The sequence below is a fragment of the Myotis myotis genome, unplaced genomic scaffold (genome assembly GCF_014108235.1).
Source record: "Myotis myotis isolate mMyoMyo1 unplaced genomic scaffold, mMyoMyo1.p scaffold_m19_p_4, whole genome shotgun sequence".
Taxonomy (NCBI): domain Eukaryota; kingdom Metazoa; phylum Chordata; class Mammalia; order Chiroptera; family Vespertilionidae; genus Myotis; species Myotis myotis.
The window spans coordinates 85,563,890-85,635,978 of record NW_023416346.1 but is presented as its reverse complement, the minus strand read 5'-3'; the positions used below and the strand labels follow the sequence as shown (position 1 = coordinate 85,635,978).

The window sequence follows — 72,089 nt, the reverse complement described above, 5'->3', positions numbered from 1 at the left end:
CCTGGTGGACAAAATTCATGCACGGGGCTGGGAGGGGGGGTCTTCTCAGCCCAGCCTGCACCCTCTTGCAATCCGGGACCCTTCAAGGGATGTCCTACTGCTGGTTTGGGCCTGATCCCACAGTCAGGCATCCCTCTCGCAATCTGGGACCGCTGGCTTCTAACCGCTCACCTGCTTGCCTGCCTGCCTCATTGCCCCTAACCACTCTGCCTGCCTGATTTCCCCTAACCACTCACCTGCCTGGCTGATCATTCCTAACTGCTCGCCTGCCTCATCACCCCTAACTGCTTGCTTGCCTGCGTGATCACCCCTGACCACCTCTGTCTGCCTGATCACCCCTAACCATACACCTGCCTGCCTGATCACCCCGACCACCTCTGCCTGCCTGATTGCCCCTGACCACCTCTGCCTGTCTGATCACCCCTAACTGCTTGCCTGCCTGCTTGATCACCTCTAACCACTCGCCTGCCTTCCTGATTGCCCCTAACCCCTCTGCCTGCCTGCCTGATGGGCCCTAACCACTCTCCTGCCTTCCTGATTGCCCCAACCCCTCTGCCTGCCTGTCTAATGGGCCCTAACCACTCACCTGCCTGCCTGATTGTCCCTAACGGCCTCTGCCTTGGCCCCCACCACCATGGCTTCATCCGGAAGGACGTCTGGAATGATGTCCAGAAGGTCATTTGGCTGTCTGGTCTAATTAGCACATTGCACTTTTATTATTATAGACTAGAGGCCCAGTGCACAAAAATTTGTGTACTAGCGGGGGGGGGGGTTCCCTCAGCCCCACTTGTGCCCTCTCACAGTCTGGGACCCCTCAGGAGCTAAGGACCTGCTGGCTTAGGCCCAGTCCCGGGTGGCAGAGGGCAGGCCCAATCCCTAGATGCAGCCCCTGGTCGGGCTCAGAGCAGGGCCGATTGGGGAGTTGGGGTGCCGCCCCCTGTCATGCAAAGAGCAGGGTGGATCAGGAGGTTGCGATGCCACCCCCAGTCACGCTCAGGGTAGGGCCAATTGGGGGGTTGGGGCGCCGCCCCCTGTCACACTCAAGGCAGGGTCGATGGGAAGGTTGCGGCGCCACCCTCTGTCATGCACAGAGCAGGGCCGATCAGGGGGTTGGGGAGCTCCCCCCTGTCACACTCAGGGCAGGGCCGATGGGGAGGTTGCGGCTCCCCCCTGTCACACACAGAGCAGGGCCGATCAGGGGTTTGGGGAGCTCCCCCCTATCAGGCATAGAGCAGGGCCGATCAGGGGGTTGGGGCGCCTTCCCCTGTCATGAACAGAGCAGGGCAGATAGGGAGGTTGTGGCCCTGCCCCCTGTCACACACAGAGCCGCAGGGCAATCAGGGGGTTTGGGCACTGCCCCCTGTCACTCTGCTCCAGGGGCCAGGAGGCCTCGCGGATCTGCTGATCCCAGTGCTGGGAGGCCTCGTGGCTCCACTTGACACCGGGACAGTGAGGCCTCGCTGCTCCGCTTGTCCTGGTGCTGGGAGGCTCTGCTGATCCCAGTGCCGGGAGGCCTCATGGCTCTGCTGATCCCAGGTTCAGGAGGCCTTTCGGCTCCGCTGATCCTGGGTTCGGGAGGCCTCGTGGCTCCACTGATCCCGGTGCTGGGAGGCATATTACCCTTTTACTATATAGGATAGAGGCCTGGTGCACGGGTGGGGGCTGGCTGGTTTGCCCTGAAGGGTGTCCTGGATCAGTGTGGGGGTCCCGCTTGGGTGCCTGGACAGCCTGGGTGAGGGGATGATGGCTGTTTGCAGCTGGTCACACCCCCTTCAGGGTGGGGGTCCCCACTGGTGTGCCTGGCCAGTCTGGGTGAGGGGCTGAGAGCCGTCTCCTTTTTTTCTTTTTTTTATTCTGGGATTTATTTACCTTCTATGGCTGTCACTGGAGCTGAGAGCTAGCTTTAGCTCTGAGGCTTGGCTCCAGCTCTGAGACCTCGGCTGCTAAAAGCAGGTATCTGGTTTGTTTGGGTCCTATAATTGTAACACTGTTGCGGTCCTGCTCGCTCCAGCTCTGACGGCTGAAAGCAGGTTTCTGAGGATTGTTTAACTTCTATAATTGCAACATAGTTGCTTAGAGTGCAAGCTCAGAGGCCGGCAGCGGCAGGCGGGGAACCTTGGCTTCCTCCATCACTGAAGCAAGCAAGCCTCCTGTTCGCTTCAGCTGCCTGGCTGCCAGCTGCCATCTTGGTTGGCAGTTAATTTGCATATCTCGCTGATTAGCCAATGGGAAGGGTAGAAAAGTTACGGTTAATTACCATGTTTCTCTATTATTAGATAGGATAAGCATTTGGCACCCTTTTGTATCCATTTTTCTTTTCTAGACTGTGGGGCATTTGCCTGATAGTTAATAATATTAGTGAGGATAAAGGCAGGTTTAAAAATTGTGTAGAGAAAGGATAAGGGAGGTCCATTTTGAGCTGCATATTTAGCAGCTTTGTCAGCCCTGTCATTTCCTAAAGATAGAGTATCAGTTTCCTTAGTGTGGGCTGAAGAACAATGGCAATTTTACAAGGGAAGTGAATAGCTTATAATAGAACAGCAATTACATGTCCATTACCAATAGGAGTACCTGCAAAAGTTAAGAATGTCTGGGGTTTCCAAATTGTACCAACAGTATGACAGACTCCTAAAGCATATTTAGATAGTAGCAGTTTTATGAATCCAGTTTTTCTTTAGAGTTCTGTAAATTATATCCAGTTTAGTTTTATGATCTTAAAGTTGTCAGAAATCTGTGTTCAGAGTTCTTTTTATGAGTCTCATTGAAGATGAAGCACTTTTGTAAATAAGCATCAGAATATAACAATAACTGCCTATAAATGACAAAAGACTTAAGATGGCATAGTTAAAGATCTGATTACAATGCAACTGACAAGAAAATTTGGTTATTTCTGTAATGCACATTTTAAGATAGTGACTAGAATTATGACTTATAACATTATACCAAGACTTATCAGAGTTTTAGGAATTTTATATAATTTTAAGAAATTTAGATACCTACATAGACATAACATAAAGAAGGCTTAGTATTATTCCTTTTTTGACAATGCTTCCCATGTAGTTTAACATATTAAATAAGTTGAATTAGCTTGATATCTCTCTTTTCAGGAGAGAGAATAAATCTTTGAGGTGTTCTAAGGGTCCTTTGGAAAACTCCAGTTATTTTTAGGTCAATACAACTTCATTTAGAAACTGATGTTGGGAAGTTTCTAAAAAATATTAAAAGGTTTTAAAAACACTTGGTCAAATAGGATTATAGGCTATCATGAAACAATATATATAGTTAACCATTTAATCATGGTCACAATGACTTCATAGGCAATTAGAGAAAGTTAGACAGTTGAGGTAAGAAGACTCAATCAAAAATCTGATGAAGATAGTGTGAAGCACAGTAAGACACAAAATCTTTGCTTTCTAGGCAGAAAACTGCTCAGAATATTTTATCAGGACTAATAGTCCTTTTAGCAGATGAAAGAAAATTAAGTTTTCATTTTATTTAAGTACATTATTGATATAAAAGTTTATTTAAAAACCCCTAAAACAACTTTATTTAATATTATCCAGCTTAATCATACATAAAATTTATTTTTCAAGATTCCTTTTAAATAAACATTTTATAACTTTCTGGGTCCATTTTAGTTTGTCCCTTGTTCTTTACCTATTCAGAAATGACCAACTTTATTTAGGACAAAAATCATTTTCACTTTGCTTAATAAAATGCATCTCCATACTTTACATCTTTTCTTACCCTAAAAAACACATCTTATTGCCCTGGCTTGTGTGGCTCAGTTTGTTGGGCATTGTCCCCGCCACCAAAAGGTCATGGTTTGATCCCTGTCAGGGGAGATGCCTGGGTTGCAGCCTCCATCCCCAGTAGGGGGCATGCAGGAAGCAGCTGATTCATGTTTCTCTATCATCAATGTTTCTCTCCCTCTCTCTCCCTCTTCCTTCCTCTCCCTCATTAAAATCAATAAAAATGTATTTAAAGAAAAAAAAACACATCTTATCATACAAAGTTTTTTCCCTTATCATTTTAGTACCTTTAATTACCTATAGTAGAATTTTTAACCCTTAGAACCCTTTAATTTCTAGTGAAAACTAAGAAGTAAACAATCAGGAACTGTCCTTTACTGGTAAATTTATGAATACATTTCATAATTTTTAGAAATACAGTTCAACCTTAAACAACATGGGGGTTAGGGACACCAACCCATCCCCACCCTATGCTGTCAAAAATCCACATATAACTTTTGATTCCCCCAAAACTTAACTACATTCATCCCTTAGTATCCACAAGGGATTGCTTCCAGGAACCCCCACAGATGCCAAAATCCATATGCTCAAGTGTCTTATATAAAATAGTGTAGCCCAGCCGTACTGGCTCAGTGGTTGAGCATCAACCTATAAACCAGAAGGTCACTGTTTGATTCCTGGTCAGGGCACATGCCTGGGTTGTGGGCTTGGTCCACAGTGAGGGAGTACAGGAGGCAGCCGATCAATGATTTTCTCTCATCATTGATGTTTCTCTCTCTCTCTCCCCCTCTCCCTTCCTCTGTGAAATCAATAAGAATACATTAAAAAATAAAATGATGCCGTAACCGGCTTGGCTCAGTGGATAGAGTGTCGGCCTGCGGACTCAAGGGTCCCAGGTTCGATTCCGGTCAAGGGCATGTACCTTGGTTGCTGGCACATCCCCAGTGGGAGGTGTGCAGGAGGCAGCTGATCGATGTTTCTCTCTCATTGATGTTTCTAACTCTCTATCTCTCTCCCTTCCTCTCTGTAAAAAATCAATAAAATATATAAAAATAAATAAATAAATAAATAAAATGAAAAAAATAAGGACAGAGCTAAAGGAAGGAAGGAATATGAGTTTGATGATGAATCCAAATTTATGTCGAAAGTTATAGCAGGAGCAAACAAAAAAACAGGAGGAGACGTCAGGCAAATGTCAGGGCCTGGTGTATGCACCTCCAGGGAAGGAAAAGCAATGGAAAATGAAGGAGCTGGAGGAGGAGTCTTTCTCAGAGAGATCCAAAGAGGAGGATCAGGGAGGGCTCAAGAGAACCGAAAGTGGGCACAGAGGGTTTGTGCCTGAAAATAATTTCCAAATGACTGCTTACAAAGCAGTCCAGAAGAAAAGCTCATCACCTCCCCCAAGAAAGACCTCTGAGATCTGGGAGAAGCTATGAGCCAAAGGAGACTTTTCCACAGGGAAGTCTTCCTTCTCTATTACTTGAGATGTCCAGATGTACTCTTTTGATAAGGACCTTGCAAGACCCAGTGGCATATTGTCTCAGGAATGCAAGCTTTGTCAGGATCTAGTTCATAGCAACAAAAAGAAACAGGAATTTAGTTCCATTTTCCAGCACACAGTCACCTCAGTCTCAGCGGAGCCCCTTGGCATTTCTTACCCAGCACATAGTAACCATTGTTCACCACGTTAAAGAACATCACTTTGGATCCTCAGAAATGACATTGCATGAACGCTTCACTAAATACCTAAAGAGAGGAACTCAGCAGGAGACAGCTAAGAACAAGAAAAGCCCATAGGTACACAGGAGGATAGACATTTATCCCAACACATTCAGAAAACATGGGTTGGCTCATGATGAAATGAAAAGTCCCGGGGAACCTGGCTACAAGGCTGAGGGAAAATATAAAGATGATCCTGTTGATCTCCACCTTGATATTGAACGTCATAAAAATCATAAGGAGAGAGATCAAGGTAAATCAAGAGAATCAGTGGATTCTCCTGACTCAAGACACTCTAGGGAAATATCAGCTAAGAAAACCTATAAAGGATCAAAGAAGCAGAAGCACCAGAGAGCACAAGACCTGTCCAGGTCATCATCCTCTTCCAGTCATCCCACTCCTACAAAGTGGAGGAGTACACTGAAGAAAAGGAGGAGAGAGAGGAGAGGACCATGGGCTTTGACAAATGAGGACTGGGGACCATGAGCCCTAGCTGGTTTGGCTCTGTGGTTAGAGCATGGGCCCATGGACTGAAGGGTCTTGGATTTGATTCCAGTCAAGGGCATGTACCTTAGTTGCAGGCTCGATCCCTGCCCTGGTCTGTCTCTCTCACATCGATGTTTCTCTCTCTCTCTGTCTCTTCCCCTCACTTCCATTCTCTCTCTCTCTCTCTCTCTCGCTCTAAAAAAAAAAAAAAAAAAAAAAAAAAAAGGAAAATAGTATTCTCATGTGAGGATTAACAACAACAAAAAAGCCATGCCCAGCTCAGTGCTTGAACATTGACCTATGAACCAAGAGGTCCTGGCTCAATTCCTGGTCAAGGCACATGCCCTGGTTGCCGGCTCCATCCCCAATAGGGGGCATAAGAGGAAGCCAATCAATGAGTCTCATCATTGATGTTTCTCTCTCTCTCCCTCTTCCTCTCTGAAATCAAATTTTAGCCTTAGCCAGTTTGGCTCAGTGGATAGAGCATCGGCCCTCGGACTGAAGGGTCCCAGGTTCAATTCTGGTTAAGGGCACATACCACAGCTGCAGGCTCAATGCCTGGCCCTGGTCAGGGCGCATGCAGGAGGCAACCAATCCATGTGTCTCTCTTACAGCGATGTTTCTCTCTCTGTGCCTCTCCCCCGCCCTTCCACACTCTTTAAAAATCAATGGAAAAATATCCTTGGGTGAGGATTAAGAAAAATACGTAAAAGCATAATAAAAATGTAAAAAAAAAAAGAAAAGAAGGGGAGAATGAAGATGATGAGAGTGGGACAGAGCACTGAGCAGAGGACAGGGGCCCCTACCCCGGGGAGAGAGGCGCTGGGAAGATGGCTGGTGGAGAACAAAAGAGAGGAGCCCCAAGAAGATTCTGAAAATCTCCCCACCCCCCACCAGCCACGAGAAATCCTACTACAGCTGAAAGCATCCCTGGCGCAGTGTCTCACTGGAAGAGGCGGCCGGCCTTGGAGCCTGGGGTCAGGCCCAGCTCTTGAGCAGAACACAGCACATTTGGGCTTTAGCTGTGTTACTCATTTGTTGTTGGTATGTGTGGTGGGGTCCGGGGTAGGGAGGGGAGAGTAATACTTGGATTTTGGTTTGTTCCCTCTTAGAAACCAGTTTTGTTCTTAATTTAATATCATTTGGAATTAAGAGGACTAATTTGATGATTTTTAATTTCTTCTCCCTTTTCCTGGCTTTTAAAGCCCTCCTCTTTCTTCTTCTTCTTTTTTTTTTCAGCATATGTAGTAACATTAGCAGAAAGATTTAATTTGGACAACTTTGATTCTTAAGAGAGAAAACAAAGCACGTGAATAAACATTGAAGTGTTAAAATTAAAACAAGTTAAATTAGCTTCAATATAAAATATTTTTCTAGATCATGTGAACTTGAAAAACATTAGGGTTAGTTTTTATTATTTCTTAATTTATATAAGCACTTAATTCCTTTAAGCCAATTAAATAGAGCTCTTTATAAACCAGCTTTAGAAATTATATATATATACTGAGTGGCCAGATTATTATGACCACCCGACATTTGTAGGCAAATTAGCTATAATTTCGCACTGAAATGGCTAGAGGGCCAGAATTTAAATTCCCATTATAAATAGGGAAGCAGGTTGTTTACCACAACAGTAGAAGTGATTTCTTTCTGAAGATATGGGTAAACAATGCGATTTAACAGCCTTTGAACGTGGGATATATTTGAACATGAGTGGCCACATTATTATGACCACCCCATCAGTACTTCGTTGGGCCACCTTTTGCCTTCAATACTGCGGCAATTCTTCTTGGCATTGACTCCACGAGATGTTGAAAGGTGATGCGAGGAATCTGACTCCATGCCTGATGAATAGCACTGTACAGTTCTGTGAGATTCTTGGTTGTGGAACCAGCTGCCTGATGACTTTTTTAACCTTGTCCCACAAATGCTCAATTGGATTGAGATCTGGTGATTGTGGGGGCCACCTAAGCAAGGTAAAGTCTCCCTCATGTTCTTGAAACCACTTCTGCACAATACGAGCACCGTGGCATAGCGCATTGTCTTGTTGGAAGAAGCCATCTGCATTTGGGATATGTCATCAACATGATAGGATGAACTTGATCAGCAATGATACTTAGGTATGTTGTGCTATTCAGACATTGTTCCACATGAATTAAAGGGCCAAAATCATGCCAGGAAACACATGCCCCAAACCATAACACTGCCCCCACCAGCTTGAAGGGTTGTACTCATGCATGTGGGGTGCATGCTTTCATGCTGTTTCCGCCAAATTCTCACACTGTCATCTGCATGATGCAACTGGAAACATGATTCATCGGACCACATGACTTTTTTCTAATGCTTGACTGTCCAATCCTTGTGTTCCTGTGTGAATTGGAGACATTTTATCTTGGTAACTGCAGACAGCAAAGGTGTTTGAACAGGCCTTTGGCTTCCATATCCCATACGATGCAGTGCACGGCTAATTTGCCTACAAACGTCAGGTGGTCATAAAAATCTGGCCACTCAGTGTATATAAGATAGCTTGTTTTAGCCATGAAACAACTACAATAATATTAGTGAAATTCATCAATCTATAATAATAAAAGCATAATATGCTAATTAGACTGGACAACCTTCCGGACGAAGCTGGGGCTGCGAGGGAAGCTCGGGTCCTGGGTGCCTGCTGGCAGCCAGAGGGAAGCCCGGGTTCCAGATGCCAGAGGGAAGCCGGTGGAAGGAAGGCTTACTCTTGCACGAATTTTGTGCATCAGGCCTCTAGTTTATAAATAAGTTAGAATAAGTTTATCTGCTCAGATGGTTAACTAAGGCTTTTTATTATTTGTGGAGGAGACTTAAGATTTACATTTGTCCCTGACAAATAAGGGAACTGGGAAGATTTTAAGGAAACTGGATTAGATTCTTGGTGATGAAGCCTTTCTAGCAGTTTGTATTTTTTTACAAATGGATTTTTAGAGAGAGAGAAACATGAATATGTTGTTCCACCCATTCATTCATTCATGGGTTGATTCTTGTATGTGCCATGACCAGGGATCAAACCCTCAACCTTGGAATATGACAAAGACACTCCAACCAACTGAGCAATCCAGCCAGGGCTGTAGTTTTTTTTAAAGAACTCTTTTCCTCCTTCATTTTCTGTGGGTTCAGGTTTTCCTCGTTGAGTTCATTGTTCAGTCTCAGGAAATTGTGGGACGTTATCTCCTGAGGTGTTTACATTTTAAAGACATGGTAAAATTTATAACTTCAAGGGAGAGAGGAAATGTGAAAGGGTTTTTTCCCCCCTTCTAGGAGTTTAAGGTAATTGCTGTTTCAAATTTCCTTCCTTTAGGTACAAAATAATTGTACTTCTAATGTTCTGAATTTTATATTATCTGCAAATGTCTGAAGGTACATAGTAAGGGGTCTGAGTGGACTTTAATTTTTGTTTTAATGTCTGTCCTTTCATTTTATTAAGGGAGTCTTAATGGCTAGCCATTATCTCTCTCTATATAAAGAGCCATTGTCCCTAACGAGCAAAGGCTCGACCTAACACCGGAAGTCAGTGCTGGGTTGCCTGGTGATCCAGCACTGACTGCAGCCAGTGCTGGTGCAGCGACCCAGCACTGACTGCCAAGGGGGCTGTGGATCAGGCCCAGAGAGAGGCCTGCAGAGAGAGAGGCAGGGTCTGATCTGCAGCCTCTGTGGCAGCAGTTGATCAGCTGTTGCCTCTCTCTTTCTCTCTGGGCTTCCCCAGCAGTAGCCTCTGTTTCTCTCAGGGCCTGGGGGGGGGGGGGGGCTAATAAGCCCCGCCTCTTTGATCAAGCCCAGAGATAGGCCCGGGGATGCTGACTGGCATAGAAACCGACCAATCAGAACCCAATCTGGGTGAAGTGCCAGGAGCCAATGGCTGCCTAGGAGGTGGAGCTTTTGACACTGACTGACATCGAAACCAGTCAATCAGAACCTAATCTGGGTGAACTGTAAAGGCAGAACCTAAGGTGGGGGCTGAGGAGGGGTTTTAAGGGCAACAGCTGGTTTGGTGTAAGGTGTAAGAAAGGGTTCAATTTTTTAATGACTACTTTGGCAGGCTATCAGTCCAGATAGAGGAATTATGTGTTTTTGTCTGCCAAGAGCATCTCATCCTGCTGAAAAAGGACCCCCCCCCCCCAGTTAAGCAATCCTATCCTATATAATCTATCTATACTAATAAAAGGGTAATATGCTAATTAGACCAGATTGACCAGCCATCTTCCGGATGTCCGACTTCCTTCTGGACAAAGCCATGGTGGTGGGGGCTGAGGCAGAGGCCATTAGGGGCAATCAGGCTGGCAGGGGAGGGCAGTTGGGGGCAAGATCAGGCCAGCAGAGGAGGGCAGTTGGGGGCAACCAGGCCAGCAGGGGAGGGCAGTTGGGGGGTGAGATCAGGCCGGCAGGGGAGGACCGTTGGGGGCAAGATCAGGCTGGCAGGGTAGGGCAGTTAAGGGCGATGAGACAGGAAGAGGCAGTTAGGGGCGATTAGGCCAGCAGGGGAGGGCAGTTAGGGGTGAGATCAGGATGGCAGGAGAGGGCAGTTTGGGGCAACCAGGGTGGTGGGGGAGGGCAGTTGGTGGCAATCAGGCCAACAGGGGAGCAGTTAAACATCAATCAGGCTGGCAGGGGAGTGGTCAGTGGGTGATCAGGCTGGCAGGCAGCAGTCCTGGATTGTGAGAGGGATGCCTGACTGCTGATTTAGGCCCGATGCCACAGGGGTCCCAGATTGGAGAGGGTGTAGGCTGGGCTGAGGGACACGCCCCCGCCCCCCAGTGCATGAATTTCGTGCACTGGGCCAATAGTATCAATATGAGAGCTCACTAAATTTCTTTTCTTAATTTAGAAGTTTCTCCAATTAATCTTAATAGTGATTTAAGTCAATAGCCTTTTATGACTTAACCAAAGCACAAGATCTGGAAAATTTACTCCTAGAGTTAACCGAAGAAAGATAGGGGTCCTGTCTTTTTATTTTTTTTAAACAGCAGTTCTGAAATATAGTAAATCATGTATTTTACTCCCTTTGAACAGAATTGAGTTTTAGATTTTCTAAACTTATTCAGCTGGCCACCAGGTGCATATGCATCTTCTAGCTGGCAGAGAAAAGTAGACATATGAAAACAATGACCATCTCTGGGAGGAAAAAGATCAATAGAAACAAGAATACTAAAACCAAGTTTTTACCAAAGTTCCTATGTCCAAGGAATTAGTTCCACAAATATTTTCTCCTGCTAATCTAAATTTAGAAAGAAAAATTTTAGGAGCTCCAGTGGCGCAATCGGTTAGCGCGCGGTACTTATAAGAAAGAAAAATTTTAAAATCATTTGCTTTTTTTTTTTTTTAATGAAAGACTCACAGATAGACAGTTTTAAGGAAGCTGACAAGGTAAGATTTAAAAAAAGCAGCTTACCTGCTTGCTAGCTCTATTGTCAGACACCCAGGACCTCTTAGCTGCAGTTGTCTCAGGATAAACATCCAAGAGTGATGTTCTCCTAGCTGGCCTGCCAAAACCACTAGGCAGGCAGAGTATTCCTCCCAGCCCCAAGCCTTCTTTAGTTCTTTTTTAAAATATATTTTATTGGTTTCTTACAGAGAGGAAGGGAGAGGGATAGAGAGTTAGAAACATCAATGAGAAACATCGATCAGCTGCCTCCTGCACACTCCCTATTGGGTATGTGCCTGCAACCAAGGTACATGCACTTGACCAGAATCAAACCTGGGACCCTTCAGTCCCTAGGCCGATGCTCTATCCATTGAGCCAAACCATTTAGGGCCCTTCTTTAGTTCTTATGGCTGGATTAGTAATAAAATAAAATTGACACAAGACAAGATTAACAGGAGAAAAAAAAACTTAATACCTAAAGAATCATAACACAATGCTCAGATCATAAAATGAGGCCCAAAGAAATGATAGACCAGGCACCTTTTTATACTTTTTAGATAAAAAGACAATAAATTTGTGAGAAATTGATAGGACAAAGAAAATTAGTGCTCACTGGAAAGGAATCTAAGCAGGGTTTAGGTATTTATTAATGAGAAATTTAAACAAAGTAAATTAGAAAAGAGGAAATAAGAGTTAATTATACAGACTTTTTGGCTCTGAGTGAACCCTAGCAATAGGGGTGTCTTCTAGGTGCAGGAAGGACACCTTTCACAGGGGAGGTTTATTTCCTTCATTCAAGGATACAAGGGAGGGTCACTGGCTGTTGGTCAACTAACTTTAATTCAAAGTAATCAATATGCCACTGTGGGATATTTTGGACCAGCCAGTCTTGGGCCCCAACATATCCTTTTCTTCCTATTTCATTAATGTATTTATTTTCAGGAATGGAGTTGAATTTTCAGTATGGAAATGATGTGTTTTTTTTTCTTTGACCTGTTGAAATGATCAGTTATCATCACTATACATCAGCTTCTGAACAAACTTTACATTTCTGGGAAAAACTCTACTTGATTATGGGGTATTATCATTTTGTCAGATTTGATTTGTTAACAGTTTAAGATGTTTGTAATTACATTAATAAGTGAGACTGATATATAGTTCTAATTTTTAATACTGTGTTTGTCAGGTTTGATACCATCTTTACACCGGGACCCTAGACTTATAAATTTTCCCTTTTCCTCTCTCTGTAAAAATTTATACAGGGTAGGGATTATCTGTTCTTTAAAGACTTGAATAAATGGTCTGTGAAACTATCCAGCCCTTTGGGAATGGGAGGGGAGGATAGATCTTTGGCAATTAAAAAAAATATGTTCTTATTGATTTTAGAGAGGAAAGGGAGAGGGATAGATAGAAACATCAATGAGATAACATCAATCAGCTGCCTCTTGTGTACCTCCTACTGGGGATCAAGCCAGAAACCTAGGCATGTGCCCTGACTGGGAAACAAACCAGTGACATCTTGGTTCAGGGGTCCACCCCTATATATTCTCTTCCCTATGGATAGCATACCATACAAACTGTTCTGTACATTGCTTTTATATATTTCAAATTTTTTCTTCAAAAATTGTCTTCATTTAATTCCCTACTTCCTTTTTGAATGAACTTTGATTATTTTTCTAGGAAACTGCTTGTTTTGTCAATATTTTCCAGTTGTTTACATGGAGCTATACATTATATTATCATATAATTTAGAACTAGTAAAGTTCTCTATACATATTGGCCTAAATGTTAATCCCAATTCCATCACTTACAATGTTTCTAAGTAATTCTGGGTAAATCATGAGAGTCTTGCTATACTATAAACGTTCATAGCCTAACAGAGGGTAGTAACTGTAAGTGTATTGAAGAACACTGAGTTAGTCTGGCAATTCTGTGACATATATATGCAACTGCAAACATAAAATAATTCCTATTTTGGCAGCTCAGCCCTATGCCACCTCCTTCCTTCACAACCTTCCATCCAGAGTTCTTTCTTCATAGCATATTATCTCACACCCAAACTGTACCCTATTAGTTAAAGGAGGAAAAGTGGCATTTTTAGTCTGAAACAATGCCTATGTAACCTGTATACAGACTACCTCAACTATTGTTTTATGGCCTGTTCTTTTCTTCACCCAGCATCAAGGCCATCTAGAAAAGAGTGGCAAAGAGGCCAAGGGATGAGGTTAGGTGGCACAAGTTGGGGCTTTCAGCTAGGGAGAGATAACTAATTTTGGAGGTTGGCAAGGAAATGGAAGAGGTTATCAATGGCTCCAAGGAAGTAGGAAGGGACTTGGTAGTCCGCTAAGTGGTGAAAATCAGGAAGGGTGTGGGGGTGGCATTCAGGGCCAGGGTGTTGTGGTAGGGGAAGAATGGGTGTAGGAGGCTGACTCTGGGACATTGTACATAATATTCTATTGTAATTTAAAAAGGTATCATATCTACTGGTCTAAACTTTAATATCACTGCCATCAATATTGGCACAAGTACTGAAAATTTCTTGGTTGGAAGGAGAATTATAATATTTGAACAAAACAAAACATTTCCATTAGTTTAAGAACTTCATCCTAAACCACTTTCCAGATTCTTTCTCCATAAATTTACTACTTGGGGGTTTCCCTGCATTGCCTATCCAAAAATATAAAGTACTTTATTTCACACCCACCTCCTACCCTGTGTTTTTAAGAGCTGAAAACTGGTATTCACATCCCCAAAAGGCAGTACACTGAATGTACTGCCACATTTTAGCCTGGCGTTGAGGTGAATTGGATTCAGAAACATTAGAAAAACCCGTGATGAGGTTGGGACATGCAGGGTTTTAAAAAGTTATTCTTACAATAATCACCCTCTTTTAGGCCTTGAACATATTAAGTACTTGCCCCAAATCGCTTAGCAACTTTAGAAGTTGTAGTGGGGTTAAGTTTTTGGCCAATGTCTGTAGAGAAGTTCCCCCCCTCTCCTCAAAGTGGGTGAGGGAGAAAAGTAATCTTGGAGGTCGGTGTGGAGCCAGTTTACAAGTTTATAAAATTCGAGGATGTGGGAGGAGCGGGATGAGAAGCGCAGGGAATTGGCAGGGCAGGGACAACAGCAACTCGAGCAGTAGGTTAGGGAGGGCTTGGTTCAGGAGGCAGGAAACGCCGTTTTTTTTTTTTGTTTGTTTTTTTTTTTGCGGCTGGGCGGGGCAGGCTTGTTCGGTGAGGTGCTGCGCTGAGGGGACGGCGCTGAGCCTATTCCTGAGAGCGGTGGCCGGGTTGTGTGCCGGGAGAGGGAACGCAGCCCAGGTCCCGAGACCCAGGGAGCGATCTGAGAATCGGGCTTGAGTGTGGAAGGGTTAACCTGTCTGGCGGGCCCCGTGGCCCCGAAGAAGCGAACGAGGAGTCAGGAACCTCTCCCCAACACCCGGTGCCAGGCCCTTTCGGTGACGCGGCTGTCGCGCGACGACGCGCTGACGAGCTGCGGCTTCCACGTCTTAGGTTCCGCAAAGGCCTGTGGGAGCGACCGGGGAGCAGGAGGGCAAAGATGGCGGAGGCGGCAGAGTCTCCTGGAGAGCCGGGTACAACATCGCCCAGGCCCCTGGTGAGCTGGGGATCTGCGACCGAAGGGACCGAGGGTGAGGCAGAGTGTCCCTTAATGAAGTCGGGTGACGGGCTCGTGGCCTGAGAGAGCCGGAACCCCTTTCTCCCCGCAGGCCCTTCCAGTACCCGTTGCCAGTCCCAACACTGCACCTGGTCTTGGGCTAACTAACCGCTTCGCCCCCTGCCCGCCTTGTTCTTTCCAAGTCTTCTTGTGAAACTCCCATTCACGTCCCCTTCCCATACTCTCAAGGCTTGTCCTTGACACCTACATTGTGTTAAATGCGGAGCTTTAGCTGATTTCTTAAGTATCTTTGCTTCTGCCGTCTCCTAATTTTATCAAGACCTGCCACTAGTCCGTGTTAGAGTAGCAGCATTCTAGGGTTAATGAGAGATTGCAGCGTGGTAACTTGGTTATTGATTTGTTCGATGACACCCAAACAGTCTTGGTTTAATTCCTGCCCTCCCTGTCGCAGCTCCGTGCAGTCCTGTTTATGACGCTCTTTCGCTCCTGGGGATGTTTGAACAGGGGACAGTATTTTTATCGCACCTACAAGCCCAAAGCCGGGACAGGTATTTAATAACACAGCGTTTGGGGTTAAACTTACTGGACTGGAATCACCCACCCTGCTGCTTGTGTGAATTTTGGCTAGTCATTTCATAGGGAGCATTTCTTCATCTGTAAAATCGAGATAAAAAATATGTACCTCAAATAATTTTTAGGAAGATGAAATGACATAATTTATGTAAAGTGTCTAATACAGTCACTGCCATGAACTGAGGAGTGTAATTAAGTCAACATTCTGCCCTTTGGTCCCTTATCCTAAATAGGTTTCAGTTATCTCTCAAACAATGTTTAGTTACACAGCAGTTGCTCAATAAATGGTACATCCCAATACCTTTGTTTTAAATTGGCAACATAGTAGAGGACTGCACTGGGAGTCAGGTGAAATTCATTCTAGTCCTGCTTACTAGCTTTATTTGTTCATCTCTTCATTCATTCAACAGATATTTATTAAATATCTACTATGTTCCAGACACTCTTAGACACTGGGAATACAGCAATCAAAGAGAGTGAGTAGGTCCAAGTTCTCATGGAACATTTGTGACCTCGAGGAAATCACTCTGAACTCATTTCCTCATTTGGAAAATGAGGATAGTAACTCTTTGTACAATTAGAATACTAAATGAAATAATATACACGTATTGCCTGGGGTGACATAGTTACAGGTGTCTAGCTGTTTTTAGTTCCTTTCTTTAATTTAAACTACAATTAATTGTGGTTCTGGTTACTCATTACTCAGTATCCAATCCACTTGAACATATTAGGCCTAGAACATATTCAGTAATGTTTATTCAACTCCTATGGTGCACTGTGCTAGTTGCAAATGGCCTTCTCTTTTGGTGCTTATATTCTAATTTGTAGGGATAAGACAAATGTACGATATTAAAATAAGGCAGAAAATATTAACAAAATTTAAAAGAAGATACTATCATGTCTAGTTGGGGTGATGAAGCAAGCTACAAGATGAAGTTACATTTGAGTGGGCCTCAAAGGATGGATAAGATTTGAAATTCCATAATAGTTACCAGTGATTGAGTACCCGCTACATGCCAAGATTGTGCTAAACATCCTCTGCATATTTTCTAAACTTCACAGCAACCATTTCAATTAGATGGTTTTTAAAAACTGTTTTACTTGCAGATGAGATGGGATTCAGAGAGGTTTGACAATTTTCCTAGGGTCTTACCAGCAGTTAGTGGTCAGGCCTGAAATTTGAACCTAGGTGCTTCTGAAGCCCAGGTGATTTCCAGTAGTACTACACATACTCATTGCAAAGGTACAGAGGTTGGAAAGAACTAATGTACTTCTAGAAAAACAGAAAGATCACTTTGGCTGAAGCACAGGCAAGTATTAGGAGGCAAGCCCTAAAAGATAAGGCTACTGAATTAGAGAGGCAGTATGGAACAGTGGTTAGGAATGTGAGCTCTGGGGTCAAATTGCCTAGGTGTGATTCTAAGCTCAGTCATTTAACTAGCTGTGGGATATTGGGGAAATTTCCAACCCCCTCCATGCCTCAGTTTCCCATCTGTAAAATGGAGATACAGTAATACTTAGGTAATAGGGGTTTTAGGTGAATTAAATGAGTTAACACATGTAAAACACTTGGTCTAGTACTTGGCACATAATAAGCATGCAGTAAGTATTATTTCTTATTGACTACTAAGGTAGGAAGTTTAATAGGCAGTGAGAAGCCATTGGAAGCTTTTGAGGAGGAAACGGTTTAAAATCATGAATTTGACAACATAATAGAGGAAGAGTTACCATGGGGAATTTCTGGAATCTAGGAGACCAGCAGAACTGTTGCAGAATCCTTGAGGATTTTCAGTGCTTAGGAGGGAGTGTCTTAGATAGATCAGTTGTGCAAACTTTAGTGTGCATAGCAGTCATCTGGGGAATCATGTTAAATTGTGGATTCTGATTCAGTAGGTCCAGGATGAGGCCTGAGATTCTGCATTTCTAAAAGCTCCCAGGTGATGGTGCTGCTGCTGCTGCTCCTGTTCCCAATAACATTTTGAAAAGCAAGACAGTGTGCGTATGGGAGGATAGGAGGAGGAGGAGGACCCTAAAAGTTGATTAATTCACTTCTATACATGTTTAGTTTGAGATATTGGCAGGCTATCCAGTAAATATCCAGCAGGCAGTTGGTCTCTAAAACCTGAACTTCAGGACTAAGAAGAGCTCTAGGCTAGAGATGTTAATTTATGAGTCATCTGAATAGAGTTGGAAAGACAGAATCTTGGTTAATGCCTATCTCTTACCTGTATATTTAGGGAGCAGGAAAAAGAGCTATAATAATTGCTGTAGCTTGGGGTCTGTAAGGAAGCTGGTCCCAGGTGAAGGGGCTGACTAGAGACCATGCCACTGACCATCCCCTCCCCAGTTCTTGGAATCAAGCCTCTTGGACTGAGCTGGTTCCTGCTTGATGCTGCCCCCATTCCCATCCTTGTTGATTCCTTTCTCTCTCCAGGATTTTAGTCCTTAGTACAGCGGTTCTCAACCTGTGAGTCGCGACCCCTTTGGCGGTCGAACGACCCTTTCTCAGGGGTCGCCTAAGACCATCCTGCATATCAGATATTTACATTACGATTCATAACAGTAGCAACATTACAGTTATGAAGTAGCAACGAAAATAATTTTATGGTTGGGTCACAACATGAGGAACTGTATTTAAAGGGCCAGAAGGTTGAGAACCACTGCCATAGTATAATCCATTTGCTCCCAGCCACTTTCTAAAAGCTTCAGTCCCTGCCTTTACTATATGTTTTTGGCCCTGCCTCTACCTGCTATCCTTACTGGCCCAGGCCAGACTGCAAAGTGATCATGTGTGTTTCTGTGCATGAGCCTGCCTGCACAGGGGTAAAGGGGGTAAGGGGAAGGACATGGGGTCCAAGCCACCTTTCATTCCCACTGAAGGGAGATCAGGGAGTAGGATCCACTGAGGGCCTGCGAATCCTGTTTGTCTTACCTGGGTCTGGACAACCATAAATCCTGGCTCAGCTCAATGAACAATGTCACTGATTCTCTTGGGAAGAGTTATTGAGGAAGGGTTGGGGTGGAGGATAGGGTGAGAATCACATTGCACTTTAGTGACTGAAGTGACTTCTGAAACCAGTAGTCACAAGACTGTCCTCACTTTAGACACCAGCCACAGCTTTAGAGGTTCCCAGGACGATCCTCACTTCTGACCTACTGGCTATAAATTCAGGGTTCCCTTGATCCCCTCAAGCTCCATAATTCACTGGAATGACTCACAGAACTCAGGAAAGCACTATATTTAAAATTACAGATTTATTTTAGTGAAAGGATACAGTTCAACCAGCAAAAGAGAGAGATGCATAGGGTGAGGTCTCGGAGGGCCCTTAACACAAAGCTTCCTTGTCTTCTCCCTGGGCAGTTAGGACCCTGTTATCCTGCTGATACATCAAAGTGTGACAACATGCAGAATATTGCCCACCACAGAAGCTCACCAATGTATCTAGAGTTTTTATTAGGGTTTCATTATGTAGGCATGATTGATTGGATTATTGGCTCCTCCCTTCGCCAGGGACCAGGTTTATGACACATTCAAAGCCCCAACCCTCTAAACCTGTGTTTGGTCTTTCTGGATTGGTTAGTCCCCATACTGAGTCATCTTATTAGCATAAACCATCTAGGGGCCTACCATGAATAACAAAAATACTATCATTTTGGAAATGCCAAGGGTTTAGAGGCTACCTCCCAGGAACAGGACACAAAGGCTAGCCAAATTTTTTATTATACAACAGTGACAAAACTGGAAATGACTCTCTGGGAATCTCGAACTTGAGCTAACTTTTATCTATCCCCTGTTGTGATTCTGTTGAGTGCTTTACATGTATTAATACATTTCTTTCTCACAACAACCCTGTGATGATGGCATCATTATTTTAGTTTTTTTAAAATACATTTTATTGATTTTTTTACAGAGAGGAAGGGAGAGGGATAGAGAGTGAGAAACATCGATCAGCTGCCTCCTGCACACCTCCTACTGTTGATGTGCCCGCAACCAAGACACATGCCCTTGACCAAAATCCAACCTGGGACCTTTCAGTCTGCAGGCCAGCGCTCTATCCACTGAGCCAAACCGGTTAGGGCCGTGGTCGGCAAACTGTGGCTCTCGAGCCACATGCGGCTTTTTGGCCCCTTGAGTGTGGCTCTTCCACAAAATACCACGTGCGGGCGCATGTACAGTGCGATTGAAACTTTGTGGCCCATGCGCAGAAGTCAGTTTTCAGCCTTGGTGAGCCTATTTTGAAGAAATACTGTTGATATTTGGCTCTGTTGACTAATGAGTTTGCCGACCACTGGGTTAGGGCATTATTTCAGTTTTATAAATGAGGAAATTGAGGTACAGAGAGGTTAAGGAATCTCAGTGTCACACAGATAGTAAATGGTGGAGCTGGGATTTGAACCCAGACTTTCTGGCTCCAGGAGCCTGCACTCTTAAGCAAAACTCTCCAAATACAATAAAATACAGTATGTTGAACATTGATAATGTGTTAGATGTTATGCAGGTGTTATATAATTCTTATAGCAGTGTTTCCAGGTGAGGGAAGAGCCCTGTTTCTCTTCAAAGACCATTCCTTCTGCACTGCCCTGCCCTGCCTCCCTAGCATTAGCAGGCATCAAGAAAACTCAAAATAAGCAATTCTGGAACTTGAAAAGGTAGTATAGTAGTGAAGAGAGAATATGGGTTCAAAAAGGGGGTGGCTTACCATTAAAGGTTGCAGAATATTCAAAGAGGGTGAAACTAAGAAAGGATCCTTTATTTCTTGTTTATGAGGTCACTATTAGAGAACAGTGTCATTAAAGTTGTGGAAAAGCCAGTGGCAGCTTACAAAGGATTGAGTGAGAGAGTGAAGAGCAGTTTGGGGAGAGGAAGGAGAGTACATTGAAGGAGTGGCAGAAATAAGGAAGTGATATGTTATTAAACTTTATTACTGAAGCTTTAATATAATTAAATAAAGTATAATGAACCCATGTACCTATCAACATTCAGCTATTTTTTTAAAAAATGTTTATTGATTTTTAGAGAGGAAGGGAGAAGGAGAGATAGAAACATCAATGATGAGAGAATCAATTGGTGCCTCTGCACACCCCCTACTGGGGATCAAGCCCGAAACCTGGGCATGTGCCCTGACCCTGAATTGAATCTTGACTTCCTAGTTCATAGGTCTACACTCAATCCCTGAGTCACACAGGTGGGGCAACATTCACTGTTTTTATTTCATCTGTCTCCCCGTCATATTTTTTTCTGTAGTACTGTTTTAAGATTTTTATTTTGAACTAATTTTGGACATGCAGAAAAGTTGCAAAAATGTAAGAGTTTTTATTTACCCCGTACCAGCTTCCTCTAATGTTAACTTTGTGTATAACCACAGAACAATATCAAAACTAAGTAATTAATATTGGTACAACACTATTAGCTCCAGAACTTACTCAAATTTTAAAGTTTTTCTACTAATATCCTTTTTTTTTGTTCCAGGATCTTACCCAGGATTCACAATGCTTTTAGTTTTTTTTCTTTTCTTTTTTTCTGTAGTTTCCTTCAATCTGTAATGGTTCTTCAATCTTTCATGATCATTTCTTTTTTTTTAATTGTCTAAAGTTTTACTTATGTGTCCTTTTTCCCCGATTGACCCCCACCCCCAGCTATTCCCAATCTGGGCAAGCCCAACCGACCCAGTTTCTGTGTCCATTGATTATGCTAATATGCATGCACACAAGTCCTTTGATGGCTCCCTAACCGCCCGCACCTCCCCTGCCATTTGACTCTGGATCTATTTTTGTTCATCAAATTATGTTGATCATTATATCCCACATATGAGTGAGATCATGTGATATTTATCTTTCTCTGACTGGCTTATTTCACTTAGCCTAATGCTCTCCAGTTCCATCCATATTATTGAAAATGGTAAAAATTCCTTCTTTTTTATAATGGTGTAGTATTCCATTGTGTAGATGTAGCACAGTTTTTTGGTGTGTTTTTTTTTTTAGTATTTATTTTTTTTCTTTATTAATTAAGGTGTTACATATGTATCCTTATCCCCCCAATGCGGACTCAACCCCCACTCATGCCTTCACCCCCCTGGTGTCTGTGTCCATTGGTTAGGCTTATATGCATGCATACAAGTCCTTTGGTTGATCTCTCCCCCTTACCCTAACCCTCCCCTACCTCCCCTCTGAGGTTTGACGGTCTGATCGATGCTTCTCTGTCTCTGGATCTGTTTTTGTTTTTCAGTTTATGTTGTGCATTATATTCCATAAATGAGTGAGATCATGTGATAGTTATCTTTCTCTGACTGGCTTATTTCACTTAGCATAATCCTCTCCAGTACCATCCATGCTGTTGCAAATGGTAAGAATTCCTTCTTTTTTACTGCCTGCATTATATTCCATAAATGAGTGAGATCATGTGATATTTATCTTTCTCTGACTGGCTTATTTCACTTAGCATAATCCTCTCCAGTACCATCCATGCTGTTGCAAATGGTAAGAATTCCTTCTTTTTTACCGCCGCGTAGTATTCCATTGTGTAGATGTACCACTGTTTTTTAATCCACTCATCTGCTGATGGGCACTTAGGCTGATTCCAAATCTTAGCTATGGTGAATTGTGCTGCTATGAACATAGGGGTGCATATACCCTTTCTGATTGGCGTTTCTGGTTTCTTGGGATATATTCCTAGAAGTGGGGTCACTGGGTCAAATGGGAGTTCCATTTTTAGTGTTTTGAGGAAACTCCATACTGTTCTTCACAGTGGATGCACCAGCCTGCATTTCCACCAGCAGTGCATGAGAGTTCCTTTTTCTCCACATCCTCGACAGTACTTGTTCTTTGTTGGTTTGTTGATGATGGCCATTCTGACAGGTGTGAGATGGTACCTCATTGTTGTTTTGATTTGCATCTCTCAGATGATTAGTGACTTTGAGCATGTTTTCATATGTCTCTCAGCCTTCTTTATGTGTCTTACGTAGAGTGTCTACTTTAGGTCCTTTGCCCATTTTTGATTGGATCATTTATCTTCCTTTTGTTAAGTTGTATGAGTTCTCTGTAAATTTTGGAGATTAAACCTTTATCTGAAATAGCATTGGCAAATATGTTCTCCCAAGCAGTGGGCTTTCTTGTTGTTTTGTTGATGGTTTCTTTTGCTGTGCAGAAGCTTTTTATTTTGATGATGTCCCATTTGTTTATTTTCTCCTTAGTCTCCATTGCCCTAGGAGCTGTGTCTGTAAAGATATTGCTATGACATATGTCTGATATTTGCTGCCTAAGGAGTCTTGTAGAATTTTTATGGTTTCCCATCTTACATTTAAGTCCTTTATCCATTTTGAGTTTAATTTTGTGTATGGTGTAAGTTGGTGATCTAGTTTCATTTTTTTGCATGTATCTGACCAAATTTTCCCAGCACTATTTATTGAAGAGACTGTCTTTTTTTTTTTAAAATATATTTTATTGATTTTTTACAGAGAAGAAGGGAGAGGGATAGAGAGTTAGAAACATCGATGAGACAGAAACATCGATCAGCTGCCTCCTGCACATCCCCAGTGGGGATGTGCCCGCAACCAAGGTACATGCCCTTGACCGGAATCGAACCTGGGACCCTTGAGTCCGCAGGCCGACGCTCTATCCACTGAGCCAAACCGGTTCGGCATTGAAGAGACTGTCTTGACTTCGGTGTATACCCTTGCCTCCTTTGTCAAATGCTAATTGAACATAATGGTTTGGGTCGATTTCTGGGTTCTCTGTTCTGTTCCATTGGTTTATATGTCTGCTCTTGTGCCAGTACCAGGCAGTTTTGAGAATCGTGGCTTGGTAATATAGCTTGATATCTGGTATTGAGAGCCCTCCTACTTTGTTTTTCTTTCTCAGGATTGCTGTGGCTATTCAGGGTCTTTTTTTTTTTTTTTTTTTTTTTTTTTTTTAATTCCAGATGAACTTTTGGAGAGTTCATTCTAGGTCTGTGAAATATGCCGTTGGTATTTTTATGGGGAGTGCATTGAATCTATAGATTGCTTTGGGTAGTATGGGCATTTTAATGATGTTGATTCTACCAATTCATGAACATGGTTTGTTCTTCCATCTGTTTATGTCTTCTTCTATCTCTTTTTTCAGTGTCCTGTAGTTGTCCAAGTACAGGGCTTTTACGTCCTTAGTTAAGTTTACTCCTAGGTATCTTAATATTTTTGGTGCGATGGTAAATGGGATTGTTTTTTTAGTCTCTCTTTCTGTAACTTCACTATTGGTGTATAGAAATGCCATAGATTTATTGGCTTTAATTTTGTATCATGCTACATGGCCAAATTCATTTATTAGGTTTAATTATTTTTTCGATGGAGTCTTTGGGGTTTTCTATGTACAGTATCATGTCATCGCAAATTATGACAGTTTTGTGCCTTCTTTTCCAATTTGGATACCTTTTTATTTCTTCTTCTTGTCTAATTGCTATGGCTAGCACTTCCAGAACTATGTAAACAGGAGTGGTGAAAGTGGGCATCTCGCTCTCATTTCTGTTCTTAGGTGAAATGGTTTTAGTTTTTGCCCATTGAGTATGATGTTGGCTGTTGGTTTGTCATATAAGGCTTTTATTATATTGAGGTATGATCCCTCTATTCCCATTTTGCTGAGGGTTTTTATCAAGAAAGGGTGTTGGATTTTGTCAAATGCTTTTTCTGCATCAACTGATATGACTATGTGATTTTTATCTCTCAGTTCGTTTATGTGATGTATCACATTTATTGATTTGTGGATATTATACCATCCTTGCATCCCTGAGATAAATCCTACTTGTTCATAATGTATGATCTTTTTGATGTAATGCTGGATCTGATTTGCTTGAATTTTGTTGAGGATTTTGTCTTCTATGTTCATGAGGGATATTGGCCTGTAGTTCTCTTTCATTGTGTTGTCTTTATCTGGTTTTGGTATTAGGGTAATGCTGGCTTCATAGAATGAGCTTGGAAATGTTCCTTCCTCTTGAATTTTTTGGAAAAGTCTGGGGAGGATAAGTTTTAGTTCTTCCTTGAATGTTTGGTAAAACTCCCCTGTTAAGCCATCTGGCCCCAGGCTTTTGATTGCTGGGAGCTTTTTGATGGTTGCTTCAATTTCTGCCATAGTCATCAGCCTATTGAGATTTTTAGATTCTTCCTGATTGAGTTTTGAAAGGTTATATTTTTCTAGGAATATGTCCATTACTCCAGGTTGTCTAGTTTGTTGGAGTAGAGTTGTTCATAGTATTTTTTAAGAATCTTTTGTATTTCTGTGGGGTCTGTTGTTATTTCTCCTCTTTCATTTCTGATTTTGTTTATTTGGGTCCTCTTTCTTTGCTTCTTGTTGAGCCTGGCTAGAGGTCCATCGATCTTGTTTATGCTTTCAAAGAACCAGCTCTTGGTTTCATTGATCTTTTGTATTGTAGTTTTGATCTCTATGTCATTTATTTCTGCTCTGATCTTTATTATCTCCTTCCTTCTGCTCTGCGCTTTTCTTGTAGCTCTCTTTCTAATTCTTTAAGTTGTAGAGTTAGATGATTTACTACCATTTTTTCTGTTTTTTACTACCATTTTTTCTTGTTTGTTGCGGGACTGTGGGACTGCAACCAAGGTAGCAGGTCCCTTGCGGGGGTGGCTATAGAGTCCTGGATGTTATCTGAGAGCACCCTGGGTGGAGGTGTGACTGAGCTCCCAGTCACAGCAGCTCTCCGCTTCAAAAAGGCGAGGCCTCTGACAAAGTGCCAGCCGCGCCAGGACTGTTTGCAATAGTAGCAGAGGCTTCCTAGTTAGGCAAGCCTGGTTAGCCTGCCCCCAAAGGTCCTGCAGGATCTAACTGTACCTCAGTCACACACACACACACACACACACCCACACCCATGACCGCACACTCCTCTTTTGCTCCCTCACTCATTCACGCTCTCTTCCTCACTGCCGCCTTCTTCCTGCCTCTGTAGTTAAGTCTAAAGTGTAATTATCCCATTTGTGGATGGAGTCTCCTTTCCAGGTGTTGGTTATGTGGCTTGCTCTCGCGCACAGCGGTTCTCAACCTGTGGGTCGCGACCCCTTTGGCGGTCGAACGACCCTTTCACAGGAGTCGCCTAAGACCATCCTGTATATCAGATATTTACATTACGATTCATAACAGTAGCAACATTACAGTTATGAAGTAGCAACGAAAATAATTTTATGGTTGGGTCACAACATGAGGAACTGTATTTAAAGGGCCAGAAGGTTGAGAACCACTGCTCTAGCACATTGGCCAAACAGGATGAAATTCACCTCGACAAGACACAACACAATGGGAATAAAACATGAAAGTATTCATGATACCAATAACCCCAATATAAGTGACCACTAGAGAAAAGAGAATTAGGGGAGAGAAAAGAGAGCACAAATGATATCGAAGAGAGAAAAAAATTGTATGAGAGAAAAGAAAAAGAAGAAAAAGGAAAAAAAGAATATATATATATATATATATATATATATATATATATATATATATATATATATATATTTGGAGAAAACACCAGAGAACAAACAGGTAAACCGTAATATACAAACACTAAATTCCCAGTAAAGAGGGTGGGGGCAGAATCTTATATACAGAAAGTAAGGTTAAGAATTGGATGAATATGGGGAGGACCTTAGTTCAGTATAGAGGAAGTGCTGGGGTCCAACCCCAGCAGGTCCAGGGGTCCCCAAAGGTGTGGATGGAGTCGGCGAAGAAGGAATGACACAGAGACAGCGTTCAGTTGATCAGCAGCCTAGCCAGGATCTCTAGCCAGGATCTCCAGCCAAGTTCTGGTCTGGATCTCCAGCGAAGTTCTGCTTAGGATCTCCAGCTAGGTTCTGTGTCCATGTTCTCTTGCTAGGTTCTCCAGGTTCTCCAGCCAGGTTCTGTAGCCATGTTCCCTCGCTAGGTTCTCCAGCCAGGTTCTGTCCAGGTTCTCCAGCCAGGTTCAGTCACCAGGTTCTAGTCAGGTTCTTTTGCCAATTTCTGTAGTCAGGTTCAGTCCAGGATCTTTTGCCATGTTCTCTCCAGCAAAGTTCTTCTGTCTGTAGGTTCTGTGTGGGTTCTGTGTTCTGTTGTCTTGTTACATCTGTATTTATACCAGTTGACTCCAATCCTATCAATCTCTATTCCAAAGGTTAGGGCGTTTCTTATCTCCATTCCAGGGAGTAAAGATTATGTAGCTTAAGCATGATTGTTCGTAGTTAAAGTGATTAATTACCCGCCTGGCACTTAGTTAAGAGGTTTTATTCCCTCCCTAACTTCAGGGGAAAATCCCTACCTGGGGAAACAACCTTTCTCAGAGACCTTGGTTAAAACACATAGTGCCAAGAAGGTGAGCAAACATATTAAGAACAGTATGCCATATATGCCAGGTCCCTTGAAACAGCAAGGATGGACCGGCTCCCAGCAAGGAAGTGGAAAGAGTATGAGTGGATAAGAAGAAATAGAGAATAATAATAATAATAATAAATTTTAAAAAATTGATTAAAAAATAGAATAAAATAAAATAAATTAGAATGATAGAAAAATAATGTGAAAAGAAATATAAAACAAAGAAACAAATGAAAAAAGGAAAATAAAGAAAAAAAGAGATAACAAAGTAATAATAAAATAAAAATAAAAAAGTGAAGTGTCATTCCTTTGGCTGGTTTAAGATCCAACTCTTCCGTATGGTCTGTGGTTTCTCAGTTTCCTGTTGCTGGGACTGAAGGCCTCCCTTTAGGCCAGTCCCTGTGGACTCCTAGGGACTATTCAGATTTTTTTCTTTATCCTTTGTACCACTCAGGGCATAGTCTGCGTGTGGCTGTATTGGTTGTCTGGAAACAGCAGGAAGGGGCTATCTCTTCAGGAGAAAATGGTTACCTAGGTCCCCCACGTCAGGTATGACTCAGCGCCAGACTTGAGGCCACCTCTCTCGGGCCTTCTCACCCCAGCCTCTCCACAGACTCCACAAGTCTGCACCTCCTCCTTCACTTCAGCCATGGGTGAATGTCAGTATCCGAAAGGTCCTATGTTTCAGCGAAGAAAAGCAAAGACCACAAAGAGGGGAAAGAACTGTGCTTCTGCGAGCCTCTCTCCTCCCGGCACCCTGTGGTCTGGGCAGCCGTCCTGAATGCCCCCTCTGGGATTAGTCTGTTGTGACTGTGTACCTAGATCTAGAATCCTCTTCCACCCGTAGTTCTGCGGACCGCCTTTCCACTCTCAGACACTGTGCCTGATCCAAGGGATGTTGCCTCAGAGCAGTGCGGTTTCTCTCTGACCATCTGGGCTTGGAGGTCTCGAAGTTCTCCCAGCCCAGATCGCTGATTTTACCATTCTCCAGGTGTCCTCTGCCCTTCCCGGCTGCAAATTGTCTCACCAGCTGTGACTACTTCACCAATTTGGGGTGGATGTTATTCGATTTAGTTGCTCGTTCTATCTGCTCTGGGACAAGCCTCGGCACATGTCTATCTATTGCACCGCCATTTTGTCTCCCCCTGGACAAACTTTTTAGGCACCCTCGGCTAGGGAGGCTGGAGTCTCGGTGTTTTTGGGTTCGCAGCTGAGGCAGCTGGTCCCTGGGCGTTGTGGTTTTAGGGTCCTGGGAGGTATCTGAGATCTCACTGGTTGAAGATAAGGCTGGGTTTACAATCACAGCAGCTCTCCTCTTCAAGATAGCGTGTTCTCTGCGGCAGGGCCAGCCGCTCTGGGAGACATTTCAACAGTAGTAGAGGCTACCCAGCCAGGGGAGCAGTTCCACCAGTCCCCAACAGTCCTGTGGAAAATAATTGTCCCTCACAAATACAGACACTCCCCGCACTTCACACACTCTCCTTTCGCTCTCACATACTGTCTTGCAGCCTGCTGTCCCGTCGGCCACCATCTCGGATTCCCCTCATGATCATTTCTGAATGTTTTAAAACAAATCCCAGACTTATCACTTCACCGGGAAATACTTTAGTATGTTTCTCTAACAGGTAGAGACTTTTCTCCTCCTCCTCCTCCTCCTCCTCCTCCTCCAGGTACGGACTCCCCCCCCCACCCCCACTTCCTGCTCGCTTTGTTTTCATTCTTATCACACGTAACAAAACTAAGAATTGCAGCACTGGTCCTCATACTTAAGGGTGGCAGGTTCAAATATGGTCAAGCGCAGGTGCTTGGGTTGCAGGCTTGATCCCCAGCCCTGGTTGGGGTGTGTGCAGGAAGCAGTCAATCTATGTATCTCAGTCACGTCGATGTTTCTCTCTCTCTGTCTCTCCCCCTGCCTTTCATTCTCTCTAAAAGAAATTAATAGGAAAAATATCCTCAGGTGAGGATTAGCAACAACAAAAACAAAAACCCCATTGCTTTGCACAGTGGCAGTATCTTAGCCAATGAAGTTTATCCGAGGCGCGATTATTGCTAATAGAAACAAACAAAAACCCAGCTATTATTATTCCTTATTGTCATCTAATCTATGTTCATCTCTCAATTTTTATTTTTTTTTGGCTGAGTAAACCTCTTCTTTATCTACTCCTTCATTTTTTTTTTATCTCCCATTATCATTTTATTATTATTTTTTTTTTATTGCTTAAAGTATTACAAAAAGTATTGCATATGTCTCCTTTTTTTCCCCCCCGCCCTTGACAATCCCCTGGCCTCCCCTACCCCCCAGTGTCTTATGTCCATTGGTTATGCTTATATGCATGCATGCAAGTCCTTTGGTTGATCTCTTACCCACCCCCCTCCTGCCCTCCCACCCTCCCCAGCCTTCCTGCTGTAGTTTGACTGTCTGTTCGAGGCAGCTCTGCCTCTGTATCTAGTTTTGTTCATAAGTTTATAATGGTCTTTATTATCCAGAAATGAGTGACATCATGTGGTATTTTTCCTTCATTGACTGGCTTATTTCACTTAGCATAATGCTCTCCAGTTCCATCCATGCTGTTGCAAATGGTAAGAGTTCCTTCTTTTTTATAGCAGCATAGTATTCCATCGTGTAGATGTACCACAGTTTTCTAATCCATTCATCTACAGATGGGCACTTAGGCTGTTTCCAGATCTTAGCTATGGTGAATTGTGCTGCTATGAACATAGGGGTGCATATATCCTTTCTGATTGGTGTTTCTGGTTTCCTGGGATATATTCCTAGAAGTGGGATCACAGGGTCAAATGGGAGTTCCATTTGTAGTTTTTTGAGGAAACTCCATACTGTCTTCCATAGTGGCTGCACCAGTCTGCATTCCCACCAGCAGTGCACAAGTGTTCCTTTTTCTCCACATCCTCTCCAGCACTTGCCGTTTGTTGATTTGTTGATGATAGCCAGTCTGACAGGTGTGAGATGGTACCTCATTGTTGTTTTGATTTGCATCTCTCGGATGATTAGTGACTTTGAGCATGTTTTCATATGTCTCTTGGCTTTCTGAATGTCCTCTTTTGAAAGGTGTCTATTTAGGTCCTTTGCCCATTTTTTGATTGGATTGTTTATCTTCCTTTTGTTAAGTTGTATGAGTTCCCTATAAATTTTGGAGATTAGGCCCTTATCAGATATGACATTGGCAAATATGTTTTCCCACACAGTGGGTTTTCTTGTTGTTTTGTTGATGGTTTCTTTTGCTGTGCAGAAGCTTTTTATTTTGATGTAGTCCCATTTGTTTATTTTCTCTTTAGTTTCCAATGCCCTAGGAGCTGTATCGGTGAAGAAATTGCTTCAGCATATGTCTGAGATTTTGTTGCCTTTGGATTCTTCTAGTATTTGTATGGTTTCCCGTCGTATATTTAAGTCCTTTATCCATTTTGAGTTTATTTTTGTGTATGGTGTAAGTTGGTGGTCTAGTTTCATTTTCTTGCATGTATCTGTCTAATTTTCCCAACACCATTTATTGAAGAGACTGTCTTGACTCCATTGTATGGTCTTGCCTCCTTTGTCAAATATTAATTGAGTGTATTGGTTGGGGCTGATTTCTGGGCTCTCTATTCTATTCCATTGATCTATATGTCTGTTCTTGTGCCAGTACCAGGCAGTTTTGAGAACAGTGGCTTTGTAATACAGCTTGATATCTGGTATTGAGATCCTACCTACTTTGTTCTTTCTCAGGATCGCTGCAACTATTCGGGGTCATTTTTTATTCCAGATGAATTTTTGGAGAGTACGTTCTAGGTCTGTGAAATATGCCATTGGTATTTTAATGGGAAGTGCGTTGAATTTATAGATTGCTTTGGGCAGTATGGACATTTTAATGATGTTGATTATACCAATCCAAGAACATGGTATGTTCTTCCATCTCTTTATGTCTTCCTCTATCTCTTTTTTCAATGTCCTGTAGTTTTCTGAGTAGAGGTCTTTTACCTCTTTAGTTAAGTTTATTCCTAGGTAGCTTAATTTTTTTGGTGCGATGGTAAATGGGATTGCTTTTTTAGTCTCTCTTTCTGCACATTCACTATTGGTGTATAGAAATGCCATAGATTCTTGGTGTTAATTTTGTATCCTGCCACATTGCTGAATTCTTTTATTAAGACTAATAGTTTATTGATGGAGTCTTTAGGGTTTTTTAAGTATAATATCATGTCATCTGCAAATAAGGACAGTTTTACTTCTTCTTTTCCAATTTGGATGCCTTTTATTTGTTCTTCTTGTCTAATTGCAATGGCTAATACTGCCAGTACTATGTCGAACAGGAGTGGTGAGAGTGGGCATCCCTGTCTTGTTCCTGTTCTTAGGGGAAATGGTGTTAGTTTTTGTCCATTGAGTATGATGTTGGCTGTGGGCCTGTCATATATGGCTTTTATTATGTTGAGGTATGATCCTTCTACTCCCACCTTGCTGAGAGCTTTTATCAAAAATGGGTGTTGAATTTTGTCAAATGCTTTTTCTGCATCAATTGATATGACCATGTGGTTTTTTCTTTCAATTTGTTTATGTGATGTATCACGTTTATTGATTTGTGGATATTGTACCATCCTTGCATCCCTGGGATAAATCCTACGTGATCGTGGTATATGATCTTTCTGCTGTACTGCTGGATCCGATTTGCTAAGATTTTGTTGAGGATTTTGGCATCTATGTTCATGAGGGATATTGGCCTGTAATTCTCTTTCATTGTGTTGTCTTTACCTGGTTTTGGTATTAGGGTGATGCTGGCTTCATTGAATGAGCTTGGAAGTGTTCCTTCCTCTTGGATTTTTTGTAGTAGTCTGAGGAGGATAGGTTTTAGTTCTTCCTTGAATGTTTGGTAAAACTCCCCTGTGAAGCCGTCTGGTCCTGGGCTTTTGTTTGCTGGAATCTTTTTGATGACTGCTTCAATTTCTTCCATAGTTATTGGCCTATTGAGATTTTTAGATTCTTCCTGATCAAGTTTTGGAAGGTTGTATTTATCTAGGAATATGTCCATTTCCTCCAGGTTGTCTATTTTGTTGGAGTAGAGGTGTCCATAGTATTTTTTAACAATCATTTGTATTTCTGTGGGGTCTGTTGTTATTTCGCCTCTGTCATTTCTGATTTTGTTTATTTGGGTCCTCTCTCTTTGCTTCTTGGTGAGCCTGGCTAGAGGTTTGTCAATCTTGTTTATCCTTTCAAAGAACCAGCTCTTTGTTTCATTGATTTTGTGCATTGTTTTTTTGGTCTCTATGTCATTTATTTCTGCTCTGATCTTTATTATCTCCTTCCTTCTGCTCACTCTGGGGTTTTCTTGTTGCTCTCTTTCTAATTCTTTGAGCTGTAGATTTAGATGATTTACTACCATTTTTTCTTGTTTGTTGAGATAGGCCTGTAGAGCTATAAACTTCCCTCTCAGGACTGCTTTCATTGTGTCCCAAAGGTTTTGGATTGTTGTGTTTTCATTGTCATTAGTTTCCAGGATGTTTTGAATTTCTTCTTTGATCTCATTGGTAACCCAATCAATATTTAATAATGTGCTATTCAGCTTCCAAGTGTTTGAGTATTTTGAGTTGTTTTATTGTAGTTTATTTTTAATATTATGGCCTTGTGGTCTGAGAAGATGCTTGGTGTGATTTCAGTCTTCTTGAATTTGGGGAGACTTTGTTTGTGACCCAATATGTGGTCTATTTTTGAAGATGTCCCATGAGCACTTGATAAGAACATATATTTTGTGGCTTCGGGGTGAAGTGATCTGAAGATGTCAATTAAGTCCATCTGATCTAGTGAGTCATTTAGGATTGCTGTTTCTTTGCTGAGTTTTTGTCTAGCGGATTTATCCATTGATGTCAGTGGTGTATTAAAGTCCCCTACTATGATTGTATTGTTGTCGATCTCTCCCCTGATATCTTCCAGGAGTTTTCTTATGTATCTGGGTGCTCCTGCATTGGGTGCATATATGTTTATCAGGGTTATATCCTCTTGTTGTATTGATCCCTTTAGTATTATGAAGTGGTCTTTCTTATCTCTTGTTATGGCCTTCACTTTGAGGTCTATTTTGTCTGATATAAGTATTGCTACCCCAGCTTTTTTTTCATTTCCATTTGCCTGAAAGATGTTTTTCCATCCCTTCACTTTCAGTCTGTGTGAGTCCCTTCTAATGAGGTGGGTCTCTTGTAGACAGCAAATATATGGGTCATGTTTTTTTATCCATTCAGCCACTCGATGTCTTTTGATTGGACCATTTAGTCCATTTACGTTTAAAGTTATTATTGAAAGGTACTTGTTTGTAGCCATTTCTATTTTTTGTGTGGATGTTTTCTTTCTGGGCTTTTTAGTTCTTCTTTTTACACCAGTCCCTTTAGCATTTCTTGCATTGCTGGCTTGATGGTGATAAACTCCCTTAGCCTTTTTTTGTCTGTGAAGCTTCTTATTTCCCCTTCAATTTTGAATGTTAGCCTTGCTGGATCGAGTATTCTTGGATTCAGTCCTTTGCTTTGCATCACTTTGTAAATTTCTGTCCATTCTTTTCTGGCCTGATGTGTTTCTGTTGAGAAATCATTTGATAATCTGGTGGGGGATCCTTTGTAGGTAACTCTCTGTTTCTCTCTTGCAGCCTTTAAGATTCTGTCTTTGTCTTGTACATTTGCCATCGTTATTATGATTTGTCTTGGTGTGGGTCTTTTGGGGTTCATCTTGCCTGGGACTCTCTGTACTTGTGTAACTTTTTTCTTCCCCATATCTGGGAAGTTTTCTGACATTATTTCTTCAAATAGATTTTCTAATCCTTGCTGGTCTTCTTGTCCTTCTTGCAGCCCTATTATACGTATGTTACTTCGTTTCATGTTGTCCTGAAGCTCCCTTAGGCTCTCCTTCTGCTTTTTAATTTTTTTCTCCAGTTGCTGTTCAGATTGAGCTTGTTTCTCTGCCTTATCTTCTAATTCACTAATTCGGTCCTCTGCTTCTTCTAGTCTGCTCTTGAAACTTTCCATGGTGTTTTTGATTGTGGCTATATCACTTTTCATTTCTTCCTGATTCTTGCATAGGTTGTTGATTTTCTCTTCCATCCGGTGAATGAATTGTACAACCATTATTCTGAATTCTTTTTCTGTCATGTTGCATGCTTCAACTTCATTAATGTCCTTTCTTGGTGACTCCTCATTGTCTTTCCTCTGGGTGTTGTTTCGTCTCTTCATTCTGATTATCTCCCTATGGTTCAAACGTCGAGTTGTGTGGGCCTGGGCCGTGTGCAGTGGGAGCCTCCCACCACCCTAGTGTCACTGAAGAGCTCTGACACTAGGAAGTGTGGTTGTTGTGGGTTGGTGGGATCCAGGCTCGCTCAGAGTCAGTGTTGTCAGCGCTCAATGTGGCCTCGTATGCGCCCTTAGAATCAGGGACCCTACCTGCACCGTGCTGAAACAGAGACCCCCCTGAAGCGTGTTGAAAACCAGAGCCCCCTAGCGTGTGCCAGGAGTCAGAGTTCCCCAGAATCCAGTATCAGAGTCTCTGTTGCTTCGCGCGACCTTGCCTTGAGAATCAGGGTCCCTGTGTGCCCTTGCACCAGTAATTGGAGTCACTGGCTCTTAGTATGAATGCACAGGAAATCAGGATCTCAGGCGCAGGTGAAAAGAAACACAGTCAAGTCACTGGTGCTTGGTGCTGCCACCTGCCCAGAGAATCGGGGTCCCTGGGCCTGTGATATGTGGGACAAATTCCCGTTGTTCGCATGATTGCTCCCAGCCCAGGGCTCAGAAGCCGGCAGTGCGCCTAGGCTCAGTTCCTGGGGTTCGCGCGTTTGCTTCCAGCCCAGGGCTCAGAAGCTGGCAGTGCATGTAGGATCAGTTCCAAGGTGCTCGCGCACTTCCAGGCTAAAGATCCTGGAGAGCTGAGGCCCATCAAGGGGTGGGTCTATCAGTTAGTTACTCTGGAGCTGCCTCCAAGCCTGCGGGAAGGGGGAATGGGCTCTGTTACTCACGGATCTGCCCCGGGGATTTCTGAACTTTTGGTGTCCGCAGGTCTGTAGCTGTGGTCACAGGTCTCTGTCCCCAGTGGCTGCAGGGTCCTGGTATGCATCTGAGATCAGACTGGGTGGTGCTGAGGCCAGGATCCTAGTCTCAAGCAGCTCTGTTTCCCAAGATGGCATGGTCGCTGTGTCTGTGCTGGCCGCCCAGGAGTGTCGGCGCAGGGAGCGGGACTCCGCGGCCTAAGACTGCCCGGTTTAGCAGCCCCTTAGAAGACCTGCAGAATCTAACTGTCCCTAGCTCATACACACACACCACAGGCGTCCACACACTCCTTTATCACTTCCTTGCGCTCTCACACTCTCTCCCTCCCTACCTTCCTGCTGGTCGCCATTTTGGAAGTATCCTCTCATCTCTCAATTTAAAAAAAAAAAAACACACAAAAAAAACATGTGCTTTTACAGTGTGTCCAAATCAGAATTCAAACAAGGTCAACAAATTGCATTTGGTTAGTGTCTCTTAAGTCTCTTTTAATATGTGTGTTCTTCTCTTTTAAATAATTTGTTTAAATTCAGTCATTTGTCTTGTTGAATTCTCCACTTTCTGTATATGACCCATTGTATCCTTGTGATATGTGTAGTGTAATCCTCTATCCACAGATGTCCTGTAAACTCTTAAGATCTAGAGGCTTTATTATTTTAGGTTCATTCTCGTTGGGGGAGTAGGGCAAGAATAAAAAAGAACTTAGATGATACCTTAAATTAGGATTGTTTGTTTTTAAACTTTTTATTAAGAAAAATTTCAGACATATACAAAAGTAGAATGGTAAAATGGACCCTGATGTATATACCTTCAATAATTATCAATTTATGGCAATCTTCTTTCTTCTATATCTGATTCACCTCCCTTCTATACTATGTTTTAAATTGATTTTTTCAGAAGAAGTGAGGGGAGGGGGAAAGAGAAACGTACATGTGAGAGAAAAAACATCAATCGATTGCCTTCTCTATGCACCCTGACCGGGGATCAAAGCCACAAACTAGGTATGTGCCCTGACTGAGAATTGAACCCGCCACCTTTTAGTGTATGGGACAATGCTCCAACCAATTGAGCTACACCGGCCAGGGAGCCTTCTGTACTATTTTGAAGCAAATCTTGGGCATTGTTACATTAGTAAATATTTAATACATATCTCTTAAAGATAATTCTGTTTTAAAGAACAACCACAATATCGTTTAGTATATCTAAAAAATTAACAATTCCCTTATATTAAATATCTTGTTACATTGCCAATTTGAACATTGTCAGTGTTCAAATTTCCAATTATCTTTATTTTTTAAAATTTTTTCTCCTTTTTTTAAAAAAATAATTAAATCTTTATTGTTCAGATTATTACAGTTTTTTCTCTGTTCTTCCCCCATAGCTCCCCTCCACCCAGATCCCACCTCATCCTCTGCCCTCCCCCTCCCCACACTGTTCTCATCCATAGGTGCACAATTTTTGTCCAGTCTCTTCCCGCATCCCCCTCACCCCTTTCCTCCCCAAGAATAGCCAGTCCACTCCCTTTCTATGCCCCGATTCTATTATAATCACCAGTTCATTCTGTTCATCAGATTATTCACTTGATTTTCAGATTCACTTGTTGATAGATGTGTATTTGTTGTTCATAATTTGTATCTTTACCTTTTTCTTCTTCTTCCTCTTCTTAAAGAATACCTTTCAGCATTTCATATAATACTGGTTTGGTGGTGATGAACTCCTTTAGCTTTTTCTTATCTGTGAAGCTCTTTATCTGACCTTCAATTCTGAATGATAGCTTTGCTGGATAAAGTAATCTTGGCTGTAGGTTCTTGGCATTCATCACTTCGAATATTTCTTGCCACTCCCTTCTGGCCTGCAAAGTTTCTGTTGAGAAATCAGCTGACATTCATATGGGTACTCCCTTGTAGGTAACTGAGTTTCTTTCTCTTGCTGCTTTTAAGATTCTCTCTTTGTCTTTTGCTCTTGGCATTTTAATTATGATGTGTCTTGGTGTGGTCCTCTTTGGATTCCTTTTGTTTGGGGTTCTCTGCGCTTCCTGGACTTGTAAGTCTATTTCTTTCACCAGGTGGGGGAAGTTTTCTGTCATTATTTCTTCAAATAGGTTTTCAATATCTTGCTCTCTCTCTTCTTCTGGCACCCCTATAATTCTGATGTTGGTATGCTTGAAGCTGTCCCAGAGGCTCCTTACACTGTCTTCGTATTTTTGGATTCTTTTTTCATTTTGCTTTTCTGGCTGGGTGTTTTTTGCTTCTTCGTATTTCAAATCGTTGACTTGATTCTTACAACCCTCTAGTCTGCTGTTGGGAGTGTGTATAATATTCTTTATTTCAGTCAGTGTATGCTTAATTTCTAGTTGGTCCTTTATCACAACCTCGAGGGTCTCGTTAGATTTCTTGTAGATCTCATTAAGTTTATCGGCAGTTTCTAGAAAATTCTTGAAAAACCTTAAAAGTGTGGTTTTGAACTCTATATCCAGTAGTTTGCTTTCCTCCATTTCTGTCATTTGTGTCCTTTTTCTTTGTCTCCACATTTTTTATGCTTCCCTGTGTTGATAAAGTGTTTTTCTGTGCTAAGTGTCCTCTAGGGCCCAGTGGTTCAGCCTCCCCAATTACCTGAGGAGGACACTCTTGGTGCACCCCCTTGTGGGCTTTGTGCACAGTCTTGTTGTAGTTAAGCCTTCATTGTTGTAGTTGTCACTGGGAGGAATTGACCTCCAGGCCAATTGGCTGTGAGAATCAGCTGTGTCTGCAGTGGGAGAACTTCTGTGCTGGAGACACCCCTCTGGGGCAGGACTTGCTTCAATGGGGCTTTGGTGCTCACAGAGTCTGCCCCTTGAGTGTGTCCTTTATGGTTCCATGGAGCTGTAAACTGGATGGTCCCATTCTGACCTCTGGTTTCCTGGCTCCTGGATCTCTAGGGAGGTGCTAATCTAGCCTTTGCCTGAGGCTATCCAGCAAAAGCCTCCCTGCAGGGCTTGGGCAGGGTGGGTCCCATGGAATCAACAGGGCGGGGCTAGCAGTTATGGCTGCTCTCAGTCTTGCCCTCAGAGGCTCTGCTTCCCAGTGTCCCGGTATGGCTACATGCTCCTCTGAGAGAAAGCTGCCCTTGAGTTCTGACCGATGCCAGACAGTCCCGCTTCTCCTGTATGAGTCTGGGTCCCTAGTGACTCGCTCGGAACTGGAGCTCAGAGCCTGAGACTCCCTCCTGATTGAAAACAACAACCGCGCCCTCAGCCGCCAGCCTGCTCCACATGCACCTCCGCACCTTTGTATTTTACTTCCGTACTGCACCTCCTCTGAGTCTCCGTATGCTTTTCGCTTTCCTTCTAGTTGTAGAATTTCCACTCAGCCAGCCTTCCTGTGGTTCTGGATGATGTCCGTTCCGTCCTTTAGTTGTATTTTTGAAGTGGTTGTTCGAGGCAGCAAACTCCGGTGTTTACCTATGCCACCATCTTGGTTTCTCTCCGGGTTTTGTTTTTTTTTAAGTTTATCTGTATTGTTGAAAGTATTACAATTGTCCTCTTTTTATTGCCTGTTGACCCACTTCACCCCACCACCCTCCCCATGCCTTCACCGCACTATTGTCTGTGTCCATGGGTTACAAACATAAGTTCTTTGGTTAATCTCTTCCCGTCTCCTCTTCCTTCTGAGATTCATCAATCTGTTGCATGCTGCAATGTCTCTGGATCTATTTGGTTCATCAGTTTATTCTGGATGATGTCCGTTTCGTCTTTCAGTTGTATTTTTGAAGTGGTTGTTCGAGGCAGCAAACTCCGGTGTTTACCTATGCCACCATCTTGGTTTCTCCTCTCCAATTATCTTTAAATGTTATATTTTTATAATTTGAAATATGGCCCACCACCTATTTTTATGAATAAGATTTTATTGGAACACAGCCACACTGGTTTATGTATTGTCTTTGACTGCTTTCATGCTATAGCAGCAGAGTTGAGTAGTTGCAACAAAAATCATATGGCTTTCAAAGCTTAAAATATTTACTGTTTGGTAATTGGGCCCTTTACAGAAAAAGTTTGGTGTCTCCTACTTTAGGTAATCATTTTTTAGAATAATTAATAAGAAAAATATTTTTATATTTACCTTTATTTTCACCACTTCTGGAGAATCTTGATTTCCTTGTGTAAATCCACGTTTCCTTCTGACAGCATAGTCCTTCCTGAAGAACTTCCTTTAACATTTCTTGTAATGATTGTCTCAGCTCTTGATTGTATGAATAAAAGTCCTTATTTTATCTTCATTTTTCATAGCTATTGTTGTTGGGTTTGGAATTCTGGGTTGACAGTTTTATTCTTTTAGCACTCTAAATGTGTCTCCATTGTCTTCTGGCTTGTGTAGTTTTGGGTGAGATGTATGTTACTAATCTTTGCTCCTATGAGTGCAGTCTCTTTCTTTTTCCCTTTCTCAAGATTTTCCTTTTTATCTTGGTTTTCAGTAGTTTGTGCCTAGGTTGGTGGATTTTTTCCATTTTGTTTTGTCCATAAGCAGTTCTCTCTCTCTCTCGCTCTCTCTCTTTTTTTTTTCTTTTTATTGAATTTATTGGGATGACTGATTAACAAAATTATACAGGTTTCAAGTGCACAATTCTACAACACATTATCTGTATACTGTATTGTGTGATCACCACCCCAATTCAAGTCTCTGTCCATCACCATTTATCCCCACTATACCCTCTTCCCCCTCTCCCCGCAAGCAATCACCACAGTGTTATCTGTGTTCATGCATTTTTTTCTCTCTTTTTTCCCACCAATCCTTCTACTTCTTCCACCCAGCCGCTTCAACCCCCCTCCCCCCCAACAGCTGTCTAGGTATTTCTCTTGATTGGGGTTCTCTGGGCTTGGGTCTGTCATTTGATGTCTTCTATTATTTTTAGCTGTTATCTTTTCAAATATTTCTTCAGACCCATTATCTCTCTCTTTTTTTGGGATTCCCGTTATATACATATTAGACCACTTAATATTGATCCACAGCTCTTGGATGCTCTATTCTATTTTTTTGTTTCTTTCTCCAGTTTTAACATATAATTGACATATAACATTGTTTACATTTAAGATGTACAACATCATGATTTTACATATCTTAATTTATAAATCACATAAATATAATAATAAAAGCATAATATGGTAATTAGACAGGACGACCTTCTGGATGAAGCCAGGGCTGAGAGGGAAGCCGAGACCTGGGTGCCTGCTGGCAGCTGGAGGGAAGTCCGGGTTCTGGGTGCCGGAGGGAAGCCAGTGCCGGCAGCCAGGGGAAGGAAGGCCTACTCTTGCATGAATTTTGTGCATCAAGCTTCTAGTATTTATATATTTATGTCCTATATATGTTTTCTTTTTAAACTCTTCTCTCTCTGTTTTAGTGTGGATAATTGTGGCTGTCCTATCACTGATTTCTTTCTTTGGCTCTGTTGAGTCTACTGATAAAGGCTATTAAAGGCACTCTTCATCTGTTACTGTTTATTTATTTCTAGCATTACCCTTTGACCTTTACAGCTTCCATCTCTGCAGAAATTAATCATAGTTTGTACATACACATTTTTACTAGTGCTTTTTAAAAATTTAATGTTAATTTATTGATTTCTAGATAGAGAACAAGAGAGAGGGAGAGGAGATAAACATCAATGTGAGAGTGAAACATCAATTGGCTGCCTCCTGCATGCCCCCTATTGGGGATGAGCCCTTAACCCAGGCATATGCCCTACCAGGAATTGAACCAGCAAATTTTCAGTTCACAGGATGATGCCAACCAACTGAGCCACACTGGCCAGAGCTTTACTAGTGCTTTTAACATACTAATTATAGTTATTTAAAAGTATTTTTTTCTGCTAATGACAACATTTGGGTCAGTCTGATTTTATTGATTGCTTTGTTTTGTCACAGTGGGTTTTGTGTGTGTGGATGGGAGTGTATGTTTGTGGGGATAATTTTTTATTGAATGCTGGGCATCATGTAAAGATCAGTAGAGACACCCTGGAAATGATACAAGTTTTCTGCTATATTGTTACTATGGGAGTTAAGTCAATCTAGTCAGGAGTTTTGCTATCTTTGTGCTTTGCTACAGATGAGCTAGTACTCATGTCCAATCTCTTCTTGGAAGCACCTGTCTTTCCTTAGATTTCATTTGGTAGGCTACTTGGTAGCCCTATAACTTCAGCTCTCTGATGGGTTCAAGGAAAGTTAAAATTTTGTCATTTATCTACTTTTTTTTCTCATTGTTCTGGTGGGAGGGATGCTCTTTCCAGCTTTCTACATCCTAATCAGAAGTCAAATTACAGTGTTGTAAAGTCAGTTGAAATAATTGCTTTCTGTGTGGTTGTGTATTTTATTTGACATACAGTAGGTTCATTTGTTCAAATTTTCTTTCAGTTTTAAGGGATTGCTTTTAAATTTAAATTTTGTTTCATAATCATGTGAACTATTTGTATGATTTCAAGTCGCTCTATATAAAAGCCCAATATGCAAATTGTCCCCTTGGGAGTTCGACCACTTGCTATGACATGTGCTGACCACCAGTGGGTGGCATGGAACAAAGGAAGGCCCCAGCCAGCAGCCAGCAGCCAGGGAAGGGAGGCCCCGGCCGGCAGCCAGAAGGCCCCGATCAGCCCTGATCACCGACCAGGCCTAGGGACCCTACCTGTGCACGAATTTCATGCACCAGGCCTCTAGTATATACAGAACAATATGTATTCAGAGAAGCTTTACTTCTCTCCCTGTCTCCTCAACCTTATTTTCTCCTTTTCTCAGTAGGCAGCCTCATTAAAACAAAAATCATAATTTATTTCTTACATTACATATGATTATTTCTTACATTTAAAAGATAACATTCAGATATGTGTGTTTGTTGTCCCCTTTTTCTTAGATAAATGGTAGCATATACAGTATACAAACTTTACTCCACATTGTTTTTTTTATTTAATACTTCACAATAGTTCTTTAGAGACATTATTCTCATTTTTTCTTATGGCTGCACAGTACTCCATTATATGGACATACCATACTTGATTCAACTAGTTCTCTGTGATGAGCATTTGGTTATTCTCAAGTTTTTTGCTTTTACAAATAGTGTTGTGATGAATAGCCTTGTGTATGTCTGTTTGTATTTTTTTGCCATTTTATCTTTAGACTCCTCTAAAAGTAGCATTGCTGAGTTAATAAGTGATTCATATACACTTGTGACATATTGCCAGATTTATTTTCAATAGAGTATAGTACCATTTTGCATCCCCACAGAAATGTGTGAGTGTTCTTTTCTCTGTAGAGTATGTTGTGAAACTTTAGGATTTTGCCAGTCTAACAGGTGGAGATTTAAATATATATATATTTTTATTCATTTCAGAGAGGGAGGGAGAGGGATTGAGAGATAGAAACATCAATGATGAGAGAGAATCATTGATTGGTTGCCTCCTGCAAGCCCCCTACTGGGGATTGAGCCTGCAAACAGGCATGTGCCCTGACCTGGAATTGAACCTCCTAGTTCATAAATCGAGTCTCAACCACTAAGCCACACCAGCTGGGTGAAGTGGAGATTTTTATTTCAAGAAGTTTTAATTTGTATTTTTCTTGAGAGTATGATTGAGAAGTTGCTTTTTATAAGTTCTTTGAACAACCTTATTTTTCTTAAAATTTCAGTACACTTGAATTTTATAAACATACAACTGTTGCCCAGAAAAATATTGTGCCCATTGGGCCAAAAACCATATAAGAAGGGACTGCTTCTGTTTTCTTAGTGATTTGAAGATTCCAGAGTTTCAGTCACAATAATCAAATTTGGCAGACGACCATAAGAGTTTAAAGGTTTGCAAATTTGCAGTTCACTTTGGAAATATTACTTGATTTGTGGTTGCCAGGTAACCTGGTAAAAAGAGTGTAGATCAAGGTGGATGCCGCTGTAAAAAAAATAAGGATGTCTTACCCTTTGAGACAGCATGGAGGGACCTGGAGAGTATTATACAAAGGGAAATAAGCCAGTAACAGAAAGACAAATATCATATGATCTCACTTATATGTGGAATATAATGAACAAAATAAACTGATGAACCAAATAGATCCAGAGACATTGCAGCATGCAACAGATTAATGAATCTCAGAAGGAAGAGTAGACAGGAAGAGATTAACCAAAGAACTTATGTTTGTAACCCATAGACACAGACAATAGTGCGGTGAAGGCCTGGGGAGGGTGGTGGGGTGGAGTGGGTCAACGGGCAATAAAAAGAGGACATCTGTAATACTTTCAACAATAAAGATAAACTTAAAAAAAAAAAAAAACCTGGAGAGAAACCAAGATGGAGGCATAGGTAAACACCGGAGTTTGCTGCCTCGAACAACCACTTCAAAAATACAACTAAAGGACGGAACGGACATCATCCAGAACCACAGGAAGGCTGGCTGAGTGGAAATTCTACAACTAGAAGGAAAGCGAAAAGCATACGGAGACTCAGAGGAGGTGCAGTACGGAAGTAAAATACAAAGGTGCGGAGGTGCATGTGGAGCAGGCTGGCGGCTGAGGCGCGGTTGTTGTTTTCAATCAGGAGGGAGTCTCAGGCTCTGAGCTCCAGTTCCGGGCGAGTCTCTAGGGACCCAGACTCATACGGGAGAAGCAGGACTGTCTGGCATCGGTCGGAACTCAAGGGCAGCTTTCTCTCAGAGGGGCTTGCAGCAATTACCAGGGCACTGAGAAGCAGAGCCTCTGAGGGCAAGACTGAGAGCAGCCATAACTCCTAGCCCCACCCTGTTGATCACATGGGACCCACCCTGCCCAAGCCCTGCAGGGAGGCTTTTGCTGGATAGCCTCAGGCAAAGGCTAGATTAGCACCTCCCTAGAGATCCAGGAGCCAGGAAACCAGAGGTCAGAATGGGACCATCCAGTTTACAGCTCCATGGAACCATAAAGGACACACTCAAGGGGCAGACTCTGTGAGCACCAAAGCCCCATTGAAGCAAGTCCTGCCCCAGAGGGGTGTCTCCAGCACAGAAGTTCTCCCACTGCAGACACAGCTGATTCTCACAGCCAATTGGCCTGGAGGTCAATTCCTCCCAGTGATAACTACAACAATGAAGGCTTAACTACAACAAGACTGTGCACAAAGCCCACAAGGGGGTTCACCAAGAGTGTCCTCCTCAGGTAATTGGGGAGGCTGAACCACTGGGCCCTAGAGGACACTTAGCACAGAAAAACACTTTATCAACACAGGGAAGCATAAAAAATGTGGAGACAAAGAAAAAGGACACAAATGACAGAAATGGAGGAAAGCAAACTACTGGATATAGAGTTCAAAACCACACTTTTAAGGTTTTTCAAGAATTTTCTAGAAACTGCCGATAAACTTAATGAGATCTACAAGAAATCTAACGAGACCCTCGAGGTTGTGATAAAGGACCAACTAGAAATTAAGCATACACTGACTGAAATAAAGAATATTATACACACTCCCAACAGCAGACTAGAGGGTTGTAAGAATCAAGTCAACGATTTGAAATACGAAGAAGCAAAAAACACCCAGCCAGAAAAGCAAAATGAAAAAAGAATCCAAAAATACGAAGACAGTGTAAGGAGCCTCTGGGACAGCTTCAAGCATACCAACATCAGAATTATAGGGGTGCCAGAAGAAGAGAGAGAGCAAGATATTGAAAACCTATTTGAAGAAATAATGACAGAAAACTTCCCCCACCTGGTGAAAGAAATAGACTTACAAGTCCAGGAAGCGCAGAGAACCCCAAACAAAAGGAATCCAAAGAGGACCACACCAAGACACATCATAATTAAAATGCCAAGAGCAAAAGACAAAGAGAGAATCTTAAAAGCAGCAAGAGAAAGAAACTCAGTTACCTACAAGGGAGTACCCATATGAATGTCAGCTGATTTCTCAACAGAAACTTTGCAGGCCAGAAGGGAGTGGCAAGAAATATTCGAAGTGATGAATGCCAAGAACCTACAGCCAAGATTACTTTATCCAGCAAAGCTATCATTCAGAATTGAAGGTCAGATAAAGAGCTTCACAGATAAGGAAAAGCTAAAGGAGTTCATCACCACCAAACCAGTATTATATGAAATGCTGAAAGGTATCCTTTAAGAAGAGGAAGAAGAAGAAAAAGGTAATGTACAAATTATGAACAACAAATACACATCTATCAACAAGTGAATCTGAAAATCAAGTGAATAATCTGATGAACAGAATGAACTGGTGATTATAATAGAATCAGGGGCATAGAAAGGGAGTGGACTGGCTATTCTTGGGGGGAAAAGGGGTGAGGGGGATGCGGGAAGAGACTGGACAAAAATCGTGCACCTATGGATAAGGACCGTGGATGGGGAGTGAGCGAGAAGGGTGGGGTGGTAACTGGGTGGAGGGGAGTTATGGGGGGAAAAAAGAGGAATAAATGTAATAATCTGAACAATAAAGATTTATTTAATAATTAAAAAAAACACATGATATCCCCGAAAAAAAAAAGCGGGGGTGGGGGGGGGGTGGGGAGGTGTAGATCAGGATGTATTTTGCTATTTCCCTGTTCTTCCCAATTACCCTTGGCTTCACATGATGCTCCATTTTAGCCATCAGAAGCCACTAAGGAGTAGACGTGCAACAGAATTGTGGCTGTCCTAAAATATGATTGCCGAAAGGTCACCAATAGCCCTGTGATCTTGCTAGCTTGTGTCACGTGAAGATTTCATGCTTGGGATAAACCAAATATTTGAGGGCAAGAAGTGTCTATTTCATTTGCATTATAATTTTTTCCATTATATGCCATCTCCTTTTAATTAAAAGTAATAAACATTTGAGATTTTAGGTAACTACATTGTTTGTCTGGTGAGCTTTTACTTTAAAAACGGTATAAAACTCTACAAAAAGACATAGTCCCTACTCTCCAGGAAATGGTGATATCTTGGAGGAATGCCACAGTTAATGATGGGCTTTTAACGTTTTTTTCTAACTCTTATCAGTTTGCAGGCCTTTCAGATATATCTATCTCACAAGACATCCCTGTGGAAGGAGAAATCACCATTCCTATGAGATCTCGCATTCGGGAATTCGACAGCTCCACATTAAATGAATCAGTTCAGAATACCATTGTAAGTTAGACTAGTTAAGAGAATTTCTGTTCAATGTCAGGGAACTAAATAATAACTCTTTGTAATATTTTTCTTTGGTTCATTTGATCTTCAGTATATTTTATTTATTGAAATTTAAGATTCTCTCCTCGAGAATTATTTGGTACAGGCTTTCTGGACAGTTTGGCTATAATGTGTATTAAGAATCTTAAAATTTCCAAATATTTTTTTATGCTGATCATTCTGCCTCTCCAGATATAGTATAAAGAAAACTTTTTAAATAGGAAACTATTTTTTAAAAATACTGAAAAATATTAATATGCCGAGATGTTCATTACAGCATTCTTTGTAATAGGGGAAAGTTGAAGAATAGGTTGTTATGTTACACCTATGTGGTAGAATGCTAAAAAACCATTAAAAATCATGTTTACACAGAATTATTAATGATATGAGGAAATTTCTAGATGAAAATTTAGGATGGAGTTATCTCAACTATATTTTGAGAGGTTATATTACTATACCCTTTCTCAAATGTCTTGATTTTTAGTTAATCTAGCTTCTAGGATTTATTTGCCAGTTAAATTGGGAATGTTGAAAATTAATTTATTTTATATATTGTGGAGAATATGGTGGCTAGGGAGCAGGCTAATTGGCCCTTGGGATTTCATCATCTATAAACTGAAAGCCAGATGTTATGTTTTACAGAACAGATTTTAGTTTCTATAAGTAATGTATTAGGAGGGCTATATTTCTCTTTTACAGAGTTTTAAAAGTCAAAACAGATCTTGTGGATATGGTAAAGAGTTAGATGTTAGCTTAAGGAGTTAATAGAAAAAACCTGCCTCTGATTTGTATAGTGAAAGGGCTGAACTGGAATTTTAGCTCTAAAATTTAACAAAGGCCTCCCAGGAGATTGAAATAAAGGAGATTTTAGCAAATTAAGTTAGGGGGCTGCCTGGCAACCTTGGTTCTCACAATATAATAGTTGTGTATGTCTTTCAGATGCGTGATCTAAAAGCTGTTGGGAAAAAATTCATGCATGTTTTGTACCCAAGGAAAAGTAATACTCTCTTGAGAGATTGTAAGTATGAGGTTTTTAAGGATTTGCTGCTTCTCATCATACCTTATCATAAGTACTTTATAAGGCACAGGCTCTGTGGTAGAAAAAACTGACATCATTTTGCAATATGAATAAGTATATAAATGAAATTTTTGGAAGAAGTTAAAAATTTAGAATGGAATTTCAGAGATTGCCCTCACCAATAAATATACACTATATCCTCACCTGCTATAATTGACACTGTAAAAAGTATTTCCGGAAGCTGTGAACACACAGGGACTTTGTTCAACCAAAGAGCTAACAATCTCTAAGGAAAAGGCAAAATGTTCAATTGTGAAATTAGAAAAATAGCTAATACCCATTAAGGGTTAACAAATTAATAGTACCTTTATTGACATTTCTATTTTTAGAACTATCAATCTGATGACTGCTTTCTTTGTTCAAGATTTCTATCAATATTTGCAATAAATTATGCTGTTATTTAGAATTCTTCAAATTGTTAGACCTTTTTCTGTTCTTGTCAAATATTCTTGGTTTTCTTAGTAACCTTTATCAGAAAACTTGAATTAGTTGTTTGAGAATAGTAACAATTATGTTGTACATGAGTGTACCTTCTATTTTTGATAGCATTTCAGCTGTATTTTAGGGATGTCAACTGTGTGGCAATGTGCCATCACTCTGGGTGAACACTGGATGCAGTGTCAGAATTGTTTCCAACATAGTGCACTGTGGGCTGGAGCTGACAGATGATTTGCTACCATTGGTTTATAGTGGAAAGAACATGGACAAATCTTGGTTTAAATAGTGGTCACACTACTAGTTGTGTGATCTTGGAAAAGACAGTTAACTTTGCTGAGCTGAAGTTTCTTCCTCTGTTAAAGTGGAGATAATAGCACCTACCTGGCTGGTAAGTGTTAGAGATGATAGTGCATATCAACCTCCTTGCACAGCATCTGGCATTTAATAGGCACTCCATAAATGCCAGCTATTATTCTAGTGCCTTTCTGTTCCCTCAACACACATTATCTTTTTTAATCCTTACAACAACCTTGTGAAGGAGGAGTTATTATTTGTGTTTTACAGATTAAGGAAATGAGTCTCAGAGAAGCTGAGTGCCTTGTCAAGATCACACAGGCAGGATTAGAATCCAATTTTCAAGTTCAGCACCCTTTCCAATCTACCACTATGACCCCAGATGTGAAGATCCTTTGAAATGCTGCTTTGGTTCAGTTCAAAGCAAGGTTGCTTCTCACAATACAGAACCAGTGTGTTAGTTTGCCAATTAATTATGAATATTAGCTTAGGTCATATGTTGAGGTCCATCCTTAAACCTTGTGGGGATAGACAGTTAGGCTGGCACAAAGGGTGAGCAATCATGGTCAGAATTTGCACTTCTGCTCTGTCCTGTTATAGCTGTTGGCAAAGTAACAAGGAAAAAATTTACAACTTACAAAATAATCTAAAAAAACAACAACCAACCAACAACACAATAAGATACCACTTCACACCCCTTAGGATGGCTGTTATCATTCAAAGAAACAGAAAATAACAAGTGGTGTTGAGGATGTGCAGAAATTGAAACCCCTTTATGTTGCTGTTGCTGGTGGGAGTGTAAAATGGTGCAGCCACTATGGAAAACAGTATGGTGGTTCCTCAAAAAATTAACCATAGAATAATTCCAACAATTCCACTTCTGGTTGTACACTCAAAAGAATTGAAAGCAGGGATTTGAACAGATATTTGTACACCCATGTTCATAGCAGCAGTGTTCACAATAGCTAAAAGGTGGAAGCAGCTTAGACCAGTGGTCGCCAACCTTTCAGACCTCACGGACCACCGGTGGTCTGCGGACCACCGGTTGGCTACCGCTGTCTTAGACATTTGTCGATGGATGGAGAGACAAAATGTGGCATATACACCATAATATTTATCATAAATGGATAGAATATTACCCTTAAAAAGGAGTGAAATTCTGACACATGCTACAACATGGATAAACCTTAAAGACATGATGCTATGTGAAATATGCCAGATAAAAAAGGACATATATTCTATGATTCCACTCAAAAGAGGTATCTAGAGTAGTCAAATTGATAGAGACAGAAAGTAAAGTGATAGTTGCCAGGGGCGGAGGGGAGAGTGGGGAGTTGTTGTTTAACTAGAGGCCCAGTGCACAAAATTGTGCATGGGTGGGGTGGGGTGTCCCTCAGCCCAGCCTGAACCCTCTCCAATCTGGGGTCCCTGTGGGATCGGGCCTAAACCGGCAGTCGGACATCACTCTCACAATCCGGGACTGCTGGCTCCTAACCGCTTGCCTGCCTGCCTGCCTGATTGCCCCTAACCACTTTTGCCTGCCAGCCTGATTGCCCCCTAACCACTCCCCTGCCAGCCTGATTCATGCCTAACTGCTCCCCTGCTGGCCCGATTGTCCCCAACTGCCTTCCCCTGCCAGCCCAATGGCCCACAACTGCCCTCCCCTGCCGCAACCCGCCTCCGCGTGAGGTGGCGGAGACACCGGGACTGGTCTCTGTGCTGTGCGGAGTCACGGGACCCCCAGGCCTCACTGTGCGGAGTGGCCACTGGGCCCCGCCTCCGCTGTGCATGTGGCCATCTTGTGGCGGCCATCTTGTGGCAATATCACGTGCGAGGGCGCGAGGACCACCTAGGCTTTTATTGGTATACATGGGTTGGAGTTTCAGTTTGGGAAGATGAAAAATTTCTGGAGATAGATGGTGGTGATTGTTGCATAACAATGAATGTATTCAATGCCTGTACACTTAAAAGTGACTAAGATGGTGAATTTTGTGATATATACACTAAGTGGCCAGATTATTATGACCACCTGATGTTTGTAGGCAAATCAGCTATAATTTCCTGCTGAAGTTGCTAGAGGGCCAGATCATTATAAACGTCTGAATAGCACAACATACCTAAGTATCGATGCTGATCAAGTTCATCCTATCGTATTGATGGCATATCCCAATGCAGCTGGCTTCTTCCACCAAGACAATGCACCATGCCACGGTGCTCGTATTGTGCAGGAGTGGTTTCAAGAACATGAAGGAGACTTTACCTTGCTTAGGTGGCCCCCACAATCACCAGATCTCAATCCAATTCAGCATTTGTGGGACGAAGTTAAAAGAGCCATCAGGCAGCTGGTTCCACAACCATCAAATCTCACAGAACTGGACAGTGCTATTCATCAGGCATGATGTCAGATTCCTCGCATCACCTTTCAACATCTCGTGGAGTCAATGCCAAGAAGAATCGCCGCAGTATTGAAGGCAAAAGGTGGCCCAATGAAGTACTGATGGGGTGGTCATAATAATCTGGCCGGTCATAATAATATGGCCACTCAGAGTGTGTGTGTGTGTGTGTGTGTGTATGTGTATTACAACAATAAGAAAATAGTTTTAAAATACTGTTACAGAGCCCTGACCAGGTGGCTCAATTGTTTGGAGCATCATCCTGTACCCCGAAACATTGCAGGTTCGATTCCCAGTCAGGACACATACTCAGGTTGCCGGTTTGATCTGCAGTCCGATGCACACAGGAGGCAACTGGTTGATGTTTCTCTGACTTTCTCTTTCTCTCTCTCACAAAATCAATAAAAACATGCTCAGGCGGGGATAAAAAAATACATTTAAAAATACCATTGCAGATTTTTTACAAATTACAAAAATTTCCAGTGCATTAAAAAGCCAGTTTATTAATGTCAATTGTACTTGAAATCAGTTTTTCAGTTGATAAGTGTAGTATTCTTTTATGTAAAGATATATATGTGAAGAAGGTAATTGTGCTCTAAGCTGCATATTATTGAACTGTTGAAATATTAATCACCAATCACTATTGATTGAGAACTACTGTGGTTAGACCTGATGTTGGCAGAACCTTTTATAGTTTTCAAAAAGCTTTCATGTTATTTGTTAAAGTTTAACCTTATAGCCCTGGTTGGGTAGTTCAGCTTTTTGGAGCATTGTCTGGATATGCCAAGGTTGAGGGTTTGATCCCCTGTCAGGGCACATACAAGAATTAACCAATAAATGCATAAATAAGTGGAACAACAAATCGATGTTTCTCTCTCTCCCTCTCTCTAAAATCAGTAAATAAATAACATTTTAAAGCAAGTTTAACTTTATAAAATTACCAATATTGACCTGATTTTTCACCTATAACAACAGCAATTCCATTTTAGTTCAATGTAATAATTATAAAAGGGAAGCAGTGTGGCAGAGTGGAAAGAACTTCATAGTAGGAATCAAAAGACCTTGGTTCTGGTCCCACCTCTATACCTAACTGTTGATATAAACTTGGGAAAGTGACTTGCTTTTCAGCTTTAGTTTTCATATTTGTGAGATGGGCCTGATTATACTTGCCTTGTCTAATGTAGTCTCAGATTGGTGAAATTATTTGAGTCTAGTCTTCTTTCTGAGGGTGCAAAAATGGTGTACTTCTCATTCATTGGTCTTTATGGCATGTTGGAATGTGACTTGGTGGGGAGAGGGGTAAATTATGGGATATGAAATAAAACTTAAAGGATCTATAAAGAAGGACATTCAGAATTGGGGAGCAGGGAAGGCAAATAAAGGGGTAAGAGAGGAGGGAAGGCTTGGGCAGACAGACAGAGCATTGATATCTGAATTCCAAGAGTGGGAGAGGTAGATATTGGAATAAAGATAGAAAATACTGCATGGTTGTTTCTTAACAATCTTCTTTCTTTTCTTGCCTTGTAGGGGATTTATGGGGCCCCTTGGTCCTTTGTGTGACACTCGCACTGTAAGTATACATATTTCCTTTGTCATTTGAGTTGGAATAAACTTTTTGGTGGAATTTTCAAATTGAGGGGAATTTTGACTGAATATTTTATTTATGACTTCTATGACATGTTGTACTCCTTATGTATTTAAGTCTAAAAAATCAGAAAAAGTTGGTGACTGGCAAGAAGGTAGGGAGGGAGAGTGTGTGAGAGAGTGAGGGAGCGATAGAGGAGTGTGTGGACGTGTGTGGTGTGTGTGAATGAGAGCTAGGGACAGCTAGATCCTACAGATCTTCCAAGGGGCTGCCAAACCCGGCAGTCTTAGATGGCGAAACCCCCGCCACCGGAAACACTCCAGGGAGGACACCGCCAGCACAGAGACCGCGCCATCTTGAAGAACAGAACTGCTTGAGACTAGGATCCTAGCCTCGCCACAACCCAATCTGGTCTCAGTCACAAACTGGGACCCTACAGCCACTCGGGTAAAAGACCTGCGACCACAGCTGCAAACCCATGGACACCAAGACCCCAGGCACCCTGGCCGCAGATTTCTGTGAGTCACAGAGCCAATCTCCCTCCCCACCGGCCCCGCAGCAGTGGCATAGGAACTGCCAGACCCTCTCCGCACAAACACACAGTAGTGGCGGCTCTACCTGAATTTGAGCCTGGGTGTGCAGACACGGGAAGTTTGTTTCCCCCGACCAGAATCCACGCCCAGGCAGGGAGGCTGTGCTGAATTTGAACCTGGGGGTGCAAACTCGGGGAGTTTGTTTTCTGTGACCAGACCTTGTGCCCAAGCAGGGAGGCTGCACTGAATTTGAGCCTAGGTGTGCGATCTGGGGGAGTTTGTTTTCCGCAACCAGATCCTGCACCCACGCAGGAGACAACACTGAATTTGAGCCTAGGTGCGTGATCTGGGGGAGTTTGTTTTCCATGACCAGATTCCACAACAATGCAGGAAGTCAGCGCTAAATTTGAGCCTGGGGGCGCGAACTCGGGAGTTTGTTTCCTGCGACCAGACTCCGCACCCAAGCAGGGAGGCTGCGCTGAATTTGAGCCGAGGTGTGCGATCTGGGGGAGTTTGTTTTCCATGACCAGACCCTGTGCTCACGCAGGGAGGCAGAGCTGAATTTGAGCCTGGGGGCGCGAACTTGGGGAATTTGTTTCCCGTGACCAGACATCACACCCAAGCAGGGAGGCTGTGCTGAATTTGAACCTGAGCACTCGAACTTGGGGAGTTTGTTTCCCGCAATGAGACGCCATGCCCACACAGGGAGGCAGCACTGAATTTGAGCCTGGGTGCATGGACACAGGGAGTTTGTTTCCCCGCAGTGCACATCCACATGACCAGACCCCACACCCACAATGGGCGGCAGTACCTCCTGACTTTGATTCAGGGCAAGCACACATGGAAGGCTGTTTTCCGCAGGGCAGGAGTGGACCTCCTGCTGACACAGTGCAACTGTGCAACCTGGTCCCCCAGGCAGACTGAGGACCCAGATTCTTCACGCAAGAGGCAGCACTGAGCACCAGTGACTTGACTGTGTTTCTCATTGCGCGTGCCTGGGATCCCTGATTCCCAGTGCATTCACACTAATAGCCACAACTCTAATTCTTGGCGCATGCACACACAGGGACCCTGGTGCTTGGCGCAAGACCGCACCAAGCAACAGAGACTCTGATACTCGATTCTTGGTGCAGACACAGGCGGTCTCTGACTCCTGATAAGCGCTAGGGCACTCTGATTTTTGGCACACACCAGCAGAGTCTCTGTTTCAGCATGGCGCAGGCAGGGTTCCAGATTCTAGGTGTGCACACGAGGCCACACTGAGCACCTGTGACTCTGATCCTGGGCGAGTGTGGCTCCCACCAACCCATGGCAGCCACATGTCTTCGTGTCAGAGCTCTTCAGTGACACTCGGGAGTTGCGAAGCTCCCACTGCACACGGCCCAGGCCCCTACAACTCAACATTTGAACCTTCTGATGATAGAATGGAGAGACAATGAAACAGTCCCCAGAGGAAAGAAAAAGAGGAATCACCAAGAAAGGAAATAAGTGAAACGGAAACATGCAACATGACAGAAAAAGAATTCAGCGTAATGGTCATACAGTTTATACACAGGATGGATGAGAAAATCAAAAACCTATGCAAAAATCAGGAAAAAATGAAAAGTGATATAGCTACAATCAAAAAGACCATGGAAGGTTTCAACGGTAGACTAGAAGAAGCAGAGGACTGAATTAGTGAGTTAGAAGATAAAGTACAGAAACAAGCCCGATCTGAACATCAACTGGAGAAAAAAATTAAAAAGCAGGAGAGCCTAAGGGAGTTTTGGGACAATGCAAAATGAACTAAAATACATATAATAGGGCTGCCAGAAGGACAAGAAGAGCAGCAAGGATTAGAAAATTTATTTGACGAAATAAGGACAGAAAACTTCCCTGATATGGGGAAGAAAAAAGTTACACAAGTACAGAGGGTTGCAAGCAAGATGAATCCCAAAAGACCCAAGACGTGCCATAATTACAATGGCAAATGTTAACGACAAAGAGAGAATCTTAACACATTGTATGCAGGAAACGTATTTATACGTTTTATGTTGACTGGTAGTAGAGCGCGGGACACGTATTTTATAGATGTGGGATACGTTTTATAGACTAGCGGTAGAATGCGGGTAACGTAAAAATACGTAAACTAAAGTTATCATAATTTTACTGAACATTGCCATTTGCGCAAAAAATTAGCAAAAATGGCCCGCGCCACCTGTTAGAGCACGATAAAAACTACCCGCAAACAATGTGTTAAAGGCTGCAAGAGAGAGACAGAGAGTTACCTACAAAGGATCCCCCTCCCATCAGATTATCAAATGATTTCTCAACAGAAACACATCAAGCTAGAAGGGAATGGAAGGAGGTATACAAAGTGATGCAAAGCAAAGGACTAAATCCAAGAAAACTCTATCCAGCAAGACTATCAATCAAAATTAAAGCGAAATCAGGAGCTTCGCAGACAAAAAGAGGCTAAGGGAGTTTATCACTACCAAGCCAGCAATGCAAGAAATGCTAAAGGGAATGCTGTAAAAAGAAGAAATAAAAAGGTAAGAAAGAACACAAGCACAAAAAATAGAAATGGCTACAAACAAGTACCTTTCAGTAATAACTTTAAACACAAACAAACTAAATGCTCCAATCAAAAGACATCAAGTGGCTGAATGGATAATAAAACATGACCCATATATTTGCTGTCTACAAGAGACAGACCTCAGAACAAGGGATTCACACAGACTGAAAGTGGAGGGATGGAAAAATATCTTTCAGGCAAATGGAAATGAAAAAAAGCTGGGGTAGCAATACTTATATCTGACAAAATAGACCTCAAAGTGAAGGCCACTTCATAATATTAAAGGGATCGATACAAGAGGATATAACCCTGATAAACATATATGTACCCAATGCAGGAGCATCCAAATACATAAAAAACTCCTGGAAGATATCAAGGGAGAGATCGACAACAATGCAACCATAGTAGGAGACTTGAATACACCACTGACATCACTGGATAAATCCTCTACCAGTGGTTCTCAACCTTCCTAATGTCGTGACCCTTTAGTACAGTTCCTCATGTTGTGGTGACCCCCAACCATAAAATTATTTTCTTTGCTACTTCATAACTGTAATTTTGCTACTGTTATGAATCGTAATGTAAATATCTGATATGCAGAATGTATTTTCATTGTTCGCGACCCACAGGTTGAGAACCGCTGCACCTAGACAAAATTTCAGCAAAGAAATACCAATCCTAAATGACTCACTAGATCAGATGGACTTAATTGACATCTTCAGAACATTTCACCCCAAAGCCACGAATATACGTTCTTCTCAAATGCACATGGGACATTTTCAAAAATAGACCACCTATTGGGTCACAAGCAAAGTCTCCCCAAATTCAAGAAGATTGAAGTCATACCAAGTGTCTTCTCAGATCACAATTGCATAATATTAGATACTAGAGGCCTGGTGCACAAAAATTTGTGCACTCGGGAGGGTCCCTCAGCCGGGCCTGTGCCCTCTCACAGTCTGGGACACCTCGGGGGATGACCACCTGCTGTCCTAGGCCTGCTCCCCAGGGGATTGGGCCTAAGCTGGCAGTCAGACATCCCTCTGGCAGCCCGGGAGCCCTCGGGGGATGTCCACTTGCCAGTGGGGAGCAGGCCTAAGCTGCAGTGGGACAGCCTTAGCACTGCTGAGGAGGCAGGAGAGGCTCCCACCACCACTGCTGTACTGGCAGCCGTCAGCCTGGCTTTTGGCTGAGCAGAGCTCCCCCTGTGGGAGCACACTGACCACCAGAGGGCAGCTCCTGCATTGAGCGTCTGCCCCCTGGTGGTGAGTGTGTGTCATAGTGACCAGTGATTCCCAGTCACTCTGCTGTTAGGGTCAATTTGCATATTACCCTTTTATTATATAGGATAGAGGCCTAGTGCACGGGTGGGGGCCGGCTGGTTTGCCCTGAATGGTGTCCCGGATCAGGGTGGGGGTCCCGTTGGGGTGCCTGGCCAGCCTGGGTGAGGGGCTGAGGGCCGTTTTCAGACTGGCCACACCCCTTTCAGGGTGGGGGTCCCCACTGGAGTGTCTGGCCAGCCTGGTTGAGGGACTGAAGGCCATTTTCAGGCTGGCCACACCCCCTTTAGGGAAGGGGGGTCCTACTGGGATGCCTGGCCAGCCTGGGTGAGTGGCTGATGGCTGTTTGCAGCCTTGCCAGCCTGCGTGAGGGGCTGAGGGCCGTTTTCCAGCTGGCCACAGCCCCTTCAGGGTAGGGTTTCCCTCTGGAGTGCCTGGCCAGCCTGGGTGAGGGGCTGATGTCTGTTTGCAGGCTGGCCAAGGCCCCCAGCGTTGACCCTCACCCCATGAGGGTATGGCCATCCTAGGTGAGGGGTTGATGGCTGTTTGCAGGCTGGCCACAGCCCCTTCAGGGTAGGGGTCTCCTCTGGGGTGCCTGGCCAGCCTGGGTGAGGGGCTGATGGCTGCTTGCAGTCTGGCCACAGCCCGTTCAGGTTGGGGGTCTCCACTGGGGTGCCTGGCCAGCCTGGGTGAGGGGCTGATGGCTGTTTTCAGGCTGGCCAAGACCCCAGCAGGGACCCTCACCCCATGAGGGTGTGGCCATCCTGGGTGAGGGGCTGATGGCTGTTTGCAGGCTGGCCACAGCCCCCAGCCACCCAAGCTCCCAGTGGAGGCTGGCTGGAAGCAGGTATCTGGGATTTATTTATCTTCTGTAATTGAAACTTTGTTGCCTTTTGCAAAGGCCACAGCCGGCCTTGGTAGGCGGGAAGCTTGGCTTCCTCCATCACCGGGGCAACCAAGCCTCCTGCTTGCTCCAGCTCCATGGCTGCTGGCTGCCATTTTGGTTGGGTTAATTTGCATATAGTCGCTCTGATTGGCTGGTGGGCGTGGGTTGGGCGTAGCAAAGGTATGGTCATTTAGCATCTTTGTCTTTTATTAGTGTAGATTAAAAACAATCCAAAAAACTGAAACACTTGGAAGCTGAATAGCATGCTATTAAACAATGTCAGGGTTACAAATGAGATCAAAGAAGGAATTAAAAAAATTCTGGAAACTAATGACAGTAAAAAGACAACAATCCAAAATCTATGGGACACAATGAAAGCAGTCCTGAGAGGGAAGTTTATAGCTCTACAGGCCTATGTCAAAAAAGAAGAAAAAATGGTAGTAAATCACCTACCTCTCTCTACAACTCAAAGAATTAGCAACAAGAAAAGGCCAGAGTGAGCAGAAGGAAGGAGATAATAAAGATCAGAGCAGAAATACATGACATAGAGACCCCCAAACAAATAAAAAATAAAAAAGATCAATGAAACCAAGAGCTGGTTCTTTGAAAGGAAAAACAAGATCGATGAACCTCTAGCCAGGCTCACCAAGAAGCAAAGAGAGAGAACCCAAAAAAACAAAATCAGAAATGAAAGAGGCAAAATAACAACAGACCCCACAAAAATACAAAGGATTTTTAAAAAATACTATGAATAACTCTATTCCAACAAGCTAGACAACCTGTAGAAATGGACATATTCCTAGAAAAACACAACCTTCCAAAACTCAATCAGGAAGAATCTAAAAATCTCAATTGGCTGATAACTATTTAAGAAATTGAAGCAGTCATGAAAAAGCTTCCAGCAAACAAAAGCCCGGGGCCAGACGACTTCACAGGGGAATTTTACCAAACATTCAAGGAAGAGCTGAAACTTATCCTCCTTGGACTATTCCAAAAAATTCAAGAGGAAGGTACACTTCCAAGCTATTCTATGAAGCCAGCATCACCCTAATACCAAAACCAGGTAAAGACAACACAATGAAAGAGAATTATAGGCCAATATCCTTCATGAACATAGATGACAAAATCCTTAAAAAAATTATAGCAAAGCGGTTCCAGCAGTACATCAGAAAGATCATACCCCATGACCAAGTAGAATTATCCCGGGAATGCAAGGATGGTACAATATTCGCAAGTCAATAAATGTGACACAGCACATAAACAAATTGAGAAATGAAAATCACATAGTCATCTCAATTGATGCAGAAAAAGCATTTGACAAAATCCAACACCCTTTCTTGATAAAAACTCTTAGCAAGGTGGGAATAGAAGGATCATTTGTCAACATAATAAAAGCGATATATGACAAACCCATAGCCAACATCATACTCAATGGACAAAAACTAACACCATTTCCTCTAAGAACAGGAACAAGACAGGGATGCCCACTCTCACCACTCCTGTTCGACATAGTACTGGAAGTACTAGCCCTTGCAATCAGATAAGAAGAAGAAATAAAAGGCATCCAAATTGGAAAAGAAGTAAAACTGTCCTTATTCGCAGATCCCATAATACTGTACATAGAAAACCCTAAAGACTCCATCAAAAAAGTATTAGACTTAATAAATGAATTCGACAATGTAGCAGGATACAAAATTAAAGCCAAGAAATCTATGGCATTTTTATACACCAATAGTGAACTTGCAGAGAGACTAAAAAAGCAATCCCATTTACCATCGTACCCAAAAAATTTAGATACCTAGGAATAAACTTAACTAAAGGGGTAAAAGACCAATATGCGAAAAACTACAGGACACTGAAAAAAGAGATAGAGGAAGACATAAACAGATAGAAGAACATACTATGTTCGTAGATTGGTAGAATCAGCATCATCAAAATGTCCATACTACCCAAAGCAATCTATAGCACTCCCCATGAAAATACCAACGGCATATTTCACAGACCTAGAACGAACTTTCAAAAAATTCATCTGGAATGAAAAAAGACCCCAAATAGCTACAGCAATCCTGAGAAAGAAGAACAAAGTAGGTGGGATCTCAATACCAGATATCAAGCTGTATTACAAAGCCACTGTTCTCAAAACGGCCTGGTACTGGAACAAGAACAGACATATACATTAATGGAATAGAATAGAGAACCTAGAAATCAACCCAAAACAATATGCCCAATCAATATTCGATAAAGGAGGCATGAACAGACAGTGGAGTCAAGACAGTCTTTTCAATAAATAGTGTTGGGACAATTGGACAGATACATGCCAAAAAAAAATGAAACTAGAGCAACAACTTACACCATACACAAAAATAAACTCAAGATGGATAAAGGACTTAATCATAAGATGGGAAATGATAAAAATACTAGAGGAATCCATAGGCAGCAAAATCTCAAAAAAATGCTGAAGGAATTTCTTCACTGATACTGCTCCTAGGCCAATGGAAGCTAAAGAGAAAATAAACAAATGGGACTACATCAAAATAAACAGCTTTTTCACAGCAAAGTAAACCATCAAAAAAAACCCCCAAAAAACAAGAAAGCCCACTGCTTGGGAGGACATATTTGCCAATGTTATCACTGATAAGGGTTTAATCTCGAACATTTACAGGGAACTCATGCAACTTAACAAAAGGAAGATAAACAACCCAATAAAAAAAACGGGCAATGGACCTAAATAGATACTTTTCAAAAGATGACATTCAGAAGGCCAAGAGACATATGAAAACATGCTGAAAGTCACTAATTATCTGAGAGATGCAAATCAAAACAACAATGAGGTACCATCGCATACCTGACAGAATGGCTATCATCAACAAATCAACAAACAACAAGTGTTGGCGATGATGCAGAGGAAAAGGAACCCTTGTGCACTGCTGGTGGGAATGCAGACTGGTGCAGCCACTGTGGAGAACAGTATGGAGTTTCCTCAAAAAACTAAAAATGGAACTCCCATTTGACCCAGTGATCTCACTTCTAGGAATATATCCTAAGAAGCTAGAAACACTATTCAGAAAGGATATATGCACCCTTATGTTCATAGCAGCACAGTTCACCATAGCTAAGATTTGGAAACAGCCTAAATGCCCATCAGCAGATGAGTGGATTAAAAAACTGGTACATCTACACAATGGAATACTATGCAGCATTAAAAATAAGGAATTCTTGCAATTTGCAACAGCATAGATGGTACTGGAGAGGATTATGCTAAGTGAAATAAGCCAGTCAGAGAAAGATAAATATCACATGATCTCACTCATTTATGGAATATAATGAACAACATAAACTGAAAAACAAAAACAGATCCAGAGACAGAGAAACATCAATCAGACTGTCAAACCTCAGAGGGAAGGTAGGGGAGGGTGGGGTAAGGGGGACAGATCAACCAAAGGACTTGTGTGCATGCATATAAGCCTAACCAATGGACACAGACAACTGGGGGGGGGGAGGGGCGAGGGCATGAGTAGGGGTGGTTGGGGGGGTAATGGGGGGATGAGGACACGTATGTAATACTTTAATCAATAAAGAAATTAAAAAAATAAATAAAATAAAGTTCCCGTCCTAACTCAGACATTGTTAACTGAAAAAAAAAATCTAAAAAGTCAGGTAGCAAAAAATAAAATAAAAATAAATAAATTAAAAAGTCAGGTAGCTTTCCAGATCAGTTCAAAGAGTGATGGAATAAAAAATGTAAAAAAAATTATGTCTATCTCCATTTACCAATGATTTCTTAGCCTGTTTTAGGTATTCTGATCAACAAATATTTATTTACTCGTATACACTTCCCTATCATTAAGTGAATTAAATATCTATAGGTTTAAGCACTATTTATTTGCAAATGTAATTCTTTTTAAATCTTACTAAGATATGTATGAGAATTTATTACAGAGAAGTGGTAGAGTTCAGAGCAAGATCACATTTCCAAGTGTGATGCTGTCCATATGCATTTTATATACAGGGAGCCTCAGGGAGAAGGAGAGCAAAGTTCCATTGGAGAGGGGACTATAACAATTGGTAGAGTGGAAAAAATAATGTATTAGGATTCAGTTCTTGAATCTCATCCTGACTGCTGTCAGCAAAGTGACTTTGGGCTATTAGTAACCAAAATTTTATAATGATTTTTCCCAGAAAACTTAAATGCCTTCTCTTATTTTGCCTTCTCTTATAACAAGAGGTGAATGTGATTTTCCTTTTTCAACAAACTTAGGTTCATGGAGAGTGAGGATGAACCAAGATCACATAATCAGTGCTAAACTTGGGATTTACCTTAGGTTTCCTCGACTGTCCATTCTCTACCTCTGTGAATATTGCACATCTCTTCCCACCTAACCTTTCTGGGTTTTCTCTTATTTATCTGTAAAAGGATATGGTTAAGGGTCCTTTCAAGGCCTAACCTTTTATGATTCTAAATTCAACAAGTTTCTTACTGGCTTCTCTACCCATTTTTTTAATGTGTCAAGCATATGCTAATTTAGGTCATAACATAAAGTGCTGTTTTTTATGTTTTTAATAACCATAACAAGGAAATAATTCAGTGTGTTGATGGAAGGGTTTATATTAGAAGCTCTGGGCATATACTTTTTTTAGTTTTCAAAGATTAACCTTAGAGATTATGTCATTTAACTCCTTATTTGCAGAGAAGAAAACTGGAGCCCCAAGACATCGTAATGTTCTCTAGTTTACATACCTAGTAACAGAACTAGAATCAGTATCTGGCTCTTTTGTTTTCCAGGCTAGTTCATGTTTTTTTCATTATACCATGATGAAGCAATAGGGATTTCAGGCAACACGTGATCATGAGTGCTGGCATTCTTTGCATCAGATTGTTAGGACTCAGAATGGAGTATGCATGACCACAGAATATAAAAGCCTTTACTGGCAAACAGCATAGCAGGGCAAGCCTTACTGTGTGACTTCTCTATACCATATAATAAGAAGAGGTCATGAACTTGATGTTACTTACTATTTTTCTTAAAAAATGAACACCAAGTCCAAGTGTTCTAAGTCCAAAATTCAAGACAGTTTACATCTGTAAAATTCTTAGATAAAGAAAGGATATTTAAGTGACTGTTCAACTACTCAATTTGAAAGCAAAGTCATTTAGTAATAATCTGTATATTTTTATTTAAAAAAATCAACAACTAAATAGGTTTATAGACTTTTCATTTTTAAATGTCAGAACTGAAACCTTAACCTAAGGATTACAAATTCAAAGGTGACTAAGGGCTAGAGAAGTAAGTTGAATGCATGCATTGTGAATTGGTGACTGGAAGCCCTTTTTGGAACCTACTGCTATGCCAACTGCACCTGATTGTTGTCATGTAGGATGCCAGCTCCATGTTAGAAACTCTTCTGATTTTTCAAGAAAACCCAGAAATAGGCCCTGGTCCTATAGTTCGGTTGGTTAGAGCATTGTCCCAATATTCCAAGCTTGCAGGTTCGATCCCCAGTGAGGACACATACAAAAATCAACCAATGAATGCATAGATAAGTGGAACAACAAATCTCCCTTCCTCTTCCCCCTTCTTTTCTCTCTTACATTAACAAAACAAACAAACAAATAAACAAAAACCTTAGAAATACATTATTTTTATGTGAAACCTCTCAATTTTAAAATAATGTCAACTTGAATTTAAAAGCATTTCAAGCACGTCTGTGAGCCACATTTGACTTTTCAGTTTATAACCTCTGCTTACCCAAAAAAGGCCTTTGGTGATCTTTTTAAACATTCTAACAAAGCCAAATGAAATATTCCTTGTACTCCTGAGGCATTTGGAATTGGAAAGAATGGAGGCTTAACAAATCCTTCTGGAATTTTCCTTTCACACAGCCTACATTTTACAGATCTTCAGGTGAGGTGTAGGGCAGTTTCCTGATTCAAACTTTGAGAACCCATGCCTTTATTGCTTTAAGTAAAAGAGTAGACATTCTCATGCCATGTTTCTTTTGTCACAGAATGCTTCAAAGAGGCTCTGCAGATAGTGAAAATGATGGAGGGCCCCAGTTTGCGGAAGTGTTTGTCATTATCTGGTTTGGTGCAGTTACCATCACCCTCAACTCAAAACTTCTTGGAGGAAACATGTGAGTATTATTAAAATCCATCCTTTCTTATTTGCTAGGTAGCATATCTGAGATTTTTAAGGGAGCCTGGCTAGTTAGGTAATATTTTTTTTTTATTGATTTCAGAGAGATAGGGAGAGGAAGAGAGATATAGGAACATCAGTGATGAGAGAGAATCATTGATTGGCTGCCTCCTGCATGCCCCCTACTGGGAATTGAGCCCGCAACCTGGGCAGGTACCCTGACCAGGAATTGAACCGAGACCTCCTGGTTCATAGGCTGATGCTCAACCAGTGAGCTTCACTGGCTGGGCTAGTTAGGTAATTTTTGAAAATAAAAATAAAAATAAATGAGGAATAAAGAGAATGTTCTCTTAAAACCACTGAACAGAGATAACTTGGTTGAGTTAAATTATCTTAAATTATCCAGAGTCCTTGGATAAGCTTTAAATGCTCTCTCCAGCTCTAAAATCATAGGCAGAATTTTTGTGTTAGAAGATTATGTCCATTTTGGGGAACAGATGGTCCATAGCTTTCAACAAACTCTCAAATAGGTCTATAAACTAGAAAAGATTAAGAACTGTCTTAGAGGTTCATTGGGAGAAAGAGGTCTTTAGGAATTAGAGTAGATCATCTGATATCCTAGATCAGTGGTCAGCAAACTGCGGCTCGCAAGCCACATGCGGCTCTTTGGCCCCTTGAGTGTGGCTCTTCCACAAAATACCAACTTCTGTGCATGGGCCACAAAGTTTCAATTGCACTGTACATGCGTGCCCGCACATGGTATTTTGTGGAAGAGCCACACTCAAGGGGCCAAAGAGCCGCATGTGGCTTGCGAGCCGCAGTTTGCCGACCACTGTCCTAGATGGTTGACTCTTAAGGAGTTTAAAAGGAGAGAAGGAAGAGTATGGAGGCAAAAATTAAAGCATATGGTAATGCAGAGGCCTAGCCTCATAAAGTCAATGTTAGGGTATAGGTATTATGTAGAAATCTGTGTAATAACTATCATGATACTATATTTATGATTTTTATGGGTGTGTGTTGTTTTTTAGATCTTTTTTTCAGAGCCTCTGTGTGCTGGGTTATTGTATACTTCCCTTGACAGTGGCATTGCTGGTTTGCCGGCTGGTACTTTTGGCCAAGCCAGGACCAATAAACTTCATAGTTCGGCTTTTTGTGGTGATCATGATGTTTGCCTGGTCTATAGTAGGTAAGAATGTACTTATCTTTTTTCTTGTTTTGTTAACCCGAGGATATTTTTCCATAGAATTTTAGCGAGAATGGAAGAAACAGAGAGAGAGAAACATCAATGCGAGAGAGACACATTGATTGGTTGCCTGTCACAGGAGTCAGAATGTACTTATCTTTACAATAGCAGAGCAGACAAAAGCATGTGTTAGAGATAAAGACCAGATGAAAAGCAGTGTAACTCCTAACTAACATGTGAGTAATATGATTCTTGCCTATGTTGTCCATAGAACCCTCTGTTCTAAATGGGCATTGATAGATATGATATCCATCTTATCTGAGTTGGGTATCTGGACTTCTAAGATGTAGGAGTTACACTTTTTTAAAACATATATTTTTATTGATTTCAGAGAGGGAGAGAGAGAGAGAAACATCAATGATGAGAGAGAATCATTGATTGGCTGCCACCTGCATGCCCGCTACTGGGAATCAAGCCCACAACCCAGGCATGTGCCCTGACTGGGAATCCAACTGTGACCTTCTGGTTCATAGGTCAATGCTCAACCACTAAGATACATCAGCCGGACGGAGTTACACCTTTGTTTTTCCTAATCCTTAAATATTACATAGGGTTGGAAAAGGAGATTACAGTAGACCTAGCTCAGTCCTGGTATATATAGGAGGCATAGGTGACTTGAGAAATGCTGGGTCTTTTCCTGACAAATTAATCAAAATAAAAATAATAGCTAGCATTTACATATTGTTAATCATAGATTAAGCACTATTGTAAGTGATTTGTATGTATTATCTCATTTACCCCTCACAACGACCCTAATAAATAAAAACTATTGTTAGTAGTCCTGTTTTTATAGATGAGGAACAGACTCAGAGAGGTGAAATAACTTGCCTTAGGACATATAATTACTGAATAGATGAATCAACTTTTCTCTATTTCAAACCCAAGCAGATCACATTTTAGAACTTTACTACCTCCTAGAATAAGTTGTTAAGTATTATTATATAGTACTTTCCTGCTTTAATAGAAAATTCTGCTAAAGATTAGGAAGAAAGAATCTATAGCAGTGGCATTGAATGCTATGTGCTGATTGTTTTAGCATTCCTAAAATTCTCTTAAAATTCTACTTTACACTAGAAGTGTTCCCTGGCCTCTTATTAAATGAGATAAACAGACTACCTAATATTTTAAGTGCAGTAATATCTCTTTGCTTGGAGCATGGTTAAAAGCCAAGAAGTGATAAAAAATAAAAGTCTGAGAGTGCCAGAATTGATATTCCAAAGACTGTATATTAAGCTTGGGTGCTTTACCTATGGGAAAGTCCCAGGTTTCCTCACTTAGAGTCTGATAATTTATCATACATGTAGTTCTGAACAGCTTAATTATCCAGTATCCAGGCCCACAGCAGTTCAGAAAGTAGAATTTTAGAAGCATTCATTCTTTAATTCAGCAAATGTTTATAAAGCACAAATTAAGTGTTAGGCACTGTGCTAGGCATGGCCTCTATCTTCAGAGTTCACAGTCCAGTGGATCAGCTAGACATATAAATACTTAAAGACAATAAAGTGTTTCAGGTGGGAGGTGGAAATCTGTGTAGGCACAGAAGGGACACAGAGGAGGGAAGTGGGCAGTTTTACCTGAGCTGGCAGGATACCAGCTGGTTGTTCAGGAAAGATTTCTTTGCAGGGTGATCATTGATTATTAGGTTTTTCCTGGTTGGACAAGGGGGATGGCATCTAAAAGAGCTAACTTAATAAGAAGAACAATTACTCAAAAGACCCATCAGTATAAGGCCATTTGCCATAGTAGCGAAAAAACTTGCACATTATTGTAAGCCTATTCAGCACAGTTTAATGATTTCTCAGAAAACAGTAAGAGACCCCTTTTGGAAGGGTTTCCATCTGAAATGTTGAAAACTTCCAAAGCTTTGGTACTTGAAACAAGCAGCCCTCAGCTGTGAGGAAAACTGTGCAGCAGAATGCCTTTTTCTCTGATTTGCAAATATAAGTAAACTTTTAGTATAACTCTATTCCAGACTATGCTGAGCACATTAAAATTAGTAAATGTTAGTAGTTATGACAATCTCATTGTATTCAATATTCTTTTTTGTTTTGTTTTATTTTCTTCAGCCTCTACAGCTTTTCTTGCTGACAGCCAGCCTCCAAACCGCAAAGCCCTTGCCGTTTATCCTGTTTTCTTATTCTATTTTGTCATCAGTTGGATGATTCTCACCTTTACTCCTTAGTAAATCAGGAAATGGAAATTAAAAACCAGTGAATTGAAAGCTCATCTGAACAATGTAATTCCCCATGGAACTTTGCCTCTGGCTTTATTTTGTCTAATTTTAGAGGTATTTTGTAACTGGCTATGTGAAAAGATTACAAGGGAGCCATAAGCACTGTCACCACTTATGTAAGGAACTGATGTTTGAAAGGCTGTTCTTTTTATCTACTTTTCTCTATTTCTTTAAAATACATGTGCATAGTACACATAGTATCATGTCTTCTTAAGGCATCGTAGTGGACACTGTGGTCCATTTGGGTGACTACCAATGACTTGGAAAGCACATGGATACCTCCTGCAAGTTGAATAGATTTGGTAACTGTATTTTCAATTTTGAGAATACTAGTTTAGGTGTAGCTCTTAAACACATTGTCTTATGACTTATTAGAATAAATAAGTCTATATCCATTTTCTTTTATTTCTCTCTTAAGTTTAAAAAGACAATGATAGATGGGGTTCATAGATATGGGAGAAGAAAACATGCATTAACCTGTATTCAGGTTTTGATCATAGAAAATTCTGCACCTGTTGCTTTAAATAAAAGCAAAAGACAAAAATTAGCTTATTTCAATCTTTCTGTATCACCTTACTGCCCTGCTTAACAGCACTTCAGTGACACCCTAGTTTTAATCTTTTTTAAAAATATGTTTTTATTGATTTCAGAGAATAAGGGAGAGGGAGAAAGAAAAAAAATCAGTGATGAGAGAGAATCACTGATTGCCTGCATCCTGCATGCCCCCTAGTGGGGATCAAGCCCACAATCCAGTCATGTGCCCTGACCAGGAATTGAACCTTGATCTCCTGGTTCATAGGTTGATGCTTAACTACTGAGCAGCACCAGCTTGGCTCTAGTTTTAATCTTACACCCTAGCTCTGAATATGCAAGCTAAGATATTAGCAACATGTAATGTTCCTTTGACTGAAGCTCTTGGTGGTCCAATGCTTGAATTAATCCAAGTAGAACACCTCCGAAATATAGATTGGTGGGTCCCTAAGGTATATGTGGGCACCTTCTCCTAAAGGTAGAATGAGGAAGTTTGAATACAGCATAGCTATAAGGAATTCTTCATTATTCTGTGTAGTACGGCCTACATTAAAGCGTAGTGTAGGATGAGTTGGCTTTACAGCTGCCACCTTTTCATTAGATGTGATTTCAGGGTTGGGGAATAGCAATTTATTGGTTCTGGACTTTATTTGTAAAGCAAATTAGCTCTCCTTAGACATGTGCACTTACACGTATTCTCAGCTATTTGTGCACACAAATGTGAAGGCTTTTCAGGGAGTAGAGTGTCTGGAGCAGACTGATTCTAAGCTAAATGGGGCTCCTTCAATGTAATATGAGCTGCTGCCTTCTATAAATTGCACACTGAAGAACTCTTAATAGACAAAGTCTAGGTGTCAGGCAGAAAACATTTATTGTAAATATATAATTACTTAGAAAGACAGGAATTTCTTATTCCACATTATTTCTTTAGCATAGAATTTAAATATTTATTCATTTTGTATTTAAAGACTACCTAAACAGAGATATATGATTTTAAAAACATATATTCTCTGTCCTCAGATTAACCAGGGGAACAATACTTCGACAGTTAGATTCTTAGAATGATATTCAACTACAAAAGCATTACAAAGTTGGCCCCCTCTGTCCCAGCCTTGGTCAAATTTTTTTGGTTATACTAGTATATTTGTATTTATTTCAGATTCCCTTGTAAATTTTAAAATAAATCATATGCGAGGACTAAGCCAATGCTTTAGTTAGGTAAAGTCAATATTTTGAAACTGAACCTAACTTTGAAATTAGTCCTAAATTATCATCCATATCCATTGTCTGAAATTTTCTAACTGCCACTAAAAAGATCTCTGTTCCAAAGTTGTTTTATAATCTGCCTCAGTGATTATAATGTAAAATTAAAGAAAAAACCTGCTTCTCAAAAGGAAATTAAATATTTACCAAATTTTACTCAGGCTAAATATTTGGTGAGAAATTCTTAAGGCCACAACTCTGTGAGGAATTTGTGTGTGTACATATGGAAGAGGGTTATACATAGTAGGTGTGAAGGCAGTTTGTTCTGTGTATTAATCTGTTGCTCTTGGATGACTTAGCAAAGGGTTTACTTGGATTAAATGAAGGTGGGTAAAATGGAAATTTAATTATCTTTCTGAAAATGAGTAGTCAGTTTGAGGGTATAAATATTTTCTTACATGCAAAAAGTGCATTGGTTTCTGTGACAAAAGTCCTGAGTATCTGGAAGTTGTAACCCTCAACAGCTTTCACTGATTGGCTGCAAAGGCACATGTCTAATTATAGAAAGGAGAACTAGAAGGGAAAGAGACTCCAACAAAGGCAACCCTGTTCCAGGAATTGGGAAGTTTCATACTTCAGAGGAAATTACAGTGTGTGAGCATCGTTTCTATCATCATGGCTTATCACTTGCTCCTACTTCTGAGATAGAGACTCATTGTTATATTCTTTAGCAATAGGAATGGTTAAAACTGATTTAATCACTGTCCAAATTATAAAAACTCAATTGATGCAAACATATTTGAATATGCAGTATAGTCTTAAAAGTCAGTCATTAATTGTCAAGACTTTTATCTCTTATAAGGCTTATTACATGGGTTGCCTTGGGTCTTTTCATTGTGGTGGGGGTTTTCTGTTGTTGGACAAGGTGGAGTCATAGAACATGGGACTGGAAGCATTTTGCTGTTGACTACAATTGTCTTTTTATAAAGTATCCCCTAAAATGAGATTGGAAGGTTAGCAAGCCTGTATATGAAGACTTAATTATGTCCTCTACATATTCTATTTCCTGGGCTTCCTGTTTACTCCTGGAGATGAATGAAAATCTCCGGTCATTTCAAAATTTTGTATAACATCTAGTCATTGGAATTTAAGCCTGTCATGATGTGATCAGATGTCCGTTGCATGCAGCTGTTTGATTACAGACAAATAGTGAAATTGTGATTCTCATACTGTTAATTTCAGAGTCAATTTAGATAGAAATAAATGTGTGAATGTTAATCCATGTATGTAAATTAGAAATACTTTTTTAGATTCTGTGGGCTTTTATTAAAAATAAAGAATTTTGAGGGATTTACTTAGGCATAATAATGATAATAGTGTTACTACTAATAATAGCTAACATTTATTGGGCACTTACTGTGTGCCAGGCACTATTCTATTTTTTTAAAAAAATTTTATAGCTTTATTGAGATCCCTTAACCATAAAATTCATCCTTGTAAAGTAATGTACAAGTCAGTGATTTTTTTCAGTATGTTTATATAATTGCATCTATCACCACTCTCATTTTAGAACTTTTTCATCACTACACACACACACACACAAATGCATATCCATTAGCAGTTACTCCCCGTTCCCCTTCTCCCAAGTTTCTGGCAACCACCTGTCTGCTTTCTGTCTCTGTTGATTTGGCCAGGCACTATTCTTAAGTACTTTTCATGCATCTCTAATCCTCAACATAAAGAACTACAATTCTCCTTTTACAAGTAGAAAATTGAGGCACAGAAAGGTTAAGTATATTGATTTAAAACAGAAAAAAAAAAGATTAGATGAGAACATAGTGGGGCACAATTTTGAATTTCATTGTTATGAATATGAAATGAATATACTCCTTCCCCAGGGTAAGTTCTCTGTTACTAGCCATTACATCCTACAACTGACTAAAGGTAGACAACTCTCAATCTTTTTTTTTCCTGAATATGATAGAATATTATATTAGCAGCCTCTGAGAAAAACACAAGGAAAGTTGTACATGGGAAGCGTTAGGTTTGCCACCCTTTTCCCTCCTTGAACCCTTTTCATCTCCCCTCAACTTCCACCATGACCACACACATATACCCCTCCCCTTTTTCTTTGAAAGTCTTAAGGATAAAACAACTCTGCTTTTTTTTTTTTTTTTTAAATTCTCCCAGAGGGATGGTTAATACATCAAAATTTCACTTGTCTGTTCAGGCGTTTATAGTCAAAGGATATATCTAGTTGCTTATAGTACCAGTTATATTAAGACCTCAGAGAGCAGTAGTGTGAGAATAGAATGCCTTTTTATTTGAGTTAAACTAGAAGGGGAAAAGAAATAACAGTAAAGGCTTTGCCTTAATGAAATCAGTGTTCCTGTGGCCTGGTAGGAAGTGGCCACACACTGCTCTTGTTTGCTCTGTTCTCTCTTTCTGAGCCTTTGTACTCCGTGCCATCCCTGCTGGTAATTTTTTGGAACCATTCAGTGCTCCACTTTAATCCTGATCTTGCCCATAAATAATGAATCTGTAAAAAGAATAAATCTGTAAAATTATTTGTGAATGTTAAACATGCAAATAAAAAAACACTGGAAAAGGAGACTTTGTGTTTCCCTGTTCTTGTGCTAAAAGGCATAAAGATATTTGCAGCATAAGTAAAACCTCTATATAACAGACTATTTGGGGTGAGGAGGTGTCTGTTAAAGCTAAAAGTCTGTTATATAATAAAGTAGGTTTTCTGAATATATTATGTTAAAAAATCAAAAAATTAGTTTACCTGTTTTTACTTATGTAGACATGTTTGTGTAATTAAAATTCTGCATGAAAAGTTTAATTTCACAGAGGTTTTCTATACGTATTACTGTAATTTTAAGTTTATACTAAATAGGTCTAGTAAATGCATGCATTCACCAGTCACCTCCAGGAAACAAATGCACATGGCTGGGGTGTGGCTTAGCGCACGTAGGAACATCTGGCCAGCAACTGCAGAAAGTCACACAACAGACAACAGAACCAATTACCTCAAGATGCAGTGTGATCGCATACTAATCATCTGCTGAGCATTGTTTATGAGTAGTGACTCTTGGATTTAAATATGCAGGCTATAGTTGTAGATATGTAATATTACTATTGTGTTTTTCCCAACATATGGCCTATTCACTAAAATTTGTTTAAAGTAACAGTGAATTAATAACAAGCCTGTTAATTTATAAGCAAATCTTGTTTAAAAGCATTTTTAAAGTAACAGCGTGTTAATTTTCACATATGACATACAGACCAGAAATTTTGTCGGTTAAATCTGAAGTCTGTTATATTGTGATCTGCAAAATTGAGGGTTTATACCTAGCCAGTTTTGCTCAGTGGATAGAGCATTGGCCTGCAGACCGAAGGGTCCCGGTTTCAATTCCAGTCAAGGGTCCATACTTCGGTTGCAGGCTCCTTCCCTGCCTGGGCCCTGGTTGGGGCACATGCAGGAGGCAACCAATCGATGTGTTTCTCCTACATTGATATTTCTCTCTGTCTTTCCCTTCCTCTTCCACTCTCCGAAAATCAATGGAAAAATATCCTCGGGTGAGGATTTTTAAAAAAGTAGTAATAATAATAACCTTAAAAAATTTGATGTAGATGAATGGATTAGAAAACTGTGGTACATCTACACGATGGAATACTATGCTGCTGTAAAAGGGAAGGAACT

At 41.4% G+C, this 72,089-nt stretch overlaps 1 protein-coding gene and 2 pseudogenes across 2 annotated transcripts; all 3 read left to right on the top strand.

Annotated features, from left to right (window-relative positions):
* Positions 1–4,830: 4,830 nt before the first annotated feature.
* On the top strand, positions 4,831–7,249 carry LOC118653512 (annotated as a pseudogene).
* A 7,367-nt stretch (positions 7,250–14,616) lies between these two features.
* Positions 14,617–71,228, top strand: YIPF6 (Yip1 domain family member 6). Of its 2 annotated transcripts, none has more exons than XM_036304551.1 (7): positions 14,617–14,964; positions 45,831–45,959; positions 46,941–47,019; positions 51,732–51,774; positions 63,046–63,171; positions 64,202–64,359; positions 66,483–71,228. In XM_036304551.1, the coding sequence occupies exons 1-7, from the start codon at positions 14,908–14,910 to the stop codon at positions 66,596–66,598; spliced, it is 708 nt and encodes a 235-aa protein (XP_036160444.1). In that variant the 5' UTR covers positions 14,617–14,907; the 3' UTR covers positions 66,599–71,228. The 2 variants fall into 2 exon arrangements, with proteins under 2 accessions (XP_036160444.1, XP_036160445.1); XM_036304552.1 differs by having other exon boundaries at positions 14,619–14,998.
* On the top strand, positions 28,870–29,022 carry LOC118654946 (annotated as a pseudogene).
* Positions 71,229–72,089: the final 861 nt, after the last annotated feature.

Excerpts from the sequence above, each read along its gene's own strand:
- YIPF6 (XM_036304551.1), top strand. The coding sequence starts at position 14,908 with ATGGCGGAGGCGGCAGAGTCTCCTGGAGAGCCGGGTACAACATCGCCC. Across the intron at positions 47,020-51,731 it reads TAATACTCTCTTGAGAGATT|GGGATTTATGGGGCCCCTTG; the intron begins GTAAGTATGAGG and ends CTTGCCTTGTAG. Across the intron at positions 64,360-66,482 it reads GTTTGCCTGGTCTATAGTAG|CCTCTACAGCTTTTCTTGCT; the intron begins GTAAGAATGTAC and ends TATTTTCTTCAG.